This window comes from Cucumis sativus, chromosome 4 (genome assembly GCF_000004075.3).
Source record: "Cucumis sativus cultivar 9930 chromosome 4, Cucumber_9930_V3, whole genome shotgun sequence".
In the NCBI taxonomy this organism is placed as follows: Eukaryota; Viridiplantae; Streptophyta; class Magnoliopsida; order Cucurbitales; family Cucurbitaceae; genus Cucumis; species Cucumis sativus.
Window position 1 is genome coordinate 19,990,680 of NC_026658.2, and position 72,089 is coordinate 20,062,768.

General features: G+C 35.2%; 1 protein-coding gene and 1 long non-coding RNA gene across 3 annotated transcripts; one reads left to right on the forward strand and one right to left on the reverse strand.

The window, feature by feature from the left end:
* Positions 1 to 24,667: 24,667 nt before the first annotated feature.
* Positions 24,668 to 30,685, reverse strand: LOC101214332 (uncharacterized protein At4g37920). 2 transcript variants are annotated; one of them, XM_031884698.1, is made up of 6 exons: positions 30,314 to 30,685; positions 29,502 to 29,816; positions 29,072 to 29,237; positions 28,314 to 28,558; positions 26,791 to 26,978; positions 24,668 to 25,059 (listed from the first exon to the last, which is right to left on the reverse strand). In XM_031884698.1, exons 2-6 carry the CDS (start codon positions 29,727 to 29,729, stop codon positions 24,828 to 24,830), a joined length of 1,059 nt encoding a protein of 352 aa, XP_031740558.1. In that variant the 5' UTR covers positions 29,730 to 29,816; positions 30,314 to 30,685; the 3' UTR covers positions 24,668 to 24,827. The 2 variants fall into 2 exon arrangements, with proteins under 2 accessions (XP_031740558.1, XP_004146379.1); XM_004146331.3 differs by having other exon boundaries at positions 29,502 to 29,779; positions 30,314 to 30,596.
* Positions 30,686 to 41,972: 11,287 nt separating this feature from the next.
* LOC116403278 lies at positions 41,973 to 43,023 on the forward strand. The gene is made up of 2 exons (XR_004215954.1): positions 41,973 to 42,474; positions 42,591 to 43,023. It is a non-coding gene; the product is annotated as an uncharacterized LOC116403278 (long non-coding RNA).
* The last annotated feature ends 29,066 nt before the right edge of the window (positions 43,024 to 72,089 follow it).

Genomic DNA, 72,089 nt, shown 5'->3' on the forward strand with positions numbered 1-72,089 from the left:
AACCAAGAGCATTAGTAATATATCAATCAAGTGTATCATCGTTATAAAAGACCGCATTATATTATCAAGTTGGTCAACATAAAAGTATGTCAAGTATATGAGTCAAATGGGCAAGAAGTAAAAATGACTGCATAATTCATAAGCTATGTCAATTAATATATCAATCAAACACATCATATCAGTCAAGTTGTCATACCCCAATCGACAAGACAACAAAAACACACAGGAAGTAGAGTGAATATGATGCGATTTAGCTTAAACTTTGCTATTGGTCTTATCGTTAATCTTATTCTCAACTCTTTTTAAACTAATAAGTGATAATGATAACGTAACACAACGGAAGTCATAACTTAACTTTATTAATTGCGTTTGATACATAAATACCACACATTGACCAAATAAATGATGCTCAACTATTTTCAAAATGACTGAAGTCATCTCGTTACAAATTCTTCAACCGTCTTCTCTACTTGGCTTAAACGCCTGATCCTGGAAGATGAGATTTTTTTAAAAACGTTAGTCAAAAGACTCAGTGGGGTTTTATGAAAATCTTTCGCAATACATTTTCATAATCATTTTGCAAAAATAATATCATGTCATTTAAACACACCAACAAATCATTTCATTTTGCCAAGGATCCCAAACCACTCTCTACTCTAGGTCACATAGCTTTGCGTTTAGACTGCTGAATCATTAACAATGTATAGCACAATTTCGAAATTGGAAAAAGCCCACAAGCCCACAATGAAAATACCAAAAAGGCGCGGATGATTAATTGGCACCCAACACACATAATATATTTGGTAAACGATCATTTAGATTTGACCATTATTTGCTACATGATCGTTTAAATTTGACTACCAAAATCTAAACCAAATCTAAATGATTTTTTTGTACACGATCGTTTAGATTTGGCTACCCAATATCCCAACGATTTTTGTATGATCTTTTATATTTGACACATGATCTTGAACAACCAAATAACATTTTGAAAAAAATTAAGAAAATAGATCTTTTATATTTGGTACACGATTTTGAAACAAATAATAGTTTGAAAAAAATTGTAGAAGAAGAAGAAAAAAAAATTGCAGAAGAAAGAAGATGAAAAAGAAGAGCAAACATAGAATATTTTTTTAAAAAAATTGACTTCATGAACTTTTTTATTTTGTTACACGAGCCATAAATATTTTGGTGTTTTTTTATATTTATGAAAATTTATCAAAGTCTTAAATAAAATTAAGAAAATTAAATTAGAAATTATCTTAAATTTTAAGGTGTTACATAAACCACCTCCGTCTAAGGGGTAATATATCCGAAAAGATATATCACTAATATATAAAAAAATATACGTTATTGTACTTTTTTTTTGTAATAATAACAAGATGAGAGCAACACATGTAAAGTCTAACTTGTTTAATCACCCAGGCTCCGCCTATATGTGATAGTCCGAAGATTGATAGAAAAACCTTGACTCTTTCACACTCAAACTTAAGCCCTCCTAAGTATGTGAATATTAGGGATGAAACAAAGGCTCCAAGTCTTCGTTAAGAGTGTGTGACTCTCCTTCTCACTTCTCACTTTTCTTTCTTTTTGCGAACTCTCTTCACATAAGAACTTAGATTCCCTTAAGCTCTTTGAACTTCCTTCTCAATGAGTAATGCCTTTAGGATTACCTAAGGTTGAGAAATTCATCTCAATTAACTTTATGTTAGGCTCTTCCTAAGATCCAACTATTATACTGTTTGTAAAACTAAAATGTTCCCTGTAAGAACACCATAAGAAGAATGCACCACCACAAGCAAAGAATAATATTTTCTTTTTCAAATAAGCATAATATAGATCGTACTTTGTTGAACTCTATTACCAATTTTAAAAAACACTATATGTGGCAACTTTAGAAAAAGAGACTTCTTGGGCTTAAATAGCAAGCAGAACAAAAAGATAGAAACTATCCCTACATAAAATTGGCAAAGCACAAAAAAGAAGAACATCCTACACAGAAAATATTCTATAAAACCATTTAAATTAGGAAACAAAATATTGTGCAAAGTTAGCACCTTGAGATACAACCTCCAAACTAAGATCCCACTAAGACAAAACTGGAGACAACACATAAACTGCGCAATTAGGAGAGCAAATGCTTGGAGTCTTACACAGATAAACAAATATATGTAGCCAATATCACATATGATCTTATGCCCTATGGAACAAATTGTATTGGCAAAGTGTATTTATGGATATATTCACAACCCATAAGTTGATCATTCATGATCTGTTGTTCGTACTTACAGTTAAGTCAAATGCCTGTTTAATCTATGTAATTACTTTTATCTCCTTAAGTATCATTGATTATTTAATGATTAATTTGTTTATGGTACAACCATAAACTAAATCCTTTTCAGACTGTGAGAGGGTGAGGCTCCTTTTCCAAGTGAAAGAGTAAAGCACTTAAGGCAGGGGTATTACTCATCTACATAATCTATATGACAATGAGTGAATTTCATCTAGTGAAATTATGTTTCCTAGCTCCCTATTTAGTCAAGTCCCAAAATGGTAGGAGCATTGAGTTAGCGACATAGACGACTCTAATCCATGTAAATTAAATGGTTGTCCTTGATAGACTATAAGAACTCATAACTCACTCAGGATGAAGATCAAAGTCACACATGATCAATATATGAAACATAAATCTTTTTTGTTAACAAATTTATAAAGAGACCGATATTTTTATACAAACCTTTTATATAGAATACCCCTACACATATCTCCACAGGAGTAATTTGAATTAAATCATATTCAATAATTACAAAGTGGGTAATTTCATAATTATTAGGATAAATTAATACCTTATACGTATACTATAAACCATTTAGTTTATTACTGAAACATGATACACCTAATTAAACTACGTGTGATAACTTTGAATGTTTACTTTTTACTAGGATTATGTTATGCAAAATTGAAGATATACAATACAAAAAGTAGTCAGAAGTCATCTAAAATTTTGCTATATTTATATATAGTAAATATTTTGATTGATTCTAAATTGTATGTAAAAGAAATAATTTATTGGAAAGGTTTAGGGCATATATAAACACGTAACAATATGAATGTAATTGTTGTAATGAAGTGTTTTGCAACAATTAATAAAAATGTTTGGAACTAAAAGTAATAAAGAATAGAGGACACATATTTTGAATAGTGTGTAACCTATTTTAATTTGTATATATGTTAAGTGGTAAAATAAAAATGGTTCCAACAACACACTACTTTCAAAATTACTTAACTTTGGATTCTTTGACCTTATTCCAACTTTAGTTTTCCCACTAAAACCCTTTTGGCATATTCTTTAATTTGATACCATATTCTTTTCTCAAATTTCTCTCTCTTATTCTTTTCTTCTGCTACAAATTTAGTTTGGTTATTATTTTTAATTTTGGTATCTACATTATCCTGACTGCATGCATTCAAAATTGGATCGAAATGGAGTGGCCCTGTCCCTGACATTGTTAGTCATAACACTCTTCCTCTCCTAATCTTATTGGAAACCGACGAACATGTAAACGTGTAAAAGTGTCAAGTCTCAAGTGTCAAGTGTCAAGAAGTGTCAAGTCTCAAGGCATTTGTTAATTTAGCCCCAAATCAATGTTAAGGTTTCCTCGTTATATCTCCTAATTACAAATTATTAAATAATGTTGCAACAAAACCACTACAATCACATCTTTTCTTTCCCTCATTATTTATCTTTTTTTTATCACTCTTAATCTCATACTAATCTAAGATCAAAATTGTCATGTTTCTAATTTTCCAAAAAAAAAAAAAAAAAACAAAGAATACTTTTTTCTCTTATAAATTTACACGGTGTATAACAATTTTGAAAACGGAAAAATCTCAAACCCACAATAGAAAATACAAAAAATACACTAATCAACACGCGATTAATCGACCACGTGAGTGTGTTATTCTTCTTCTAAACGATCATGATACGTAGTCGTGTAAGAAATGATACACGATCGTGTAGGTAGTATCAACACGATAGTACGTAGTTCTTTTTTACGATGGAAAAAAATGTTTTAAATTTAAACGATCGGGTTGACTATGGTACATGATCGTTTAGCTTATATCCATACGATCATATAGTTCTTTTTAAATGATGAGAAAATGGCTTCAAATCTAAACAATATTGTGTTGACCATATTAAACGATCGTTTAAATTATATCAAAGTAACATTTAAACGATTTCGATATTCTATAAGAGGGAGCTAGTGAAAGAGAAGCTGAATTGAAAGAAAAAGAAGATGAAGAAAAACTTTTTGGTTTAGTGGGGCGATGGGGATTCATATTTTCCCCATCCCGAAAATGATAAAACAAAGATATGAAAAAGAAAGGTCAACCCTTTTTATTCTTTGAACAAAAAAGTAACATTTTCTATTTTTTAATTGAGTAAACAAAAGATTTATTATTTTTTTAATTTCATATTTATCAATGTCTATCGTTATAAAATCTTAAATTTACGATATTTTATAAATAATTTAATTAAAATGGTCGGAGTAAAAATTTCCATTGTCCCCGAGAAGTAAAAAAAAAAAAGGCATAGTTTTGAGTTTGATGTCACTTATTTTCTTTCTTTTTGTTTTGGTTTAGTTTGTTGAGTGGTGTCATTGTGCGACGAACCCAATTCTATTGTAAGGAAAACGAAGGAATGGGATAGAGATGGGAAGAGAATTGGGTGTTGAATAAATGTAAGCAATGGACAGTTGGCCCCATAACTCCAACGTTATGAAGTTCAAAAATCTGTTTCCTTCCACACATATGGAACGTGGACTCCATGCCAATTGCCATCACCATTTCTTTCTTACTTCCATTTACAGTTTGATACATCTATCATTTTATATAAATTTTCTTATTTCATATTTGTTTCATGGTGTGTCACGTTAACATACTTTTAAAAATAGGATGAGATCCAATGATATATCAATATAATATATAAGATGGTGTATTAGTGTTCATGGAAGACAAAATTTCAGGTTATTAGTCTTTTGGCTCTTTCTTACTTTTTTTTATTGGGATTTCAACTAATTAACCCCTCCCTTTAAACCTTCCAAAATTAATACATTTCATGTGATGGTTGAATGACATTGATTATATGCATTTTTCAACTTAGTTATTGAATTCCTTTAGTTTTTCTCTATAAACAATCAGTGTTGTTGATGTTTGATAAAAACTAGTTGGATTATACTCCTTTTCAATCTAGTTGAAATTTTGCAAAATGTTGATGTTAGATACTTTTAAACAAAATATCTTTTTTTAAAAAAAAAAATTAAGAGACAAGATATTTTTGAAGTATGATTCACTCACCGTATAGGATATGATTTCATGTTTATGGTCATTTTAAGTGGTTCCAAGGGCAAGAAAACATATGTTTTTGTTTTTTCAATTCATATCTCTTGTTTTTAAACTTGAAGGAATGATTTTCTTTTTGTTCCATTTATATCATTGTTTTCCTAAATAATTAATTGCGTATGATAGTAGTGTGGTCATTGGTTTGTTTGGCAAGAGGGAATATAATGTAGACAATTTTCCCCTTTCTCTACTTGGCTTTGGGTTCCAATCCCATGCAATAAAAGTTTTTTCTTACATCTTAATTGGACAATATATATATTTACCATTTACGTATTACTTCGTTTTGTGGATCAACACTAACGGTAGTCCCAACTTCAAGTTTGTTAGAAGATTGCAGAGAGTTTATGAAGAGATTATAGGATAGAAAAACTTTAAAAATGAATTTTTCTATTAACCCTATCTTTGTTTAAATGAGGGTTGTTATACATGTTAATTACTAAATATGTTTAGTTGCAATTATAGTAAAAACCTGATCCTTGTTCGCCAGCCCATGCTCCTGTTTTCCATTAACCATTGATTACAAAATAAAATGGATTATTCATTATTTCCATGAAATTGTCGAGAATAGGGAAGGGCCAAAGCTGAATTCTTCCATCCATGAATTGAATATAATCGTTGCGTGCAACGTAAGGGTGCTATTGTGAGTGTGTCAGAGAGGGCTTGGGAGTTAATTGCCTTGGTTGCTTTAAATCAACGTTGGTGCGGCTTGTTCCCTTTTCAAAGATGGGGCTCAAGATGGGGGTGATTGTGTGAAATCATCTCAAGGATGTGCTTGCAGCATCGGCTAGTTTCCGGCCTAGGTCGCCATGAGTTTGAAGTTGGAGAGATTTTTTCTCTCCTTTAAGGTTTGCAGGTGGCAGAGGAGTTAGGGTTAGTGAGTTTTCTTTTGAAATTTGATGTGTTTGAAGTGATGAAGAGTCTTCTTTCTATCTCTTTTGCATCCTCTCTGTTTACTATCATTTATGCAGAGGCGACTTTGTTGTTGAGTTCTTTAAATGCTATGGACCTTAGTTTTTGTTCTTGCATGCGCTTGTAATTATGTGGCTCACTCTCTTACCAAACATGCATTTTCTCTTCTTCCGGCTCATTGTTGGACCATTGACTTTCCTTATTGGATTTCTCATGTTAAGCAGTGTCGATCAGGATGGCTTAGGGATAGTTGCAAATTTAACAATTAAATTCAAATTAATTAAGTATATAACACAATTTTAAAAAAATTGCAAATATAACAAAATTTGTCAAATTTTATCAATGATATAAGTCTACCATGTTGCAAATATTGGTCTATTACTGATATACCATATGAAGTCTATTAGCGATACAAGTCTATCATGATAGTTTTGCTATATTTGCAATTTTTTTAAAATGTTACTGTATGCTTAATTATTATTGCTAAAATAGTCTTCCATTGCAATTTTTTAATGGACGTATTGTGGCCTCCTTGGCTCTTACTAAAAAAACTTATAATTGATAATTTAATTAATATTATTATTTAATGGTTAAATAGTTAATTTTTTTCAAAATTTTGAATCCTGTTTGTAGAGTTTTCTGGATTAATTTTACAAATAAGATACAAAAACAATTATTCTCCTACATCTTAATAATGATCATCACATGCATAACCAAACACAGATATCCCTTAATTCTCATCAATCTTATTTCCAGACTTAAATTCGTAGGCATCCTTAGTTCTTGACAATTTTATTCCTATCTCAATTCCATCAATCCAAACATCCCCAATAGAATAGTTGGTTCTAGCTAAGGAAGTTAAATAAGAGTAATAAATATATTATTAGAAATATGTTTTTATGTTTAATAAACTTTATTTTTTAATAATATGATCTTAATATGAAAATTGCATCAGATGATAAAAAAATTTAGAAATAAATAGCCCATAACACATATTTCTTTTGCATATTACGAATATGATAAATATGACAAGTAGTTAATGATATCATATTGCTATTATACGACTATCAGAGGATTATTTACTTTTAAATTTGTTACTTTTGTAATTTAGAAAATATAGTGACATGAGCTCTATAATCATAATTCTTTTTACTATTTTTTTTCTTTTTGCAAGCACCACATTTTAATATATATATATATAATGATTATCATGTATTAGACTCTTACTTATTTCAACTTGTAAAACATGAGCAATGTACATAGTTTCCACTAATTAGTCAAAATAAAGATAGCATCAATTGGCATAGTGTTTCTTAATATCAATCTCAAAGTGAAAAGCTTCATTTTGGATGATGAAAATAAGTTAGCCTTTATGTTTCATTGCTTGAATGATATGTTTCTCAACTTGTGTATGCATAGCCACTAGAATGGTTAGCTGTGCACTCTTTCCTGATACATCTTCATCATTATTTAGATTTTTTGGTATCTTTTCATAACAAGTTTATTAAACAAAAACAAGCATTAAGAAAGTAAAACTTTTCTTGATTATCGATATTCTCAACCATAAAAAGATAAAACTTTAGGTTACAAATATATAGTGAGCTATTTTCGATTGACTGTTGTTTGTTGTTGGCCTAGACTCAAAGTGAGAATTGATATTCAACTCTGTTAGAGTTGGAAAATTGAAAAACCCACACCCAAATATTTTGTTTGTGATTTAAAAGGATATTTGATGTGGTAACCTTTGTGTTTTTAGTTTAATTCTAAATATAAAATCAAACTTCTATTAGAAATTAAAGTATAGAGCTGACTCTATCAATTAACCATTTTTATTGTTGTAAGGATAATGTTCATGAGGCTACCACATCTTTCTTTCATATATTTTCCTACTATTTGAGTAGAGATACATGATAGAATATTGGTAGAGGTGCTATGCTTAGAGTTTGGTAACATGGCCTCATAATTGGTTAACAAAAGAGAAAAACAAAAGTGAATATTTCCTTATTCTTTTCTTTCTTTTGTCGATAACTTTCATGATTAGATGTTTATATCATTCTTTCATAGGCACGGAGTGCTAAAATCTATTAGCTAGCTAGATGCTCAATTAATTATTGAATAGGTGTGGGCCTTTTTGTTCCTCGTGGATGGACAATTATGTGTTAGTTACGTCTTTATTTGATTACAATTCTCATCACCATTCATAATTATCTTTATGCTTAATTCATATTCATTGATGGGATAAGCTAACCATTATTATTGCTAGAATAAACACCCTACCTCTGGATAGTGTGAATCTAATAGAATACTAAACAACAGAAGCAATAATAGTCTAGTATGGACATAGAGAATTTTAAGGTGGAAAAACCCTTTCAGTGTGAAGAATAAAAAACCAAAGACTGAAGTCAAAATCTCCACTATCATTACAGGAAAAAAGGTCTAAGATAGCTTGCTAAAATTGTTGTCGTAGACCTTTTACAGAGTTTTACGAAAGGTCGTGATAGCCCACGTTATTAAAAGTATAGGCTTTTAATGGCGTTTTATGGAACCTTGTATAGAGTTTTACGAAAGATCGTGATAGCTCACGTTATTAAAAGTATGAGCTTTTAATGGCGTTTTATGGAAGCTATAAAAAGCATGCATTTTGATAGAGTTTTGGTGTAATAGGGTATCTTCTATTTATATCATTTATGGTAATGTTTTCCCAAAGCGATGAAAAACTTTCAATAGTGTCTTATGAAAGCTATAAAAATTGTGCATGTGATAGCGTTTCAGAAAGGTTATAAAACAACTTTGTAATACCCTTTCTTCTATTTATATTATTTATGATAGCGTTTTGTTGAGAAAAGCTTTTTATAGCATGTATAAAAGGTTATTGATTGTTTATAATAGCATTTTTAACAAATACAAACATTTAGTCATACCTTTAGATAAAAACTATAATAATATAGTATTTTCTTATACTTTATATAAAATAAACTTTTTAAATTTCAATGTTCAATTTTGAACATCAACATAAAATACATTTGAGTTATGTGAAGGAAATCTATTTAAAATACTTATAACCTAGAAAGAGTTTGTACCATGAAAATGTTATTTTCATAAAAGATTTATATTGCCCTTCACAAAATGCTATTTGTATGTTCTTACAAAAGATAGTCACTAATATATCATTCAACACAACACAATGATCAACCTAAGTAATAGTTACAAAAAGAGTAATAGGATATCGTAGACATTTTTTCCTATAATGCTTATACCATCCATTAGTTACAAAAAGTTAATAGGATATATAAATCTAAACACTTGAAGCATTTTGTGTCTAGGTAATGACATTCTTGGGCTTTGTACATAAGTATCTCATAATCATCTCGATATGGACTTAAAACATATAAATCACATGCTTATGAAGAACTCATTCATAAGGCTCAAATCATGCTTAAAACTTTCATTCTCAAATTACCTTGCTTGGAAAACATATTTAACTTTCAATAACATTTGTATATAAAACATGTTTTTGATAACAACGGAAGCTTTTTACATCATTTGCATGCTAAGAATATTTCCTCAAACACATACTTTAAAATATACCTTTTTTCCCAAGCTTAAGCAAATACTTTCACTTTGAAAAGCATGTTATAAAACAACTAACTTGCATAAGATAGAAAATAATTCTAAAACATTCTAAAGCTATTCACAGTACTAGATTAGTCTGTCGACCTATAAATTTCATCAATACTTTCTTGTCTTGAAAATTGAGGATTTAAACCTAAATTAATCTTCCATACTCAAAATTTACTCAGACAAACTCCAAAAGTTCCAAAAACATAAAAAATTGTTAAATTGGGTGTCATGACACTGCTGGTCGCATGGCCTGGACGGTAGGGATGCACACGCACGTAGACCATCAAAGAGTATGGCAGCATGCTTGCTGTGTGCACCTAACCTTGCCGCGTGCTAGGGTGCCACGCAATGCTCAACGCCTAACTGGGCATCACGCGCGCATGGCCTCTAGCACAGCTGGGCGCGCGCCCCTTGCCGCCTAGCTATGCGTTTGGTCATCTCATGTAACACACCAACGCCCAAAATACCTTTCACGGTGAACAACACCTTCTTCCCTGATGCTTGGCCAAATTCAACAACAAACCAGAACATTGATATTTTCTAGAGAACTACTATCAAGTTAAAAAATTCATAACTTTTTATCCAGAACTCAAAATGTTAAAAATCCTACAAATCTTCTTAGAAATGAGCTAACTATTTTACCTCAAACTCTCAACTTGAAATTTGCAAAATTGAGTTCTGTAGCTTCCAAAAATGAAACCTTGCTTTGAATCCTTCGAAATATGACCTTTATGTGGTCTTCATTTTCAAACTCAATCTTTCCTTAATCTTTTCCATTTGGCAGCCTCACACTTGAAAATAGACTCATAAAGGACGTTTCTCCAGCTTGAATCACTCAATTTTCGAAAGAGAACTGGGAGAAATTTAATTATGAAGTGAGCCTATTTATAGAATTGTTTGGAAAGTTGATTTTGCCACCTCCTACTTGCATGAACCCACCCTTTGCATGACATAGAACACCTGGAAACCACTTAACTGACTGCCCAAAAATCCTAGAAACACTTTTAAACTCCTAACTTTCACTTCTTCCTCACCAATTGCAATACCTCCTTACCAAACTAACCTCTAAGCTCCTTATCCGCAAACCTCTTCTTAATCATAGCTTCCTCGCGTGCAAGATTTTCTATTGTGCCAGCCCAACTAACCTTTAATGTCAATCTCCTCGCCTAAAATAGGATCATTTTCTATTGTGCTAGCCCAACTAACCTTTAATGTCAATCTCCTTGCCTAAAATAGGATCATCTCACCAAGCTCAATGGAGGTTCTTTCACTCGTCTACATCATAACTTCAAGCCTGCTGCCTATACTTGCCACAACACAAGATAACCTCTTTAGAGGTTCTTAACACATCATCTTGCCTAAGCCAACCAAAACGCCTAACATCACAGTACCCCTAACACCTTGCACAAATAACCTCTCTAACACTTAAGTCAATTTTTAACATCAACAAGCTTCTCTTCTTCTTTCCCTTTTTGGCCGCCAAGTTAAACCTTTCATACTTAGCTAAATTTTACTTTCTTCTTCCGACCTAACAGAAAATAACAACACTAAGCTTCTCATAATGATTAATACTTAATATTTTTAGGGAGTTCAAAAACTAGGTTTTACACCTTAAGTCCCACGGACTCACTATGTCACACCCCACCCCGAGCACCTGCTTACTTGGCCCAAGACATGACGTGAAGTCAACCGTTATCGCCTACTTCAAGAATGACACCAGTGGATCCTTAACCTAAACTACTTAACTTTTAAACTGTAAACGACAGTGAAAACTTAACACATAGCTTTTTAACAATAACTGGGTAAAACTCTTTTCATTATTAAAACAAACTTTAGATAAATTTATACAAAGATGGAACGTAACCTTATTTACATACTCAAAACCAACCATTCTAAAACCTAAGTCTAATACCACAAAGACCAACTGAACATAATTACAAGGTAACATAACACATACGATAATCAAACGAAACCCTTCCGCAAACAAATATCAACGATTCAAGCTCTGAGAGGACACAATCTCTATTTGAAGAGTTGGAAAGTTTTTTGAAGTGTATGAGCTAAACGAGACCAGTGAATGATAACTTTTCTAAATACTTTTCATAAATCACTAGAAGAAATCTAGGCTTTAGTGTCGATTTAAAACCGACATCAATGGCCTTTAGTGTCGGTTTGCAACTGACATCTATGCTAGCATTATTAAAGACCTTTAATGTCGTTTTTGCTTTGATGTCGGTTTAGAAAATGAAATTAAAGACCTCATTAATGTTGGTTTAAAAATGACATTAAAGGCCTTTAATGTCGTTTCTAAACCAACATATTTGATGGTGTTATTGAAGATCTTTAGTGTCTATTGGCCTTTGATGTCGTTTTAAAATCGACATTAATGAGGACTTTAATGTCATTTTTAAATCGACATCAGTGAAACTCTTTAATGTTTGTTTTAAAACGACATCAAAGCCTTGTTTGGACTTTTTTTTTAATTTATTTTTTAAAATTATTGTATTATTATCCATTTTTATGACGTCAAATCGACATTATTTGTCACGAATTACGACACGAAATGTTTATTATCGAATATTATAAAAAAATTGTTGCACGCTTGCTAGCTATATAATTTCTATTTCACCTACAAGACAGAAGATCAACACCTACAAAACCAGAATACACTTTCACACTTCCATTGGGAGTAAGTAAGATGTCACAAATTAATTCTAATAACTCAATGAAACTCTTATCACTCCATCAAAATTTAGCTTTCAAATTATATAACTTTATCAATACAGATGTTTTGTTCAAATTTTTATAATTAGGATATAATGGTTTCTTGGCATCATCTAGTAGTTCCTCAAAATTTACTGACTTGTCATCAAATAATTGTGTGCAGCCTCAAACATTTCAATTGTGTCATCAATATCATCCTCATCAATTTCTTCTTTTTCACTACTAAAGGCACTTTCATTGTTTCTCTTAATTGGTAGTGATTCACCATGAAAAATCCATACTTGATAACTCTTATCGAAGCCGTTAAAAAATAAGTGAACTCTAATTGTATTCACATCTAAAGTTTTTGCATTTACACACTTACTTTAAACAATGACAATCGACGTCTTCAAATGTTTCAATCCATTATATTTTTAACAAAACATCTAAACTCCAAAAGCATAATCAGTTGACATTCTATTCTTTTTCATCCACGACTTATCCCTTTTTCATCCATGACTTATCTATATGACATAAAATGCAACTTAATCTACAAAAAAAAAAAAAAAAAAACAACATAATTAAGTAATCTTAAACTTGTTAACTTAACTATAATCCACGATGATACTTAAAATTTCAAATTAAAACCAACAAGTTCTATATACACCCAAACAACCAAAAAATTACACTCAAACAACTACAAAACTCGCAATTGTATCAATCAAGCAACAAGCAAATATCAAACTAAAACCATTCACAAAGATCAAACACAAACTTCTAACCATCATCACGACATATCATTCCAAATGAAGGAAGTGAAACAAAACTTTAGGGATTTCTTATGACATATAATTCCAAACTTCTAACTATCAACGTGACATATATCTCACTTCATTTCTTAATTAAAAACAAAGTAATTTAATTGATATATGTCAATAGCAATACCCTCAAATATTTTAGCCAAAAACCAAAGACACTACTAAAGTATCTAATAACCTAACTTTGTAATAATACTAAAACCCAATCCAAAATGTAGATCGAAGTTGAACTAATTAAAATAATAACCACACAATATTTTAGAAAATATGTCTTTATGGTACTTTTTGATGGTTAAAACAGTGTTGAAACATATACACTATATCAAACATATAGTGCAACAGTGTATGAGATACTTCAAAGTCCTACAAGTTCTACATGTTTTACAAATGATAGAGTATAAAATATTCCAAACAATCTTACAAGTTCTACAAATCCAACAGCCAAGCTTTTTTATTACCATACACATGATATCAATAATAAAAAATCACAATCACCAATTCTACAAATCCAACAGCCATGCATCACAATCATCTAGAAAAGAAAAAAAATCAAAGTAAATTTAGATAAGTGATCATTTCCAAACCAAACAAGAGTAAGTGAAACTTACATTATCGACTTCAAAATCGTTCAAGGCGTTCAACAGACGGCACTTCGATTCCAATGCGGATCTAGGCATGACTTGCAAGGGTAAATATATACTAGATCCAACTTTATATACTAGATCCGAGCTTAGATAAGTGATTTCAAAACAAAAAAGTACTTATATATCAGATTCGAGCTTGCATGCGATGGTGCCGACGAATGGGCACGGTGGTGGATTCGAAGATGACTCGGCAGGAGGGATTCTTGTGGTAGAAGCACGATGATGATTGGGCACGATAGTGGATTTGAAGACGACTAGGCACAGCGGTGGATTCGAAGACGAATGAGCGTGAGGGGTTTCTTGTAGCCGAAGCACGACGATGAATAACTTGAGCGATTAGTTGCAGGCACGATGGCGACTGGGCACGATGACGATTGACGACTGTTTAAAAGTTGATCGATCTAAGAGAAGGAAATAAATTGACTTGGAGAGAAGAAAATAAAATTTGATACCATAGGCTTGGAGAGAAAAGAGTGAAGTATGAAAGAGTGGAAAATTTACTTTTTACAACCTAAAAATATTTTTTAAAAAATTAAAAATGGGGAGGATCATTAAGGTCGGTTTTACAAAATAAAAAAAATTAAAATTTAAAATGGGATGATCATTAATGTCAATTTTTAAAAAATAAAAAAAAATTAAAGAAAAAATTAAAAATGGACGGATCATTAATGTCGGTTTAAAAACGACATTAAATCCTTATCATTAATATCCATCTAAAACAAACATTAATGGTCTGCCTTTTCGAAAACGAAATTAAAAATAATTTTTCATTTTTTCCACCTGACACTAAAGTCCGTATTTCTTCTAATGAATTTTTGTAGAAAAAAATGTAAATACTTTAAACAGTAAACGATAAATCATAAAGTGAAAGCTTTAAACCATTAAGCAATACTAAAACAATAACATAATCCTGGTTTTTCCTGCTCAAAACTCAAGTATCTACTCCAGAGAGGCAAACGTCCTTACCTCTAATTCCTTGGCGCCCCTGCCTCATCGGGTAATTTTAATCCTGCCTCGCCACAGGTAAATTTTTAAGCTTGTCCTGTTACAAGTAATCCTGCCTCATTATGAGTAAATTTTTTAGTTAACTTAGCTCCCATAAAACATTTATAAAACATAAACCTTAATTCCTTCTTGCATTAAACAACCTTTAACTCATTTTCAATAATCCTAAAACATTCCCCAGTAAACATTATGCTTGAATAAATACCTTTAAACAATAATAACATGCTTGAAAATCATTCATAAATCATGGCTTAGATACATGCTTTGAAATCACTTTAAATAAAACATTTTCCACTTACAGATACTTTTCCACGCTCCTTACTCTGGTCACGTGTCTGGCGTCCCATGCAACCCTATTCGTGTGCTGCCTTGGTCGCTTGCGCCTTATGTGCAGGTCGTGTTTTCCACACCAACCAAAACGCACAATAACCTCTAAGAACATCAAACCGCTTGCCCATCTCACCTAGCATAGCCCATCACTCTGTCACTACCAACTTGCCCAGAAACTAAATTTTGTCTAGAAAGTATGACTCAACTTTAAAAATTCATAACTTACAATCTATATCTTTTTTTAGGAAACTTACTTCTACAAAAATTCTTAGAAACGTCTTAAATGTTTTACCATAAAATTTTCGCTTTAGATTCCAAAGCATGAACTCTATAGCCCTCTGGAAGTGCACCTTGCTTAGATTCACCCGAAATTTAACCTTCATTTCTTTCTTCAACTCAAACTCAACCCCTCTCTTACTCAAAATTAACCAGTAGCCCCGGTATAAATACTAGACTCAAATTTTGATCTTTTGAGAGTAATTTAAGTAAAAATGCACAAGTATTTAAAGTGAGAAAACTTCATCTAAAGTAAACTATTTATAGTGGAGCTTGCATGAATCTTTATTGACACCTCCTACTAGCCGAAATCTAAGTTGACAATGCAAGGACACCTAAAAGCTCTTCATCGATTCCACCTCTTCATCATCTTGGCTAACCAAAATGTCTAATGTTCCTTCACAAGTCAAGAACGCCTAGTGTCAATGCATTGCTAACCTCTTTCCCCTTCTCACATGCCAAGCTTCTTGCCCAACAATCTTCTCGTATAACCTTTAAACGCTCACAAAAGCTCTAAGTGACAGCCTTCCTCACCCATTGACAATCTTTTAGGGGTCCTTTTCTTGCCTTGTGCGCAACCAACACAACAAATAACATTTAAAACACCTACTACATAAGCCTTGGATACCTATCCTTAAACGCATACTAACCTTTCTAGAGGTTATTCCTTCTCCTTGGTCGTCCAATGCATTATCAAGATAACCTTTAAACGCCTTGATAGATTCTTTCTTTTGCCACCTAGACAACACCAACATAATCTCTAAACACCTTGTTCTTAAGTCTCAACACTTAGCCAAATTTTCAACTTTTTTCCACTATCCATGACACACTTCTATCCTTAACTCCCTTCAATACTTAAAATTCACATTACTTTGAAGGCCTTAAGTTTCTTTCAAGGTTCGAGGTTTACACACTATTAAACAATTGGTTTATACGGTCCTTCTAATACTCTCCTTCAATGCCTTATTATTTGGAACAAATAATCTTCGATCTTTTAATAACATGTTATCACTTCTAAATGTGTAGTCTAATCGCCTTTCATATCTCACTTCCCTAGCTAACTTTCTCAATATGGGATCTCCAGGTTGCTCGAGTGTAGGCTTAATTTGAAAGTGTGCTATTAGATTCCCAATTGACCTTGCGTTTAAGATTTCCTTGTTACCTCTCGGTTCTTTTAGTAAGACTATTCTATTTTATTCTTTGTGCTTGAGCTTTTTCTACTCAACACGTTAGCTATAACATTAGCCATTTTAGGGTGATACGCGATAGTACAATTATAATCTTTAATGAATTTCATCCAATGTCTTGATCTCAAATTCAACTCCTTTTCATTAAAAAAAGGTACTTCAAGTTCTTGTGATTAGTGAAAATGTTATACTTCTCTTCAAAATAGGTAGTGCCTCCAAATCTTTAGCAAATGGACAATGGCTTCCAATTCTAGATCATGCGTTGGATAATTGCGCTCATGCAATTTCAATTGTTCGAATGATAACTTGAAGAAATACAAGTTATTATAACATTTTAGAGAGAATAATGAGACCAAAATGCATAATAAAAGTGTCAAAACGAGTACCTTATGTTGTAAATTGATAAATATTCAGAAATACAGTTTACATAAGCATCCATTCCTGTTTCACTCTGTTTTTAGTGTCTTAACACATGATTTGAACAAAATAAGAATCTAGCGTATCTCAAAGAAACTCACATGAAGACTATGCGAGAAGGCCTTATCAACATGCGAAATGAGGTTCGCTATAAGAAGTTTAGCTTACAATTCTTATCGCGTTAGCTGAGCTATATTCATTGTCTGGTCAGTGTTTATCACCAACTACATGAGAGGGCAAGTAGTAAGGACATGGCTAACGTGCACAAGGAGAAGTATTGGAGACAAACTCCATCTTGGCGAGATAACTTCCAACATTTGTGTCCTAAAAGGAGAACAAGTGTAGGTGTTTTTCGCCGACAGGTTGTCACCCTTAAATGAGAAGATCTATAAGTCTTGTAAGTGAGATCTTCTAGATATACCTTGCTTGACTAAGGTTAGTCATTTGGATCCCAAGAGGTGAGCAAGTGTGGTGTTTCAACACACTGAGCTCAAGGTTTTCATATTGCTTAACTGCCTACTGAGCTCAAGGCTTTCATATTGCTTAACTGCCTACTAATGCACACACGTTCCTTCACCCCTTTCTTACACACAAGTTAGTTCACATTTTCATCTCAATTCCATGTTAATCCAACTTTACAGATTCTCTAGTATAGATAAGTAGACATAGTTTAACTTATACTCATTTATACTGTATAGATTATTCTTTTATATCGCCCAACTGAAAAGTAGACCCTAGAACTAAGATTTTTATACCAATTCTTCGTGTTCGACTCTGGATTACCCAAAAAACCTATTGTTTCGCTTACACTTGGACAAGCAATAGAAAAATTTGTACTCAACAAAAACTTTGTATTACATGATGAAGAGATATATAGTGAGCATCTTGCATGCGATGATCCTGATCAATGACTTACCATGTATGATGAGATACCAACATATACAACAACATTATTCTCTAAGTTCAAAGTTAACCAACCAAATCAAATTTTTGGCGTGGTTGAGTTGATTTCTTCACAAGCATGTTTTTGGTTCCGTTGCAGGGGAGTTGATTTTTCAAACACTAGAGTAGGGTTTTAATTTGATTTTGGGCAAAGATTTGATTATGGTGAATCATGCATTCAGCCGAAGATCGCATGAAGAGGTTCAAGGTACTAAAGTAATGTGTCATTGCTTGGACCAACCCCAAAATTAAGTGTATCTTTCGGCAAGTGACCAAGAAGAATCTCAATACATTCACAAATGAAGACTGAGAACCTCAAATGCCTTAAATCTTAAATGTTAAATCTGTTAAGCTTAGAAACCATATGAATGCATCAAAGAAAGTTTCCATGCGATAAGCTTAGTAAGATTTGTATCTTAACTAACCACACGATAAGAGGGCCGATAAAGATCATCTAAACATTGTAGTGAATGGTTGGGAGCAAAGGCTTTTTGCGATGAATGATCGTGATGTAGATAGCCATGCAACAAATGATCAAGGAATTTCAGGAGAAAGCAATGCAGTTAGGAAGGCTATACAGAGCAGTACACGATGAAATACAGTTCTTCCTCATAAAAAAGCTTGAACGCATGGATGCACTTGTAACGTATAAACTTTCCTTATCTTATTTACCATTTGCAATCATAATTTTTGTATAATAAATTTTTGTATAGTATACTAGTAATTAATTTGTGCTTGTAATTATGTTATAGTTTCAGTTTCGTAGTTTGGAATTCTTAGCAAGTTAGGAAACACGAGTTATCTCGCAAAGCTTTCAGGCTTGTAAAAAAAGGTTTTTCGCAATGAAGTCATATAACAAGAAGAGTTCACGACATTGGTCTTCTCGCAAAATGTGATTGAGCTTAGAGCTTCAATTAGAATGATTAGGATTTCGGGGAATTCCAAACAATTCATTTATTTTAAAAATTCAACTTTTTAAAAGTAATGATTACGCTGCCATTGAAAATCAAACTATCCATGTTAGACCATCATGTCGCATTAATAATGCATGACGCTAGCCACACGGTAATCTAACCCCTTAACCACAATTAGCCACCCCTATTTAAACCCTCCTTAAACCCTGATTTGGAACTTTTTAGTCCTATGAGTTTCCTCATCCAAATCTTCAAGATTTTCAGTTTTCGATCACCTTCTCTGACGAAATCAGTGAGTCTTTCCTCTATCCAAACCTTTCATTTCCTCTTATTTCTTTTTTTATCTCTTATCAATCATGTTTGGAAAGCAAGAACTTAATGAAGCCCTTAAAAAGTATCAAACCACAATTGGTAAAGCAAGCCATTCTAGTGAAGGGGCTGAAAAAAATCCATCTGACGATCCTGAGTCGGAGCAAAGGAAGGAAGAAAGGCCACTTAAGACGATGGCCATCAATGAAGTGGAGATTCAAAAGATAACTTTGGTGATCTACTCATAATAGTCTCTGGAGAGACTTCAAATAGAAAAGAAGAACAGAAGGAGCAAGAAGAGCGAGAAAGGTTAGAGAAAGAAAAAGTGAAAAAAGAAAAGGCTGAGAAAGTGCAAAAAGAAAGGAAAGAAAGGGAAAAGAAGGAAAGAGAGGAGAAGGTGGAAAGAGAAAGGTTAGAAGGAGAGAAGAAGAAGAAGAAAGAAGATGAGAAATAGAAGAAAGCACATGAGAATAAGAAGAAAGAAGAAGAGGCGAGAAAGAGGAGTGGGGTAGTAGGCGAGGAGGCGAGAGAAACAAAGGTATCATAAGAAGAACCTCCTTGCCAATAGCAGAAACAAAATTTGATAGGTTGACGAAGAAGGCCCAGGAAAAGACTAAAATAAAGGTGAAGGTGCATGGCATTAAGGCCTTAGCGCAAGAAAAGAAAGAAACAAAGCTTAGGGAACGGGAAGAGCTTCTTAGAAAAGTTGACGAAGTAGCATTTTCTTTGGAGAAGAGCAAAGGAACAAAGAAAACAACTGAGAAGTTTGTTGAGGAGTTTGAAAAAGAATTAAGTGAGTTAAGTCCTTTGGAGGATGAGGCGCCAAGACTTCCGAAGAAGAGAAAAGTCACAAAGAAGAAAAAAATCTTAAGAGAACAATTTTAGAAGAGGCGAGCAGAGAAAGTTAAGAAAAAGCCTTAGGAAAATGATGGAGAGGAAGAAAGTGATTTGGAAGGACCCATCTCCGCCACACAAGTTAGTAAGCAACTCGTGATAGAGAAGGGGCTCTATTTGTATCAAGGAACCATGCAAGAGTTCCTCACGTCACCCATTAAAGCATTTAGATGGAAAATATTTTTTCCAAGAGGTGATTGCAATAAGACCAGATGTAATGAAAATGTTTTGCAAGGGGTACATCAACGAAGATGAACAATACGAGATGGTTAAAGGGCAGAATGTAGACTTTGGGCCAAAAGAAATAAACACATTATTTGGGTCAGGAAGCAATGAAATTGGACATGCAATTTTCAAACACCCAATAAACTAAGATTTGGAAGACACGTTAAAGAGAATAGCTTGGCCCAGGATAAAATGAGACATAACGCCTATATGGAAGTACCAACTATTTCCACATAACCTCAAGACAGATGCTAGCATTTGGTTGGTTTTTGTGAAGAAGAAGATCATGCCTACTCGCCATGATAGCACCATCTTCATGTTAAGAATAGTGCTCGTCTATTGCAGAATAAAGGAGGTACAAGTAAACATAGGAGAGATAATAAGCGAGCACATAACGTGGGTCAAGCATCCTCGTGGCACAAGCCCTTCCCACATTTAATATAAAAATTATGATTAAAGGCATGTCAAGCGTTGGAGAAGCTTCCTCGGGTAGAGGTGAAGGATGAGGTTTGGTCCTCCTGTGCCTTCATCACATCATTGTCATTCACAAGAACAAGGCTAAGCTCAAACACCTTAAAACCAAACAAGATGGTAAATCAGAGGTTGAAGAAGTGAATGACAACGATGAAGAAGATAAAGAGGAAGATGATGTTCCGCTGAAATGAAAATGGCAAGGCGAGGAAGAGGGCTAGTTTGTGAGTGTTGTCAAAGGAAGGGCTAGTTTGGAAAATCTTTCAACAAAGCACCTGTAGTAGCCGCCAAACCAAGGAAGCTTCGAACTTTAAAGACTAGGTTGGGACGTTCCAAACTTTCAATCGCCTCAACTTTCTGTGAATCAACTTTTAATCCTTATGAAGATATGATGTGTGTCCAAGGAATACTACTTGATTTAACCGAAACTCATACTTACTAAACTTTGCAAACAGTTTTACTCTCGCAGAGTTTGTAACATGAATTTTAAGTGCTCCGTGTGTCTTACTGCATGATCTTGTGAATAAATCAAAATGTGTCATCAATAAAGAAAATAAAAATTTGATTAAAGTAACGATGAAACCCTCTACTCATTAAGTCCATAAAAGCAGTTGGGGCATTGGTCAATCCAAAAGGTATTACTAAAGGTTGTCTTTGGTATGTCTAATTCTTAATCCTTAGTTGATGGTAGCCAAAGCGCAAGTCTATCTTTGAGAATACTAAGCCACCTTTTAGTTGATCGAAGAGATAATCTATTCGCGGAAAAGGATACTTGTTCTTGATTGTAACTTTGTTCAATTATCAGTAATCAATAAATAGCCTCATTGATCCATCTTTTTTTTTACAAATAGAACACAGGCTCCTCAAGGTGAGGTACTAGGTCGAATATAACCTTTTTCTAATAATTATTCTAGTTGGTCTTTTAATTCCTTCAACTCACTTGGTGCCATGCGATATGGAGTTTGACAAATTGATGTTGTTCTAGGTACAACTTCAATCGTAAACTCAATTTCTCTTTTGTAGGGTAATCGACTCATTTCTTCTGGAAACAGATCCAGGTATGCACAAACTATAGATACACTTCTTGGGTCATTCCTTATTGCATGGGTATCTATTATGCAAGCAAGGTAAGCGATATGTCCCTTCTTCATCAGCTTCTTCGCCTTCAATACCGATATGATACTTGCTAATTCTACCTTCTTGTTGCCTACAAATTTAACTTCAAATTTTCCTAGCTCTCTCAATATTACCTCCTTATTCTAACAATCCAACACTGCATGGTACTTGGTGAGGAAATCCATTCCCAAGATCACGTCTAGCTCATCAAGCTCAAATAAAATCAAGTCTACTTTCATCAGGAGATTCTCAATCCGTATCTCGCAATCCCTACATACAAATTCTATCATAACCACCTCACTTGAAGGCATGCTAATCAACATTCCACCTTCTAAAGGTTCTATCTTATGGTTTAGGGACTTAGCATGCAATACAAAAAATGAAAAAGTGTGTAGCTCCATAATCAATCAGTACTAAAGTAGGAGAGTTACAAATTACTAGCTAACTTGTAATCACATGTGGGTTCTTTCTTGCCTCATTCTAGGCCATCATGTAAAATTTTCCTTGAGACTTGGGCCTCCCAGATCCCTTGATTCTGCTAAGCCCTTCTCCAGCTCCACTTAGATGATAGGGTTGGTTTACGGATTGCGATAGACTTCCTTGGGTACTTTGGACTCCCAAGTTAGGACAATACTTCATAAAGTGTCTTGGCTGATCGCAATTAAAGAAAAATTTTGGAAAACCAAGTCTTCCTCTAGGATTTAAGTTCAATTTGGTCATCTATCTACCTTGAGATGCTTCCTCTGTCTATATTGAGACATTTCCTCTTCCTTAACCTTTATTTTGTCTCTGAAAACTTCCTCCATAACTCATTCGGGATCCAAATGGGACATGAGAACAAGTTCCAAAATTTTCTCTCTACTGAACTTGTGGCGCAAAACACCTATTATCACTGTGTTGTTTGCCACCTCACGTGCTACTAACATTTTGGCCACAAGGTCCTTCCTTTGCAGTTTTTGTTTTTCTCCTCTTCTACCAAGCTTCTCTCAACTCGCATGGAAGCTTCAACTAGTTTAACAACAAATTGAAATGGTTTTCTAATCAAATCTTATTTTTGGTATTTATAAATATAAAAAAAAAGTACTAATTTCCAATAGAATAGTAAATTGGTTTTGATTGTAAAATTAGACTTGTGGTAGTAAACCTTAGCTATAGATCTTAAAAGATTGGAGGATGGAATCAAGTTTTGGAATTTTTTAGGTCAACAGACAGATTAGAGCATATTATATATAGAAAGTTGATTAGAGGTGTTGGAAGGTCAATATATTCCACCTTGAAGATAGGACCCAAATGCCAGATATGGCCTTTTCTCCCTTACAACCTTTAATTATTCTTTGTATTTTAGCACTCTAATGTTCGACTGTCTTTCTTTGTTCTTGGGCCAGATGAATTCTTTCGATTATTGGTAAATACTTTTGTGAATCATGAATGTCAATCTACGTTAATATTTTCTAGCATGACCATTTTTAATGCTTTTGAATACTTGATCACCATTGGAATAATTCCACAAATTAGATTCTTGCTTTAACAAGAATATTTTACATTAAATTATCCCCTTTGAATACTTGATCACCATTGGAATGATTCCACAAATTAGATTCTTTCTTTAACAAGAAAGATTAAATCATCCCGTTGAATGCCTCTTTCATAGTTGAATGCCTCTTTCATAAATTTTCGTACTTGTTTCATTTAGTTTCGTTACAAGTCAATCCACTAAATAAAATCAAAACTATCTTCGAGTAACTACGATATTATCAAACCAATTATAATATTTAACCAATGTCATTTGAATTATATTATAAGTTGAATCAAACCAATTATAATATTCAACCAATGTCGTTTGAATTATATTATAAGTTGGACGTGAGAACTTGCACGACATCACATTTTCCTTTTGAGACAAGCATCCCCTTTGTCTACTTCTCACGTGTGAAAAACAATGCAGTAATTTAAACACAGCCTCTCAAATCAACTTACATGGCTTAGATTAGTGAGTGATCAATGATCTATCATTAGTGTTAGATTCAATTAACCTTGGAGTACTTCCTTTCATGACTGCAGTTTTATTAAGATGCAAATATTACTAAAAAGCAAACTCTAAATTCTTTACAAATGATTGACCTAATCAAATAAAACCTGACAACCCAAACCTTCATAATTGCTATTCAGGTATCAATTTCACTCCAAATTTAAGCTACATTGGGAGAATAGTTTTTGGCCAACTATAAAAATAAAAATCCTGGCCAAGTAAAAACGACAATAAACAAACAAAAAAAAAATGTAATATTAATAGGTAGAAAATTAAGATCTCAATTATTCAGGCATTAAATGTTGAAAAACAAAATTTGACCCAAGATTTTGATCAAAACGCCAATATATATATATTGTAATTAGATAGTAAATCTATTCCATCGCATGTACACTTCTTTGATGTCTAAAGTTTAAATTCGCATTAGATATATCAGAACATATGCACATATATATGATATTAAATCTGAAAAAAAAAATCAATTTAATTGAAAGATGTTGATATTTGTTACATGAGCTACCTGACCTTGCAACTATTCTAACTTTAAACTCAGATGCTGAAACTAGTGGTTCTAGTGGCGGCTAAATTACAAATATGAGACATTTACACTAAAACTATATGGAGATTGCATCCTCAGAACCATGATTATGACTTGGTCTTGATTGAGGATTCTGAAACTGATTCTGTTCCAAATACTCAGTTTCAATAGTATCCTTAAGGATGAATAGCCTTTGTATAACAATAGGCTGAGTCATATTCCTTGCTTCTCTGATGTCCGTATCTTCTTGATTTAGATGGTATGAATCAAGCATGATCTTTATCCACTTATGCAGCTCTTTCGGGGTTCTGCCAATTACAAAATGATACAGTTATAAATATAGCAATTAGATCCAAATATTTACAATTATAACACAATACAAAAGAATTTATAAATATGACCAAATCTAGATTTAAATCTTGACGAATATTAAAGAAAGACCATATCACTAGGAGTCTATTTGTCATGTCTTCTATATCCGGGCTACAAGAGTATAGACCATATCTATTGGTGCTTGAAACTGACCTCCTGCAAAAGACTTAGCGCCAACTTGTCAGTAATAGTCAAGATTGTATATATAGATTCTCTTGTCTTCACCACATACCACCGTAGCACAATCCAATTTATCCATCTTCTCTTTCAGACTTCTTTCACTCTACTTCCAATTTTTCCTTCTATTCTTAAACGTATTATTCTTCTTTTTCAATCACAAGAATATTCAAGATCGTTTAAAAAAAATATTGAACTTCATCATCCTTATATTCAAGAATATCAAGATCGTTTAAATATCACCGTGACATGATCTAAACGATCGTTTACCATGGTCAACACGATCGTTTTAGAGTTGAAGCCATTTTCCACCGTTTAAAAAGAACTACAAGATCGTGTAGTTATGATCTAAACAATCGTTTACCATAACAACACAATCGTTTAGATTTGAAGCTCTTTTCCCATGGTTTAAAAAAGAACTACATGATCAGGTGGGTATGATCTAAATGATCGTTTAAACGATCGTTTAGATTTGAAGCTCTTTTCTCATCGTTAAAAAGAATAAAACAATCATGTTGATACTACCTACACAACCGTGTATCATTATCTACACGATCATGTATCATGATCGTTTAAAAGACGATTACACGAGCGCATGTGATCGATTAATCGCACATTGACTAGTGTATTTTTTGTATTTCCCATTGTAGGCCTGTGGGCTTTTTCCTTTGTTAGAATTATTCTATACGATGTAAATATTTTAACGGTTTGTTATATTTTTTAAAAGACCCGTATTATTTTTTTATTTATACCTATATTTTTTCCTTATTTGTTGTTGGTCTTTCTCTATATAAGATCTTGTATTTGATTCAATAATGTAGAGGAATAATATTACATTATTTTTACTTCCTTTTTCAAGTAAAGCTATACAGATTAAAACTAATATGAGGGTTGAGAGTCGATATGAGTGTGTGCATAAAGTATTCTGTTAGAATACCTCCTAACAAGAACACACTCAATAACACACAAAAAAAATTCATGTGTTATAATATCATCTCAAAACTCAACAAGGTAATTGCTTGTCTTTTGAGTGGCCTAGACTCTCCCAAATTCTCCAAAGGGAATCCCTTAATATCCTTCACAACTTGCTCTCAACCCACTCACTCTATTTATAACTAAACTAAAAACCCTAACCAACTTGCTATCAAATTTCTAATATGCCCTTCTAATAACCACTCTAATATTCTACTAATAATCCTATTACATCTCTAACTAGGGCGCTCACATATTCCCCATCTATTACTCATCTCAACTAATCTATATGGCTTCCATATTTAGGCCATGTTATCCATCTGATAAATAATTGACAATAATTAAAATACACTTCCTAAAAGTTTTGGAAACATTATGAACTAAACTTAAAAGTTCAAAGACCAAAACCAAGTAGTAGGTATATTTTGAGATAAACTCCGATGATTAATGAAACCTATAGGAGAAATATGTAATTATCATGAAGATGTACAATAATTTATGATATGAAGCTTACTCACGTGTACAAAGCATTTGGATCTTTTTGTTCACTTCCATCACCTGGGGAGAAGGTTGTTGCTAAAGCTGAAAATCGTTCTTCAGGATCTACGATGTTCAGCAAATGCTTTAACAGCTTTATTTCTTTAGGGGCCATGCTTCTAAGACTGCTTTTTGTGGCCTTGTATAAATGATACATTATTTCTTTCACCTACATTCACAAACAGAGACACAGAGAATGAGCCATAATAGTTGCATCTGAAACTGTTGGAAAGCTTTAGAACGTACTTTTAGACTGCTCAACTCAATAGCCAATACAGATGGAAGATTTTGTAAGGGTCTTAATTAGAAATATTAGTATGGAGTTAGTGGGGGACGTAAGGGTAATTAATTGGGGAATTAATGTATTAGGATATAAATAGAGGGAGGAAATAGGCTGGTAGGGAGGAAATTGTTGAGTGATCTAGGGCTTGGGTTAGCATAATCAAGAGGAGGTTCCAAGTTCCTTTATACTTGGGTTATTGTGAGAGACCTAGTTAGAGATATCATAGGATTATTAGTAGAATATTAGTATAAGTATTAGAAGGGGCATCTGAGTAAATAGCTAGTAGGTTTGTTAACTTTTAGCTATAAATAGAAGGAGTGCATTGGGGGTAAGGTGTGAAGAGTTTTATGAAATTTTTGTTGGTAGTTTCTTCATTGATGTTGTATATATTTCTATCTTTTGTTTTTTCTGGTTCTTGAATGTTGTTGCATGGAAGTCTTCTAAATTCTAACAGTTATCTAGTAGTTCCTCTTTTTAGATTTCACCATTTCAAATCTTATTCCAGTTAGGTGGTATCCTAATAGATTTTTTCACTAAGGCCATAGAATCTTCATGTGGTCTTTCTCTTATAAATTGATTGTCAGCACTTCGTAGACTTTCAATCGAGTTTGTAAACCAATTTCAAAATATCAACTACAATGAGAAGTTTTAAACAGTTCTCGTTTCTTTGTATTAGTGTGTGTTTGGCATGCTTTCTAAAGTGATTAGAAATGAAATTTTCTATTTTTCTTCTTTTTTAAATTGATAGTGCTTGGTTAAGTTTTAAAGATTTTCTATCATCAAAAGTGGTTAGAAAAATTCAGTAAATGCTTTAAAAGGAAAAATTTGATTAGCATTTTTTCAATGCTGCTGAAATAATCAGAGCTTCACATTAAAATAAGCTTTCTAAAAAGCATGTCCAACACAATGTATGAAACAATTAGGCTTGATCCGTATGGATTGGAGTCTCAGACTGAGCTTTTGTTTTTTTTATGTGTTTTCTATTTTGTATAATAGTCGTGTATTTTGTTTTTATTCTCGTACATGAAAGAATGTGTTCTCAAAAATATGACTAACTTGAAAATAAGAGTTAGTTTCCAACTTGGGCAAAACTGGGTTTGTTGCAGGGAGTTACTTTCAAGAACTTCAAAGTTAACAAGAGCAATTATTTAGGTATTAAATTTAAAATGAAATAAACATGCCAGTTGAAGTAGTGAGATCCGATTTAATTCTAAACATTACCTCATTTTTCATGGTTGTGGATTCTTTTGCAGAAGCCCAAGCACTGTTTATCAAAAGGATCAATGATGAATCAAGTTCCTTTGCCTTTGCAAGACTTGCAATCTTCTCACAAGCCACATCCAATGAGGGAGAATTCAGAATATTATCAAATTTGACCTGTGCAGAATCCAATGTCTCCACATTTTCTAATGTTCGGTTGTACGCACTAACTGCAGCCAGACATCTGGCTGCCAGCCGAGCCACAGCTGCTCAAATAGAAAAATTAGTTTAAGAGAGAACTAGTTATAAGATTTTTTTTTTTTTCAGACGAGCAATTCTATCTGCCAAGTTAAAATACTGTTCCAACTCTGGGCTTTAGTCAATTCTTGAGATAACTACTATAGATTATAAATGTCATTACTAGATCCTAAATCATAAAGATAAGAAAGAAAAAGAATGAAATCTATGTTCCAGTGTGAATGCACAGTTCAGACTTTACTAGAAAAAAAATCGCAATAATTGGAGAAAAAATGATAATTTTATTATTCAGTTCTCAGGAGTGATATGTTTGATGGGGCTTCTAGATTTAGATTAATACTTGTAAAATTGGTTTAAATATGAGGCCGCAATAAATATAAACTAAACATTATCTTATCCCCCAGAAGAAATCTGAGATTAAATCTAAACTGAATTAATAAGAGACTTGGTTTAATCTAATACAAACACTTGGTTATCCAACATCAGAACTATGATCAGTAATGAAACTTTTAATATATTACCATCACGATCTTCCAAACTGTCATGGGTTTCCGATATCAGAGTTAGGAACTTAAAAAACTCATCTGTGAACTCTTTGTGCCGCTTTGCAACTATCGCATTAATGTCAGTCGGGCTGTCCTGTAATTCCTTGAGAAGTTCACTGTGGATTTCCATTTCATCATCAATCTGTATATTTCTCACTTGTTATAAAAAATGCAGAAATATAAAACAAAAGTCGCAGCTCAAATTGTTTACAAATTAAACTCTGGTCATCGGAAATAATTATCAAATTGAAAGCAATGAACATTTACAGTCGAAATTCTCCTCTAAATTTTGTTTTCAGATTCTTGCAAACAAAAACCCATGCAACAAGATATTGTATTCATGAACACAAATCATACCAAGAAAGTTATAAAAAATGGAGGGAAAATGAAGTGGACAAGGACGTACCTTTTTAACTTTTCTCCTAAGTGATATTAACTTCTCTTTCATAATTGGATCATCCTCCCAATCCGCCCGCCTTTGGCAATGACTGTAGAAGCTCTCACGATACTTTTTCCACTCCTCCCTAAATACCAAAAACTTCCTCCATTCTTTGGTCTTGGGCTTCTCATTCAAGAAAATATCAATTATTTTATCACAAAATTGAGAGAGGCTATATCCCTTTGCAACTTCCATCTCTACTTGCTCTTCCTTTTCAGATGTAGCTACATCATTCACTCGTGCACCTAAGAAGCAAGTTTTTGCTCTCAACTGGCAATGGATCTGATAGAATCCAAACAACTAAAATGATATTGAAATGTAAAAGACAGAAGAACTACAAAGATAAACCAAGTACTCGAGTTACTTGAAGCCTCGCTAATTCCGAGTAGTGTTACTTCAACTTAAACCAAATTAGCCATTGAATACATTCATCCGTACATACCCACAAATTAAAACAAATGAAAATGACCATAACAACTTCCCAAACTAATTACTAACATACCTTTAAAAACCAAAGAGTATTCCTAATTCTATGCCGATAGCATTCGTATTAGAATCCTTGGAACTCTGCAAGAGCCCAAGAAGCAGACAAGAACACACACACAAAATATTGGCTAGCCAATCATTTGATGATTTTCGTGTGACTGTGACTTTGGATACATTGCGAAGGGTTTTACTTTTAAAGATTAAAAACAAACGGATGAGAACTCAGAAGCCCTAACTATGGGCAAAGGGAAAGAACTGAAGAGAAAACAAAATGGTAAGGAAAGAGAACTCACTTGCGTTGAATATTTGTAATGGGGCTGTGATTGTAACTGATGTACGGTTGTCGGATTTGGAAATTTTGGGTGATGGTTTGAATGGTGAAGCAGAATAAATGGATGGAAGTGGGTTTAGAGTGGTGGAAAAGCTGGGGAAGATGAAAGGTTTGGTTGAGGAAACGTAGAACTGAAAGGGGAGATGATTTGTGAAAGCCATTGCTGATAGAAATTTTGAAAGAACGCAAGACAAAGGCAAGTGGATGGAGCTGGAGACTGGACACTCAAACAAATGCGGGTGGTTTTGTACGAATGGGGAGACCAAAATTTCGGTGAAATTACGAAAATGAACTCAGCCGAGGCCCGACGGTGTAAAGCCCGTCCAGTTTTCCCTCTTTTTGTGTAAACAACCAAAGAGTTGATGTATGAATTAATTTTGTATATTTACATGAAAGCTTTTAGTACAAGGTTAGTTATCAAGTAACTAACTAAAACACTTTTATCTAACAATCTAATAGCTTTAGCTAAAATCAACTAACTAAGCTGTATACATTACATCAAAATCCACCCCTTAGCTTTAGACTCGACTCGAGTCGAGTAAATTCATTAGGTGCATGGTATTTCTTCAAGTTGGCTACATTAAAAACAAGGATGATGTTGATTTCTTCTGGTAGCTCTAATTTGTAAGCATTATGTTCGTAATTAGCTAGTATTAATTTACAAAGACCAATATGTCTATCTTTTGGTTTGCCATAGGTTTCCGCTAGGACCTTTTCCTTCTCAAATGAGTCATCACTAGGTCACCAACTTGAAAATTAACTTGTCTAGATCGGCTCCTTTTATCGTTCTCTTTTTTGTAAGATATTGTGCTTTTTATCCGGTGGTCTAGTATTTCTTTATGAAGTTTTTGGATGTGCTTAGTCATATCTTATGTTTCATTTTGAAGTTCTCCTTTAGTAGGGAGATTAGTTAAATCAAAAGTACTAAGCCTCAGGGATTTAGTATAAACAATCTCGAAAGGTCATTTGTCGGTTGTTATGTTCTTCATATTATTAAAGAAAAACTCAGCTTGTGCAAGGTCCATACCCATTGTTTAGGGTGAGTTCCACTTAAGCATCATGTCACACCCCCTCCCAAGCCACCTACTCTTAGTTCAAGAGATGGTGCAACTGACTAACAGATATCACAACTTAGCAACAACTATTGACCTTAAACTTACCTCAAAATAAAATGGATAACATAACAGAAACATAAACGTCATCGACCACCAAACAACATAACATTACTGTAGTGAAACTCAAAATTACATAATACTAAACATCACGAGTCTGATATAGACATATGTATAAATAACCAATGTTAGAGTTAAACTAAACAGACTTGAACACCCCATGATCAAAACTCCAAGTTTATAAACAACCCAAAAGACTAATTCAAAACAATACATACTGAAGGGGACTCAAAACTATGCCATTAGCCGATCAACAAATGGAGTCAGGTACCGGTTCCACGATCTATACCTGGAAGTTAGAAAACATTTGAAAGCGTGAGTTAAATAGTCGAGTGAGTGACTAATGAAATACTTTAAACATGCTTAAATTCATGCTATAAGTAAAACAGTTAAAACATAACTCATGATAAATTTGTAAAATGTTCAACTCAAAATATATTTCTTAAACAATTGATTTGTCAAAATAATTCTGAAATAATAAGATTTAAGTGTTCTTTTTCATGTTATACCGTATAACTTTATGTATCAATCGAGATGAAGACACTAGGCATGTAAACCCTATCTCGTGATATGATACTTATAGGATGAATAACATAGACATAAGTAGTGCCTTATCCTATAGATAGCTAGAAGATGGAAAAGTTAGGTGTCCGTGGAGGCCCTCATCTCAAACCTAGTGACAAATGGTGGAAGAACTAGGTATCTACTAAATACCCTCACCATAGGACCTTTGTGCACAGGACTATAATACCCCTGTAGGGTTGCTATATGTATCCCATAATAAAACTTCGGATAGACTTAAAGCATTCAAATCATATACTTATGGAAATCTTATTTAGAAATCTCAAATCATACTTAAACTTGCATAGTGAAATACCTTTGCATACTTTACATAATTTTTTTTTACTTTTAAAAGTATTTTCATACTTTAAGTATTTTCTAACTCATGCTTTAAACATAACATTCTGTTAAAGCTCAATAGCAAACATTTACCTTGGAAGCATGTTTGTAAAATAATTAACTTAAACAAATTGGAAAATATTTTTTAAAAAACATTTAAAAGTCACTCACAAATTAAATACTTGCTTAACCCTTCAGTCTATAGTTTTGCCCAGTACTTTCTTGTCCTGAAAATTAAGAATTTTAACTTATCCTTTCAAGAATAAAAAACTATCCAAACAAACTCCAAAAATACCAAAACTTGTCAAAATTAGATGTCATGGCACGATTGACTGCATGGCCTGGGTGGAAGCATGCACGTGTTTTTCGTGCGCGCCTGACCTTGTCGCGTGTTGGGGTGTCGTGTGTCTCACCTAACATGGTCGTACTCTACGTGCGCATGGCCTATTGCATATCCTGGTGTGCATCCCTTGCCGCCTAGCTATGCATTTGGCCATCTTGCGTGACACACCAATGTCCATATATAACGTCTTTAACTTACCTTACGCAATGAGCAACACCTTCCACCCTAATGCTTAGCCAACCTAAAAAATAACTCATAACACTTAAATTTTTCAGAAAACTACTATCAACTTCAAGAATTCATAACATTTAAACCAGAACTCAAAATGAAAAACGTCTTTTGTAAAAGTTGCTTAGAAATGAGTTAACTATCTTACCTCAAAAGTTTAGCTTGAAATTCGAAGAATTGAGTTTTGTGGCCTCCAGAAACTCAACACTGCTTAACATCCTTTGAAAATTGACCTTCAAGTGTTCTTGAACTTCAAACTCAATTTTCCCTTAATGAAATTTGTTCGACAGCCTCACACTTGAAAATAGACTCGCAAAGAAAGCTTCTCCAACTTGAATCACTCAATTTTCACCAGAAAAATGAGAGAAATTTAATTCTAAAGTGAGCCTATTTATAGAGTTTTCTGCAAAGTGGACTTTGCCAACTCCTACTTGAATGAAACCACCCTTTGCATGCTTAGGACACTTGAAAACCACATAACCGACTACCCAAAATGCCTAGAAGCACTCTCAAATGCTTAACCTTCAATTCTCCTCGTTAAGTGCATGGTCTTCTCACCAAACTAACCTTTAAACACTTTGGCCGCATAGCTTGCTCAAGAGCTAGCCTTTCCTCACATAGCCAAAGTTTCCTCGTGTGCAAGCATCATCTCATGTGACTAAAGTCTTCTCGCCAAGCTACCTTCATGACCACACACACAAGGCTTGCCGCCTACAAGCCCTCAACGCCTAGATAACCTCTTTAGGGATTATCTCGCTTAGGCTTTATCACCCAAAGCCAAGCAACTCTATGCATGAGATTGTCCTTTGGAGGTTCTCCACACCACAACTTCTCTTCTTGTCTAGGCCATGAGCAAACCACCTAAGTCCTTAACAAATAACCTCTCAACACTTAAGTCAAATTTTCAATCAACAAGCTTCTCTTCTTCCCCTTTTTGGCCAGCAAGTAGATGCTTAACACTTAGCCAAATTTCCTTTCTTCTTCCCACCTAACAAATAACAACACGCACTTAGCTTCTCATAGCACTTAACACTTAGAACTTTTAAGGAGTTTTAAGAACTAGAGTTTACACACCAAATCAAATTTCCTAAGGATCAGTTAGTAACCTATGTTTGGGGGTGTGGACTGGTGCTAAATTTTAGGGTAGTATCAAACTTCTTCTAAAGAGTCTTCCAAAAATGGATTAGGAGTTGAACATCCTTATTAGATATTGGCAGACAACAAAGTCTATGGATAAGTCTTCCTAAATGTTCTTAGATATTGGCAGAGGTGAATACAGGGCAGGGTAGCATTCATGGAGTTCCTTTAGCCTTTTGACAAACTGCACACCTTTTCACAAAATTATTAGTATCGCTTCTTGCTTGTGGCCAAAAGAACCTTTTTGGCTAATGATGTGGAAGGTCTTGTCTTGACCAAAATGGCCATCCAATCCTTTAGCATGGGCTTCTTTGATCAAGGCTTCTCTTAGAGATGTGTGAGGGATACAAAGTCGGCCACCTTTAAAAAAGAATCCTTCAGTTAAGTGGAAGTCCTATTTCACTGTTATGATTAGAGCAGTTGCTTCATATTTTCTCAAAATCTTCATCATTTTCATACAATCTTGAGAAATGGTTGAATGCTACTATCTCAGTCGAGAGGATGGTCCATAAGATTCCTTTTCTACTCAATGCATCTGCAATCGTATTCTCTTTCTCGATTTGATGTTTAATAGTGAAGTCAAACGTTTAATGTAGGATATCCAATAAGCATGCATTCTGTTTATACTCTTCTGAACTTGTAAGTATTTCAATGAAAAATGATCTGTGAGAAGGATGGACTCCTTGAACAAAAGATAATGCCCTCATTGCTTTAAAGCCCTTACAAGAGCATATAACTCTTGTTCATATGTGCTCCATGACTACCTATTAGAGCTTAACTTCTCATTAAAGAACTCAATTGGATGTCCTTAAGAAAAAATTGCTCCAATTCCAGCTCCATAAGCATCTACAACCACTTCAAAAGGATTATTAAATTCTCGTAGTTTTAGGATTGATTGATTGTTAAGCTTTATTTTAATCATTTTAAAGTTTCTCTTCTAACTCTTTCCCCATGAGAACCCTCCTTTCTTTAAGCAATCAGTTATAGGGGTTGTGATAGAGCTGAAGTTTTTTATAAACTTCCTATAGAATGATGTCAATCCTATAAAGGCTTGGACTGCCTTTGTTGAATCTGGAATTTGCCAATTTGTAACAGCTTCCACCTTTGGTTCATCCATTTTTATTTGATTATTGCTAATGATGAAGCCTAGGAACGAAATTCTTCCTATGCAGAAGGTGCACTTCTTCGTGTTGATATACAACTCATTCTTCTTTAGAGCTTCAAATACTAGTTTTAGGTGTTCAAGATAATCTTCCTCATTTCTGCTATACACCAAAATATCATCAAAATAGGCAACAACAAATTTATTTAAGAAAGAGTGGAGTACTTGGTGCATTAGGTGCATGAAAGTGCTTAGAGCATTGGAAAGCCCAAAGGGCATTACAAGTCATTCAAATTATCCTTCGTTTGTCTTAAAGGAAATCTTCCACTCATCCCCTGGCTTTATTAGAATCTGGTGGTAGCCACTTTTTAAGTATACCTTTGAGAAGATGAGATCTTCTTCCAATTGGTCTAGTAAGTCACTTATTCGTGGGATGTGAATGCTATATTTGGTGGTTATTATGTTGATGGCTCTGCTGTCAACACACAGCCTCCAGCTGCCATCCTTTTTTGGTGTCAACAAGGTTGGGACTACTCAAGGACTAATGCTCAGTTGTATATATCCTTTCTTCAATAGTTCTTCTATGCGTTGATGCAAGATTGCATGCTCCTTTGGCCTCGTCCTATGGTAAGGAAGGTTGGAAACAGAAAAGCCTAAAACAAGGTCAACATTGTATTGTATGTCTCGTAAGGGAGGAAGTTTTGGTTCGCTCTTCCTTGATGCTTGGAATTTGCTCCAATAATTATTGGATATTTTTAAGGCACATGCTCGAAGCATTCTGTGGAGGGATGGCTTGCACAATAATAAGACTTATAATATTAGTCCCTTTCTCTACAAATTGTTTGCCACTTACACTGATGAAAAGGTGGTTATTCGACAACTTCGAATTGATGTCTTTTTCATTTTTCTTGCTAGGTGGCAATAGGATTATCTTCTTATTCATCCATTGGAACTCATTGGTATTTTCCCTTCCTTTATAAGTTGCTTGGATGTCATATTGACATGGTCTCTCGAGAAGGATGTCGCATGCATCCATATCAAGGACATCACAAACAATCCGGTCCTTATAGCTCCCTTCGATGGAGGAAGGAACTGAACAGATTTCACTTATTTGTGTATCTCTCCTTTCTTTTATCCAACCCATCTTGTATGGATTGGGATAAGGTTCTACCTTCAGGTTAATGGCATAAATAAACTTCTTGGACACAAAATTTTCGTTGTGGCCACTATCAATGATTATATTACAAACCTTGTTTTAGATAATGCATCTAATCTTGAAGAGGTTGTGTCTTTGATGGTGGAAACTTTCTACTTTTGGTGCAATCAAAACCCTTTGAAGTACACAAGAAAGCTTCTCCCCTTCATCTGGTTCAAGGGTTTCTTCTTCTTGATCAAAACCCTCTTATCATTCATTATTGAAATCTCTATCATCATTTAGAATTGCTACGGTTTTTCTTTTAGGGCAAGAATTAAAGTGGCCAATTTGACCACATCGAAAGCACTTACTCAAATTAGGCTGTTGGTAGAGATTTTTAGCTTGTTTCTTAAGGTTCGTTTATGCCTTCTTCCCATTTGGATTGAGGGATCTTTCATTTTCTTGACCTCTAGTGGCTTGAGAGGAGCCATTATTTAAACCATGGACCTCGCGCTAGTAGGCTTCTTTGAACTGATTTCAATAAGTTTTTCAACAGATTCTGCATAAGTAATAACATCAGATAAAGTTAAAAAAAGGTTGAAGTTTAACCTTCTCTTTGATGTCAAACCTTAGTCCTCCAACAAAATGGGCAATTAAATGTCGTTCATTCTCCAGCTCTAGCTCCCAATCAATGGAATTCCTTAATATATTCAGCCATGGATCAACTCCCTTGTCGGTAACCTAAACCTCGGTATTGTTTGTATAGTGTTTGTTCATAATTCAAAGGAAGGAATCGCTAGCCTTCATTAACTTCTTCATTTTCTCCCAAGACACAATAAGCCTCTTGCCATTTATTCTTCCACATTGACTTCGACTTGCTCCCACCATGTAGAAGCTCCAACTTTCAATTTTAAAGCAACCAAGTGCACTTTCTTCCTCTCGAGTGTATTCATATACTTGAAAAAATTCTCAGTATTTTTAAGCCAAGCTAAAAAGGTTTCAATATTGCTCTTACCATCATAACTCGACAAGTCAATCTTTATTTTGTACTCGCTGGTTCTCTCTTTTTTTTTTTTATCGTAATATGGCCAAAATCTTCTTTCTTGATCATGCATCAATCTTTTTTTATGTTCATCATCCATAGAACTCCATATCTTGTGGATGTTTGAAGCAATCTTAGGAGAAGTTATTGATAATCTTGATTGGGTCTCCTACATTCTTAAGCTTCAAATCTCCTTTCTTGATGGATTTGTCCCTCGAATGTCACATTGTCGACACTTGTTTGACGTTGTTATTTTTCAATTCACAACACATATTTTGCTATCATATATTTATCCTTTAACAAAAAAGTTAAGTACTAAATTTTAACATTACCCACATATGTAAGACCAGATGATTTTTATATTGATAATAAAAAATATAAATTACATTGTTGGTAAAGGTTTTACAATAATCTAAAAGACAAATTAACTGTAATATTACATGTATGTGTGACCCAATCTAATCAAACTAACGCATAAATGAATATGATCGATACCATGGTGCACAAATTCTTCAACTACCTGCAAATTTGAAGAAAATGAACCTTAGCCAACGTTCATTACAGAAAATACATAAGCATAAGCATAAACATTAAGTACATGCCAAATAGAAATTTCCTTCCTAATAACCAGACTAATGAACTTTTCAAAATAAGTCAAGGTTTATACAACCAAGTTCTTAATAAAAGACCTGTAAAATGTAACTTGTTGAATCCATCATGGAATCTGCACAACTCCTTTTTTATGGTAGGCCTCAAATCCCTCACCATCAATCAATTCTTATGTTTCCTTTTATGCATGTGTTCCTTATTGAACTTCCAAACCCATTATTTTTTTTTAAAGGTTTAGCATGTGGGCATGTTCAATCCTAGGATCTTTTATTGAGTAATTTCTACGTTGACCCTATTGGCTATTATTGTTCATTTTTATTAAGTCTTGTACATCTTGAGTCCGGGAGCTGAATCTATTACGCTTTAATAACGACATCTAAGTACTTTTCATAATATCAAGAAATCTTTTTTTTTTTTTTTTTTTTTGAATTTATCCGTTTCTGAACACTAGAACCCAAATTTTAGGGTCTAGCATGTGGATGACCAAGGCTAGAACCTTCATAGATTTTAAATTCAAAGTTTTACATATGAAGTTGGGAGGTGAATTTGGTTTGGCTCTAATCTCTAATTACTAGGTTGAAGCTTTTTCACATTGATTTTCATAATGGCAGGAAACTTTTATTTCAAAGGTCCCCAAGAAATCCCCATTGACCAAGGCTCAATTTGTCTAAAACAGATTAGCACAAAAGGATCTGAGGCAAGGTTACGATTTGCTGCAGCTGAAGTATTGATGCTAAAATTTCTAGCAAGTTATATTAATTAGGGAATAATGAATAACAGACCATCTGAGCTAATCTTGATATTCATCAATTCCTATCAATATGTTTAGCATTTTCATGAACATGTCCTTGTTTGAAAGTAAGCCAGTGTTGTGTTTAGAATCGTCAAGATAAGGCTTTTGCTTCTTAATAACTATCTTATTCTTAGGTATAGAGCATCGATGAACACATCCAGTGTAACATTAACAACTAATTATCTTGATGCATACAGGCGACCATGTGACCTTTGTTAATGTGTACAGGGGATTCCTTCAATCTAATAAATCTTTGTAGTGTTGTCACAAGAACTTTATCAATTACCAAGCCATGGTATGCTTTTAAAGTCATACATGGAAGCATACAAAATAACTCTGCATTTCATTGTTTTTTAAAGTCATTGGTCATCATCACTGTATGTGAAGTACTCACTATGTACCTCTTCATTTCAGAACTACTGAGTCCTCGTTGAGCACAAAGTTTTTCTACTGCTTGTCCAAGTATAAGCAAATCAATAGGTTTATCTGGGTGATCCAAAGTCGAACATGAGGGATTGATACCAAATCTTAGTTCTAGAGTCTACCTATCAATCAGGCGGAATAAAAGAATTAACTTAATAGAGTATAAAAGAGTTGGAACTAGCAGTAAAACTACAAATATATGCCTAGAGATTTTGTAAAGGAATGAGGATGGGTGCAAAATGGATATGTGAACTAACTTGTGTGCAAGAAAGAGGTGAAGGAAGGTCTACGCATTATCAGGAGATTAAGTAGTGCGAGAGCTTTGAAGCGACATAACTTGACTTTTTTTCTTGATCAATTCTTGGAAGAAAACTGTTTTCATCTAGATATTTATAACTCTCTTCCCTTCTTGGAATATAAAAAGGAGTAGAAGAGAATCATGAGATTATATTATCAAATCTACTAATTAATTAACAATTCATCCATTAGTTAATAATTAATTAATATTTCATGCAAATCTTATTTGAATGAATATCTCTCAAATGTCTTCAAGATATATATTAATATAATTAATTAAATCATATTTAATTGATATTTCATTCAAATTTTATTTGAATGAATATCTTTTCAATATCTTATAGATTTATATTAATATAATTAATTAAATCAATTTAATATTTCATTCAGATCTTAATTGAATGAATATCTCTACGGTATCTTATAGATTTAATTAAATAAAATAAAATTGATTATTAATTCTCTAATTAATTAATTGTTAAAATAAATATCTTATATTTAACTTAAATTAAATTGGAATCATATTCAAATATAAGTTTATCTCCTAACTAATAATTTTAATATGAATCCAATTCACATTAAATTAATATTTGAACTCATTTAAATATTTTATCTCTCATAAATTAATTTTGAATCATATCCAAAATTAAATTTATATAATAAAGTTTGATAAACTTTATATTATAATGTATTACTATACATTAAACTAATAAACAAAGTAAATTTGAACATTTCAAATTACAACCAATATAAATAAATCTAATTACTTTTTACGAGCTAAGACATGTATCTAATGGACCTACAAATCAGAAGCTACAACGATCTGAGATTAATTGGCTAAACTCATTAACCACACTAATCAATATTCGTTATATGTGTATATTCCACTAAAGACTCATAGATTAACTTTTCTCACTGTAGATATATTTTTGTGTCCACGGATATAGACACGTGTGTTCATAACACCAGTTGGGTCAATTTATCATTTTACCCCTAGGTTACCTCTAATCCTTAAATATCAGTGCTCTTCTAATGAACAACCTGATGGTCTTACCAATAAACAAAAACCCCTCTCGTGCCATAGAGAGGGCATAGCCCTTTTATTCAAGACTTGGAGACACCATTTAAAGGAACACTCATCTACTTACCCTAAAGTAGGGAATGAGTGAAATCCATTTTGTGTAATTATGTTCCTAGCTCCTCACTCGGTCTTATCCCCAAAATGATAAGCTTATTGAGTCAATGATCTGGCCACTCTCACCTATACAAATCAAAGGACAATCCCTCGTGAACAGGAGTTCATAATACACTCAAGATTAAGACTAAAATACATAGGTGATCATCCTAGTGAAATAGAAACCTAACTAGTTAATGAAGTTACATCTAGTGGTTACTATTTCACGATCCGGTTTTACGTAAACTCATTATACAATCAATGACACCTGGAATCCACTTAAACGACTCCAAGTAATAATTCTCACTCTTTAAATTCATCTTTAGCTAATGATAATTCTTCCTTGCAAAATAAGAATGTGTCGAGTGAGGTAGTGGAGTATTCAAGGTGAGAAGAACTATGCAACGACACGTCTAATATGACGAAGAATTTTAATCCATTACTGCCCCCTCCATTTCCTATCGTTTAAGAAAGAAAGGTGATAGAACAACAATTTGAATTTTTTTAAAACATTTTGAAGCAGTTGCACATGAATATACCTTTCGTAGAGGCACTAGATCAAATGTCATCTTATGTCAAGTTTCTGAAAGACATCTTGGCCAAGAAGAGAAAAATCAAAGGGTTGGAAACAATGGCTTTAACTGAAACTACGAGCAACATCTTTAGAGATAGAACACCAACAAAGATGACAGACCCTAGAAGTGTCACCGTTCCCTGTTCGATAGGCAGAATGGATTTAGGTTGTGCACTTTGTGACTTGGGAGCAAGTATCAGCTTGATGCCACTCTCTATTTTTAAGAAATTAAAAATAGGAGAGATACAACCAACACCAATGAGGCACTCTCTATTTTTAAGAAATTAAAAATAGGAGAGATACAACCAACACCAATGAGGCTCTAGTTTGCGGATAGATCCATAGCTAAGTTAGAGGGTAAAATTGAAGATGTCTTGGTGAAGGTTGACAAATTCGTGTTGCCTGCAGACTGTCATTATGGACTATAAAGTTGATCGAGAGGTGCCATTCATACTAGAACGAGCATTTCTAGCAACAGGTCACGCCCTCATAGATGTTCACCAAGGGGAAATGACCATGCGTGTGAACGGAGAGGAAGTAAAAATATTTAATGAGGAATTGATGGGAATTTAATGAGGAGAAATAATAAAGTTATTTGGTTTACTTTTGAAAGTGAAAATATTTTTGGAGAAAGGAAAACAAAAAAATGATAATTATAATAATAAATCTATTATTATTATTATATAATTAAAACAAACTCGTGAAGCATGCCATACTATTCATCTTCTTCCCCAAGAGAAAAGAAAACCCTAAATGCCGTTGCCGCCCTTGTCTTCTCTGTTTAATGTCGCGCAACCCTACGTTCACGCCTTTCTCTATTGAGTCGAGAAGATCTGACTTGACCGTCGATCGCATCAAGGGTCGAGTGGTTTCGAAGCTCCATCTTCATCATGTCCTCTTCTCCATCTCGAGTCTTTGTCGTTCATTATAGATTGGAGTTGTTTCTTCGCAAGTCGTGCATGTTCCAGCCGACGTTCCTTTGTTCACCGTCACCTCCCAATCACGATCATCGAAGCCCAACCGCGTGCATCCATTTTTCCTCACGCTCGAGCTGATCTCCTTACACCTAAGCCAATGCTTCACGTCCGAGCGATCCCCTCTATATGAGTCACCTGAGTCGATTGTTTCTCCCAACCGAGCCACAACCCTTTTCCCAAGTCAAGTTACATTTTTGGTACTCTTGAACCACTTTTGGTAAGTATTTGTTGTGTTTTTGGACTATCCATTAAATATCAATTTCATTACTCTTAAAGTAATTTAATTTTGGATTTACGTTTAATTTTATTAAATTTAGATTTGTTACTTTTAAGGTCATTGGCATTTTGGGAAAAAATGGTGTGGTTGTGAACTTATTTCCATACAAGGTTGTTTTGGATTCAACCTTAGCCTTAAGGTAAACTTACGTTAAACTTGGATGTTAAGTGACAAATTTTATTAATTTAAGTTTCGTTAAGTTTAGGATTCATATGTTTGGGGAGCTTTGACTGGTGTTGATATGATTAAATATTATTTAGCTAGTCGCGAGGTAAGAGATTCTCTTATTAGACCTTCAACATTGAAGCATGCATGTATGTTCCTTATTATGCATTAATGTAGGCAAGATGCATAATATGACTATTAGATATGAATGTTATGAATGACTACATAGATGACCATTATGTATGAACGAGATATGTATAATTAAGATATGTTATGACCACAATACATTATGAACGAGATATGCTATGATTGTTATACTTATGATATCCTATATGTATAGGCAATGGTGTTCTGTGAGTTTAGTCTGTTAGAGTCGTACCATAAGGTTGTCCCTCGGAATCACTACCTATTCATACCTTTGTGGTAAGGTTTTATGTGCGATTTGACGATAAACCAAAACTAGTGATTCATTAACGTGACGATTTAATTTGTTCAGGGTCTTTAATCATGTGAATAGCACGATGAAAAGAACGACTTATACAATAGATATTGCCTGCGTATGGACACAAAAGAGGGAGAGTGCGAGTGAAGGAGCGAACTTATAGTCTTTTCTTTTGTATCATTTCATTATAGTTAACTGAGATGGAATTTAAGCACTTGGAAACAACTGCATGAAAAAGATCTAACGTCAAAATATTTCATTTACACGATAACGCCTGGCTCCTTATCTCCGTAGTTATAGCAAATTTCTTTGCCAGGGTTTTTCGGGTCTTGCAAGCACATGCTATATTCATGAATGATCCATGTGCATGTGGTGCATTTCCCTGCATCCCTTTTGTCGTCGAAGACATTGAACCAGTAGATTTGGTGTTGTCCAGTCCATGTGAAGCTGCAGAAAAACAGGGTCGTCCCCACGAGGTTGGGTCTGAACTTGAACGAGTAGCCTTGTCCAAGTGGAAGGACATGGACTCCTAGGTCATCGTTCTTGGATTTGCAGTGAACGGTGACAGGTATGCCATATTCAATTTGGTTGAAGATTACGACTGTAGTTACTGGTTGGATTGAAGATCGATCCTTGAATTGCACATAGGTTACACAGAAAGAAAATTAGCAAAGACAGTGCAAGCGTTGGAGATGAGCCCATTTTTAAGGGGTCGTTTGAAACACAAAGGAAGAGACAAGAATACGAAGGCTTTCTACCCTTTATTTTGTATTGGTATGATTGGGACGTGGTGCAAATAGTGGATATATGTACGTAGGGTCTGTGCAAAGAAAAGAAATTGTTTTCTCGTATGTTGGTAAGCAATGGTTTATATTATTTAAACTATAATTTCTATTGTCGTCGCTATTGCTTAAACAACTGTGAAGAAAAAGAAATGGGTAAAGTTAGCTTTCGTTGGCATAAATTGGGACTATTAAGTTGGCGAGGCCAGAAGTGGAGGAGGACAATAAAACAGTAAAACGAATTAAACAAAAAAGGGTCCATATTGCAAAGTTGTAATCAATGAAGAGTTCAATTTTTATTTATATTTTATCACATTTCTTGGAAAAAGAAACTGTTGTTGAAGTTAAGTTGTTCGTGATAAGGAAAGAGAGATTTCGCGTAGGAAGTTTTGAAATTTAACACGCAAAGTTTTTCTATATTTTGTGTTACACGTGTTGTGTATTTCTTTTTTCCTTTACATATTGATTCTTATTATGTTGAGATTCATTCTAAAAAAGTTCTAAAGTTAACTACAAAACATTTTTGAACTCACTTTTTTATTGCTAGGAGCGTTGTTGTTATCTTGGGAAGCATGCTACAACCTCGCTGTACTATATCACACACTATCTTTATTTTCAACACGGCAAACGTTGTAAAACAAACCGAGTGTGAAATGCTGTTACACCCATCCTATATGGAATCTATTTGAAATTCTGTGGACGCTCCCGGAACCCAAGGTCTCACAACGTGCCAGTCTTTGGTCTCTTACATTTCAGGAAATGTACACAGTTGGTTCATTCTTTCATTAAACTGTTACACACTGCAAAACCCTTTTGAAATATTTAATCCCATGGCTACTATCTTTAGTTCGTACACTCTAGTTTTCATCAATGTGGTCTCCTGCTCTGGAACACTCGTCGCCTTTTTTCATCGATCACATAGATGTGAAGTAACAGTTTGGTCTGACATTAAGTTAGCGATGATTTTCTAACAACATTAGTCCAGGCGTCGAAAATTTTCTTATTTCTGAAGAAACTTCTCCAGTTACATGTCTATCGATCAACGTACAAGAGGAAGCGAACACAACCCATCATGATTGTTACATAATGAATTATTCAAGTTCTGTACCATTGTCCTCAGATATTTAAATCTATGTTGTTTTCAATCGTTTACATGTACTGACCCTCGAGTTTTGCAGCACACGTTTAATCGTGCAATCAGTTGCAACGATCGATATATGATTAAGTTCGAGTTTGGTGTCCTTTTCATATTTAAATGTACATCGATCCAATCGCTGCAAATGTGGACGATGGAGGTTTGCAGTTGACGATAAGGCAGAAGTACCAAAACACCTCATTCTTTTATGGGAACGGCCGAACATGGGTCCTTAAATATAGAGGACGGAGTTCGACGATAGACTAAAACTAGTGATTCATTAACGTGACGATTTAATTTGTTCAGGGTCTTTAATCATGTGAATAGCACGATGAAAAGAAGACGACTTATACAATAGATATTGCCTGCGTATGGACACAAAAGAGGGAGAGTGCGAGCGAAGGAGCGAACTTATAGTCTTTTCTTTTATATCATTTCATTATAGTTAACTGAGATGGAATTTAAGCACTTGGAAACAACTGCATGAAAAAGATCTAACGTCAAAATATTTCATTTACACGATAATGCCCTGGCTCCTTATCTCCGTAGTTATAGCAAATTTCTTTGCCAGGGTTTTTCGGGTCTTGCAAGCACATGCTATATTCATGAATGATCCATGTGCATGTGGTGCATTTCCCTGCATCCCTTTTGTCGTCGAAGACATTGAACCAGTAGATTTGGTGTTGTCCAGTCCATGTGAAGCTGCAGAAAAACAGGGTCGTCCCCACGAGGTTGGGTCTGAACTTGAACGAGTAGCCTTGTCCAAGTGGAAGGACATGGACTCCTAGGTCATCGTTCTTGGATTTGCAGTGAACGGTGACAGGTATGCCATATTCAATTTGGTTGAAGATTACGACTGTAGTTACTGGTTGGATGAAGATCGATCCTTGAATTGCACATAGGTTACACAGAAAGAAAATTAGCAAAGACAGTGCAAGCGTTGGAGATGAGCCCATTTTTAAGGGGTCGTTTGAAACACAAAGGAAGAGACAAGAATACGAAGGCTTTCTACCCTTTATTTTGTATTGGTATGATTGGGACGTGGTGCAAATAGTGGATATATGTACGTAGGGTCTGTGCAAAGAAAAGAAATTGTTTTCTCGTATGTTGGTAAGCAATGGTTTATATTATTTAAACTATAATTTCTATTGTCGTCGCTATTGCTTAAACAACTGTGAAGAGAAAAGAAATGGGTAAAGTTAGCTTTCGTTGGCATAAATTGGGACTATTAAGTTGGCGAGGCCAGAAGTGGAGGAGGACAATAAAACAGTAAAACGAATTAAACAAAAAAGGGTCCATATTGCAAAGTTGTAATCAATGAAGAGTTCAATTTTTATTTATATTTTATCACATTTCTTGGAAAAAGAAACTGTTGTTGAAGTTAAGTTGTTCGTGATAAGGAAAGAGAGATTTCGCGTAGGAAGTTTTGAAATTTAACACGCAAAGTTTTTCTATATTTTGTGTTACACGTGTTGTGTATTTCTTTTTTCCTTTACATATTGATTTTTATTATGTTGAGATTATTCTAAAAAAGTTCTAAAGTTAACTACAAAACATTTTTGAACTCACTTTTTATTGCTAGGAGCGTTGTTGTTATCTTGGGAAGCATGCTACAACCTCGCTGTACTATATCACACACTATCTTTATTTTCAACACACAAAACGTTGTAAAACAAACCGAGTGTGAAATGCTGTTACACCCATCCTATATGGAATCTATTTGAAATTCTGTGGACGCTCCCGGAACCCAAGGTCTCACAACGTGCCAGTCTTTGGTCTCTTACATTTCAGGAAATGTACACAGTTGGTTCATTCTTTCATTAAACTGTTACACATTGCAAAACCCTTTTGAAATATTTAATCCCATGGCTACTATCTTTAGTTCGTACACTCTAGTTTTCATCAATGTGGTCTCCTGCTCTGGAACACTCGTCGCCTTTTTTCATCGATCACATAGATGTGAAGTAACAGTTTGGTCTGACATTAAGTTAGCGATGATTTTCTAACAACATTAGTCCAGGCGTCGAAAATTTTCTTATTTCTGAAGAAACTTCTCCAGTTACATGTCTATCGATCAACGTACAAGAGGAAGCGAACACACCCATCACGATTGTTACATAATGAAATTCAAGTTCTGTACCATGTCCTCAGATATTTAAATCTATGTTGTTTTCAATCGTTACATGTACTGACCCTCGAGTTTTGCAGCACACGTTTAATCGTGCAATCAGTTGCAACGATCGATATATGATTAAATTCGAGTTTGGTGTCCTTTTCATATTTAAATGTACATCGATCCAATCGCTGCAAATGTGGACGATGGAGGTTTGCAGTTGACGATAAGGCAGAAGTACCAAAACACCTCATTCTTTTATGGGAACGGCCGAACATGGGTCCTTAAATATAGAGGACGGAGTTCGACGATAGACCAAAACTAGTGATTCATTAACGTGACGATTTAATTTGTTCAGGGTCTTTAATCATGTGAATAGCACGATGAAAAGAACGACTTATACAATAGATATTGCCTGCGTATGGACACAAAAGAGGGAGAGTGCGAGCGAAGGAGCGAACTTATAGTCTTTTCTTTTATATCATTTCATTATAGTTAACTGAGATGGAATTTAAGCACTTGGAAACAACTGCATGAAAAAGATCTAACGTCAAAATATTTCATTTACACGATAACGCCTGGCTCCTTATCTCCGTAGTTATAGCAAATTTCTTTGCCAGGGTTTTTCGGGTCTTGCAAGCACATGCTATATTCATGAATGATCCATGTGCATGTGGTGCATTTCCCTGCATCCCTTTTGTCGTCGAAGACATTGAACCAGTAGATTTGGTGTTGTCCAGTCCATGTGAAGCTGCAGAAAAACAGGGTCGTCCCCACGAGGTTGGGTCTGAACTTGAACGAGTAGCCTTGTCCAAGTGGAAGGACATGGACTCCTAGGTCATCGTTCTTGGATTTGCAGTGAACGGTGACAGGTATGCCATATTCAATTTGGTTGAAGATTACGACTGTAGTTACTGGTTGGATGAAGATCGATCCTTGAATTGCACATAGGTTACACAGAAAGAAAATTAGCAAAGACAGTGCAAGCGTTGGAGATGAGCCCATTTTTAAGGGGTCGTTTGAAACACAAAGGAAGAGACAAGAATACGAAGGCTTTCTACCCTTTATTTTGTATTGGTATGATTGGGACGTGGTGCAAATAGTGGATATATGTACGTAGGGTCTGTGCAAAGAAAAGAAATTGTTTTCTCGTATGTTGGTAAGCAATGGTTTATATTATTTAAACTATAATTTCTATTGTCGTCGCTATTGCTTAAACAACTGTGAAGAAAAAGAAATGGGTAAAGTTAGCTTTCGTTGGCATAAATTGGGACTATTAAGTTGGCGAGGCCAGAAGTGGAGGAGGACAATAAAACAGTAAAACGAATTAAACAAAAAAGGGTCCATATTGCAAAGTTGTAATCAATGAAGAGTTCAATTTTTATTTATATTTTATCACATTTCTTGGAAAAAGAAACTGTTGTTGAAGTTAAGTTGTTCGTGATAAGGAAAGAGAGATTTCGCGTAGGAAGTTTTGAAATTTAACACGCAAAGTTTTTCTATATTTTGTGTTACACGTGTTGTGTATTTCTTTTTTCCTTTACATATTGATTTTTATTATGTTGAGATTATTCTAAAAAAGTTCTAAAGTTAACTACAAAACATTTTTAAACTCACTTTTTATTGCTAGGAGCGTTGTTGTTATCTTGGGAAGCATGCTACAACCTCGCTGTACTATATCACACACTATCTTTATTTTGAACACGCAAACGTTGTAAAACAAACCGAGTGTGAAATGCTGTTACACCCATCCTATATGGAATCTATTTGAAATTCTGTGGACGCTCCCGGAACCCAAGGTCTCACAACGTGCCAGTCTTTGGTCTCTTACATTTCAGGAAATGTACACAGTTGGTTCATTCTTTCATTAAACTGTTACACATGCAAAACCCTTTTGAAATATTTAATCCCATGGCTACTATCTTTAGTTCGTACACTCTAGTTTTCATCAATGTGGTCTCCTGCTCTGGAACACTCGTCGCCTTTTTTCATCGATCACATAGATGTGAAGTAACAGTTTGGTCTGACATTAAGTTAGCGATGATTTTCTAACAACATTAGTCCAGGCGTCGAAAATTTTCTTATTTCTGAAGAAACTTCTCCAGTTACATGTCTATCGATCAACGTACAAGAGGAAGCGAACACACCCATCACGATTGTTACATAATGAAATTCAAGTTCTGTACCATGTCCTCAGATATTTAAATCTATGTTGTTTTCAATCGTTACATGTACTGACCCTCGAGTTTTGCAGCACACGTTTAATCGTGCAATCAGTTGCAACGATCGATATATGATTAAGTTCGAGTTTGGTGTCCTTTCATATTTAAATGTACATCGATCCAATCGCTGCAAATGTGGACGATGGAGGTTTGCAGTTGACGATAAGGCAGAAGTACCAAAACACCTCATTCTTTTATGGGAACGGCCGAACATGGGTCCTTAAATATAGAGGACGGAGTTCGACGATAGACCAAAACTAGTGATTCATTAACGTGACGATTTAATTTGTTCAGGGTCTTTAATCATGTGAATAGCACGATGAAAAGAACGACTTATACAATAGATATTGCCTGCGTATGGACACAAAAGAGGGAGAGTGCGAGCGAAGGAGCGAACTTATAGTCTTTTCTTTTATATCATTTCATTATAGTTAACTGAGATGGAATTTAAGCACTTGGAAACAACTGCATGAAAAAGATCTAACGTCAAAATATTTCATTTACGATAACGCCTGGCTCCTTATCTCCGTAGTTATAGCAAATTTCTTTGCCAGGGTTTTTCGGGTCTTGCAAGCACATGCTATATTCATGAATGATCCATGTGCATGTGGTGCATTTCCCTGCATCCCTTTTGTCGTCGAAGACATTGAACCAGTAGATTTGGTGTTGTCCAGTCCATGTGAAGCTGCAGAAAAACAGGGTCGTCCCCACGAGGTTGGGTCTGAACTTGAACGAGTAGCCTTGTCCAAGTGGAAGGACATGGACTCCTAGGTCATCGTTCTTGGATTTGCAGTGAACGGTGACAGGTATGCCATATTCAATTTGGTTGAAGATTACGACTGTAGTTACTGGTTGGATGAAGATCGATCCTTGAATTGCACATAGGTTACACAGAAAGAAAATTAGCAAAGACAGTGCAAGCGTTGGAGATGAGCCCATTTTTAAGGGGTCGTTTGAAACACAAAGGAAGAGACAAGAATACGAAGGCTTTCTACCCTTTATTTTGTATTGGTATGATTGGGACGTGGTGCAAATAGTGGATATATGTACGTAGGGTCTGTGCAAAGAAAAGAAATTGTTTTCTCGTATGTTGGTAAGCAATGGTTTATATTATTTAAACTATAATTTCTATTGTCGTCGCTATTGCTTAAACAACTGTGAAGAAAAAGAAATGGGTAAAGTTAGCTTTCGTTGGCATAAATTGGGACTATTAAGTTGGCGAGGCCAGAAGTGGAGGAGGACAATAAAACAGTAAAACGAATTAAACAAAAAAGGGTCCATATTGCAAAGTTGTAATCAATGAAGAGTTCAATTTTTATTTATATTTTATCACATTTCTTGGAAAAAGAAACTGTTGTTGAAGTTAAGTTGTTCGTGATAAGGAAAGAGAGATTTCGCGTAGGAAGTTTTGAAATTTAACACGCAAAGTTTTTCTATATTTTGTGTTACACGTGTTGTGTATTTCTTTTTTCCTTTACATATTGATTTTTATTATGTTGAGATTATTCTAAAAAAGTTCTAAAGTTAACTACAAAACATTTTTAAACTCACTTTTTATTGCTAGGAGCGTTGTTGTTATCTTGGGAAGCATGCTACAACCTCGCTGTACTATATCACACACTATCTTTATTTTGAACACGCAAACGTTGTAAAACAAACCGAGTGTGAAATGCTGTTACACCCATCCTATATGGAATCTATTTGAAATTCTGTGGACGCTCCCGGAACCCAAGGTCTCACAACGTGCCAGTCTTTGGTCTCTTACATTTCAGGAAATGTACACAGTTGGTTCATTCTTTCATTAAACTGTTACACACTGCAAAACCCTTTTGAAATATTTAATCCCATGGCTACTATCTTTAGTTCGTACACTCTAGTTTTCATCAATGTGGTCTCCTGCTCTGGAACACTCGTCGCCTTTTTTCATCGATCACATAGATGTGAAGTAACAGTTTGGTCTGACATTAAGTTAGCGATGATTTTCTAACAACATTAGTCCAGGCGTCGAAAATTTTCTTATTTCTGAAGAAACTTCTCCAGTTACATGTCTATCGATCAACGTACAAGAGGAAGCGAACACACCCATCACGATTGTTACATAATGAAATTCAAGTTCTGTACCATGTCCTCAGATATTTAAATCTATGTTGTTTTCAATCGTTACATGTACTGACCCTCGAGTTTTGCAGCACACGTTTAATCGTGCAATCAGTTGCAACGATCGATATATGATTAAGTTCGAGTTTGGTGTCCTTTTCATATTTAAATGTACATCGATCCAATCGCTGCAAATGTGGACGATGGAGGTTTGCAGTTGACGATAAGGCAGAAGTACCAAAACACCTCATTCTTTTATGGGAACGGCCGAACATGGGTCCTTAAATATAGAGGACGGAGTTCGACGATAGACCAAAACTAGTGATTCATTAACGTGACGATTTAATTTGTTCAGGGTCTTTAATCATGTGAATAGCACGATGAAAAGAACGACTTATACAATAGATATTGCCTGCGTATGGACACAAAAGAGGGAGAGTGCGAGCGAAGGAGCGAACTTATAGTCTTTTCTTTTATATCATTTCATTATAGTTAACTGAGATGGAATTTAAGCACTTGGAAACAACTGCATGAAAAAGATCTAACGTCAAAATATTTCATTTACACGATAACGCCTGGCTCCTTATCTCCGTAGTTATAGCAAATTTCTTTGCCAGGGTTTTTCGGGTCTTGCAAGCACATGCTATATTCATGAATGATCCATGTGCATGTGGTGCATTTCCCTGCATCCCTTTTGTCGTCGAAGACATTGAACCAGTAGATTTGGTGTTGTCCAGTCCATGTGAAGCTGCAGAAAAACAGGGTCGTCCCCACGAGGTTGGGTCTGAACTTGAACGAGTAGCCTTGTCCAAGTGGAAGGACATGGACTCCTAGGTCATCGTTCTTGGATTTGCAGTGAACGGTGACAGGTATGCCATATTCAATTTGGTTGAAGATTACGACTGTAGTTACTGGTTGGATGAAGATCGATCCTTGAATTGCACATAGGTTACACAGAAAGAAAATTAGCAAAGACAGTGCAAGCGTTGGAGATGAGCCCATTTTTAAGGGGTCGTTTGAAACACAAAGGAAGAGACAAGAATACGAAGGCTTTCTACCCTTTATTTTGTATTGGTATGATTGGGACGTGGTGCAAATAGTGGATATATGTACGTAGGGTCTGTGCAAAGAAAAGAAATTGTTTTCTCGTATGTTGGTAAGCAATGGTTTATATTATTTAAACTATAATTTCTATTGTCGTCGCTATTGCTTAAACAACTGTGAAGAAAAAGAAATGGGTAAAGTTAGCTTTCGTTGGCATAAATTGGGACTATTAAGTTGGCGAGGCCAGAAGTGGAGGAGGACAATAAAACAGTAAAACGAATTAAACAAAAAAGGGTCCATATTGCAAAGTTGTAATCAATGAAGAGTTCAATTTTTATTTATATTTTATCACATTTCTTGGAAAAAGAAACTGTTGTTGAAGTTAAGTTGTTCGTGATAAGGAAAGAGAGATTTCGCGTAGGAAGTTTTGAAATTTAACACGCAAAGTTTTTCTATATTTTGTGTTACACGTGTTGTGTATTTCTTTTTTCCTTTACATATTGATTTTTATTATGTTGAGATTATTCTAAAAAAGTTCTAAAGTTAACTACAAAACATTTTTAAACTCACTTTTTATTGCTAGGAGCGTTGTTGTTATCTTGGGAAGCATGCTACAACCTCGCTGTACTATATCACACACTATCTTTATTTTGAACACGCAAACGTTGTAAAACAAACCGAGTGTGAAATGCTGTTACACCCATCCTATATGGAATCTATTTGAAATTCTGTGGACGCTCCCGGAACCCAAGGTCTCACAACGTGCCAGTCTTTGGTCTCTTACATTTCAGGAAATGTACACAGTTGGTTCATTCTTTCATTAAACTGTTACACACTGCAAAACCCTTTTGAAATATTTAATCCCATGGCTACTATCTTTAGTTCGTACACTCTAGTTTTCATCAATGTGGTCTCCTGCTCTGGAACACTCGTCGCCTTTTTTCATCGATCACATAGATGTGAAGTAACAGTTTGGTCTGACATTAAGTTAGCGATGATTTTCTAACAACATTAGTCCAGGCGTCGAAAATTTTCTTATTTCTGAAGAAACTTCTCCAGTTACATGTCTATCGATCAACGTACAAGAGGAAGCGAACACACCCATCACGATTGTTACATAATGAAATTCAAGTTCTGTACCATGTCCTCAGATATTTAAATCTATGTTGTTTTCAATCGTTACATGTACTGACCCTCGAGTTTTGCAGCACACGTTTAATCGTGCAATCAGTTGCAACGATCGATATATGATTAAGTTCGAGTTTGGTGTCCTTTTCATATTTAAATGTACATCGATCCAATCGCTGCAAATGTGGACGATGGAGGTTTGCAGTTGACGATAAGGCAGAAGTACCAAAACACCTCATTCTTTTATGGGAACGGCCGAACATGGGTCCTTAAATATAGAGGACGGAGTTCGACGATAGACCAAAACTAGTGATTCATTAACGTGACGATTTAATTTGTTCAGGGTCTTTAATCATGTGAATAGCACGATGAAAAGAACGACTTATACAATAGATATTGCCTGCGTATGGACACAAAAGAGGGAGAGTGCGAGCGAAGGAGCGAACTTATAGTCTTTTCTTTTATATCATTTCATTATAGTTAACTGAGATGGAATTTAAGCACTTGGAAACAACTGCATGAAAAAGATCTAACGTCAAAATATTTCATTTACCGATAACGCCTGGCTCCTTATCTCCGTAGTTATAGCAAATTTCTTTGCCAGGGTTTTTCGGGTCTTGCAAGCACATGCTATATTCATGAATGATCCATGTGCATGTGGTGCATTTCCCTGCATCCCTTTTGTCGTCGAAGACATTGAACCAGTAGATTTGGTGTTGTCCAGTCCATGTGAAGCTGCAGAAAAACAGGGTCGTCCCCACGAGGTTGGGTCTGAACTTGAACGAGTAGCCTTGTCCAAGTGGAAGGACATGGACTCCTAGGTCATCGTTCTTGGATTTGCAGTGAACGGTGACAGGTATGCCATATTCAATTTGGTTGAAGATTACGACTGTAGTTACTGGTTGGATGAAGATCGATCCTTGAATTGCACATAGGTTACACAGAAAGAAAATTAGCAAAGACAGTGCAAGCGTTGGAGATGAGCCCATTTTTAAGGGGTCGTTTGAAACACAAAGGAAGAGACAAGAATACGAAGGCTTTCTACCCTTTATTTTGTATTGGTATGATTGGGACGTGGTGCAAATAGTGGATATATGTACGTAGGGTCTGTGCAAAGAAAAGAAATTGTATTGTTTTCTCGTATGTTGGTAAGCAATGGTTTATATTATTTAAACTATAATTTCTATTGTCGTCGCTATTGCTTAAACAACTGTGAAGAAAAAGAAATGGGTAAAGTTAGCTTTCGTTGGCATAAATTGGGACTATTAAGTTGGCGAGGCCAGAAGTGGAGGAGGACAATAAAACAGTAAAACGAATTAAACAAAAAAGGGTCCATATTGCAAAGTTGTAATCAATGAAGAGTTCAATTTTTATTTATATTTTATCACATTTCTTGGAAAAAGAAACTGTTGTTGAAGTTAAGTTGTTCGTGATAAGGAAAGAGAGATTTCGCGTAGGAAGTTTTGAAATTTAACACGCAAAGTTTTTCTATATTTTGTGTTACACGTGTTGTGTATTTCTTTTTTCCTTTACATATTGATTTTTATTATGTTGAGATTATTCTAAAAAAGTTCTAAAGTTAACTACAAAACATTTTTAAACTCACTTTTTATTGCTAGGAGCGTTGTTGTTATCTTGGGAAGCATGCTACAACCTCGCTGTACTATATCACACACTATCTTTATTTTGAACACGCAAACGTTGTAAAACAAACCGAGTGTGAAATGCTGTTACACCCATCCTATATGGAATCTATTTGAAATTCTGTGGACGCTCCCGGAACCCAAGGTCTCACAACGTGCCAGTCTTTGGTCTCTTACATTTCAGGAAATGTACACAGTTGGTTCATTCTTTCATTAAACTGTTACACACTGCAAAACCCTTTTGAAATATTTAATCCCATGGCTACTATCTTTAGTTCGTACACTCTAGTTTTCATCAATGTGGTCTCCTGCTCTGGAACACTCGTCGCCTTTTTTCATCGATCACATAGATGTGAAGTAACAGTTTGGTCTGACATTAAGTTAGCGATGATTTTCTAACAACATTAGTCCAGGCGTCGAAAATTTTCTTATTTCTGAAGAAACTTCTCCAGTTACATGTCTATCGATCAACGTACAAGAGGAAGCGAACACACCCATCACGATTGTTACATAATGAAATTCAAGTTCTGTACCATGTCCTCAGATATTTAAATCTATGTTGTTTTCAATCGTTACATGTACTGACCCTCGAGTTTTGCAGCACACGTTTAATCGTGCAATCAGTTGCAACGATCGATATATGATTAAGTTCGAGTTTGGTGTCCTTTTCATATTTAAATGTACATCGATCCAATCGCTGCAAATGTGGACGATGGAGGTTTGCAGTTGACGATAAGGCAGAAGTACCAAAACACCTCATTCTTTTATGGGAACGGCCGAACATGGGTCCTTAAATATAGAGGACGGAGTTCGACGATAGACCAAAACTAGTGATTCATTAACGTGACGATTTAATTTGTTCAGGGTCTTTAATCATGTGAATAGCACGATGAAAGAACGACTTATACAATAGATATTGCCTGCGTATGGACACAAAAGAGGGAGAGTGCGAGCGAAGGAGCGAACTTATAGTCTTTTCTTTTATATCATTTCATTATAGTTAACTGAGATGGAATTTAAGCACTTGGAAACAACTGCATGAAAAAGATCTAACGTCAAAATATTTCATTTACACGATAACGCCTGGCTCCTTATCTCCGTAGTTATAGCAAATTTCTTTTGCCAGGGTTTTTCGGGTCTTGCAAGCACATGCTATATTCATGAATGATCCATGTGCATGTGGTGCATTTCCCTGCATCCCTTTTGTCGTCGAAGACATTGAACCAGTAGATTTGGTGTTGTCCAGTCCATGTGAAGCTGCAGAAAAACAGGGTCGTCCCCACGAGGTTGGGTCTGAACTTGAACGAGTAGCCTTGTCCAAGTGGAAGGACATGGACTCCTAGGTCATCGTTCTTGGATTTGCAGTGAACGGTGACAGGTATGCCATATTCAATTTGGTTGAAGATTACGACTGTAGTTACTGGTTGGATGAAGATCGATCCTTGAATTGCACATAGGTTACACAGAAAGAAAATTAGCAAAGACAGTGCAAGCGTTGGAGATGAGCCCATTTTTAAGGGGTCGTTTGAAACACAAAGGAAGAGACAAGAATACGAAGGCTTTCTACCCTTTATTTTGTATTGGTATGATTGGGACGTGGTGCAAATAGTGGATATATGTACGTAGGGTCTGTGCAAAGAAAAGAAATTGTTTTCTCGTATGTTGGTAAGCAATGGTTTATATTATTTAAACTATAATTTCTATTGTCGTCGCTATTGCTTAAACAACTGTGAAGAAAAAGAAATGGGTAAAGTTAGCTTTCGTTGGCATAAATTGGGACTATTAAGTTGGCGAGGCCAGAAGTGGAGGAGGACAATAAAACAGTAAAACGAATTAAACAAAAAAGGGTCCATATTGCAAAGTTGTAATCAATGAAGAGTTCAATTTTTATTTATATTTTATCACATTTCTTGGAAAAAGAAACTGTTGTTGAAGTTAAGTTGTTCGTGATAAGGAAAGAGAGATTTCGCGTAGGAAGTTTTGAAATTTAACACGCAAAGTTTTTCTATATTTTGTGTTACACGTGTTGTGTATTTCTTTTTTCCTTTACATATTGATTTTTATTATGTTGAGATTATTCTAAAAAAGTTCTAAAGTTAACTACAAAACATTTTTAAACTCACTTTTTATTGCTAGGAGCGTTGTTGTTATCTTGGGAAGCATGCTACAACCTCGCTGTACTATATCACACACTATCTTTATTTTGAACACGCAAACGTTGTAAAACAAACCGAGTGTGAAATGCTGTTACACCCATCCTATATGGAATCTATTTGAAATTCTGTGGACGCTCCCGGAACCCAAGGTCTCACAACGTGCCAGTCTTTGGTCTCTTACATTTCAGGAAATGTACACAGTTGGTTCATTCTTTCATTAAACTGTTACACACTGCAAAACCCTTTTGAAATATTTAATCCCATGGCTACTATCTTTAGTTCGTACACTCTAGTTTTCATCAATGTGGTCTCCTGCTCTGGAACACTCGTCGCCTTTTTTCATCGATCACATAGATGTGAAGTAACAGTTTGGTCTGACATTAAGTTAGCGATGATTTTCTAACAACATTAGTCCAGGCGTCGAAAATTTTCTTATTTCTGAAGAAACTTCTCCAGTTACATGTCTATCGATCAACGTACAAGAGGAAGCGAACACACCCATCACGATTGTTACATAATGAAATTCAAGTTCTGTACCATGTCCTCAGATATTTAAATCTATGTTGTTTTCAATCGTTACATGTACTGACCCTCGAGTTTTGCAGCACACGTTTAATCGTGCAATCAGTTGCAACGATCGATATATGATTAAGTTCGAGTTTGGTGTCCTTTTCATATTTAAATGTACATCGATCCAATCGCTGCAAATGTGGACGATGGAGGTTTGCAGTTGACGATAAGGCAGAAGTACCAAAACACCTCATTCTTTTATGGGAACGGCCGAACATGGGTCCTTAAATATAGAGGACGGAGTTCGACGATAGACCAAAACTAGTGATTCATTAACGTGACGATTTAATTTGTTCAGGGTCTTTAATCATGTGAATAGCACGATGAAAAGAACGACTTATACAATAGATATTGCCTGCGTATGGACACAAAAGAGGGAGAGTGCGAGCGAAGGAGCGAACTTATAGTCTTTTCTTTTATATCATTTCATTATAGTTAACTGAGATGGAATTTAAGCACTTGGAAACAACTGCATGAAAAAGATCTAACGTCAAAATATTTCATTTACGCGATAACGCCTGGCTCCTTATCTCCGTAGTTATAGCAAATTTCTTTGCCAGGGTTTTTCGGGTCTTGCAAGCACATGCTATATTCATGAATGATCCATGTGCATGTGGTGCATTTCCCTGCATCCCTTTTGTCGTCGAAGACATTGAACCAGTAGATTTGGTGTTGTCCAGTCCATGTGAAGCTGCAGAAAAACAGGGTCGTCCCCACGAGGTTGGGTCTGAACTTGAACGAGTAGCCTTGTCCAAGTGGAAGGACATGGACTCCTAGGTCATCGTTCTTGGATTTGCAGTGAACGGTGACAGGTATGCCATATTCAATTTGGTTGAAGATTACGACTGTAGTTACTGGTTGGATGAAGATCGATCCTTGAATTGCACATAGGTTACACAGAAAGAAAATTAGCAAAGACAGTGCAAGCGTTGGAGATGAGCCCATTTTTAAGGGGTCGTTTGAAACACAAAGGAAGAGACAAGAATACGAAGGCTTTCTACCCTTTATTTTGTATTGGTATGATTGGGACGTGGTGCAAATAGTGGATATATGTACGTAGGGTCTGTGCAAAGAAAAGAAATTGTTTTCTCGTATGTTGGTAAGCAATGGTTTATATTATTTAAACTATAATTTCTATTGTCGTCGCTATTGCTTAAACAACTGTGAAGAAAAAGAAATGGGTAAAGTTAGCTTTCGTTGGCATAAATTGGGACTATTAAGTTGGCGAGGCCAGAAGTGGAGGAGGACATTAAAACAGTAAAACGAATTAAACAAAAAAGGGTCCATATTGCAAAGTTGTAATCAATGAAGAGTTCAATTTTTATTTATATTTTATCACATTTCTTGGAAAAAGAAACTGTTGTTGAAGTTAAGTTGTTCGTGATAAGGAAAGAGAGATTTCGCGTAGGAAGTTTTGAAATTTAACACGCAAAGTTTTTCTATATTTTGTGTTACACGTGTTGTGTATTTCTTTTTTCCTTTACATATTGATTTTTATTATGTTGAGATTATTCTAAAAAAGTTCTAAAGTTAACTACAAAACATTTTTAAACTCACTTTTTATTGCTAGGAGCGTTGTTATTATCTTGGGAAGCATGCTACAACCTCGCTGTACTATATCACACGCTATCTTTATTTTCAACACGCAAACGTTGTAAAACAAACCGAGTGTGAAATGCTGTTACACCCATCCTATATGGAATCTATTTGAAATTCTGTGGACGCTCCCGGAACCCAAGGTCTCACAACGTGCCAGTCTTTGGTCTCTTACATTTCAGGAAATGTACACAGTTGGTTCATTCTTTCATTAAACTGTTACACACTGCAAAACCCTTTTGAAATATTTAATCCCATGGCTACTATCTTTAGTTCGTACACTCTAGTTTTCATCAATGTGGTCTCCTGCTCTGGAACACTCGTCGCCTTTTTTCATCGATCACATAGATGTGAAGTAACAGTTTGGTCTGACATTAAGTTAGCGATGATTTTCTAACAACATTAGTCCAGGCGTCGAAAATTTTCTTATTTCTGAAGAAACTTCTCCAGTTACATGTCTATCGATCAACGTACAAGAGGAAGCGAACACACCCATCATGATTGTTACATAATGAAATTCAAGTTCTGTACCATGTCCTCAGATATTTAAATCTATGTTGTTTTCAATCGTTACATGTACTGACCCTCGAGTTTTGCAGCACACGTTTAATCGTATAATCAGTTGCAACGATCGATATATGATTAAATTCGAGTTTGGTGTCCTTTTCATATTTAAATGTACATCGATCCAATCGCTGCAAATGTGGACGATGGAGGTTTGCAGTTGACGATAAGGCAGAAGTACCAAAACACCTCATTCTTTTATGGGAACGGCCGAACATGGGTCCTTAAATATAGAGGACGGAGTTCGACGATAGACCAAAACTAGTGATTCATTAACGTGACGATTTAATTTGTTCAGGGTCTTTAATCATGTGAATAGCACGATGAAAAGAACGACTTATACAATAGATATTGCCTGCGTATGGACACAAAAGAGGGAGAGTGCGAGCGAAGGAGCGAACTTATAGTCTTTTCTTTTATATCATTTCATTATAGTTAACTGAGATGGAATTTAAGCACTTGGAAACAACTGCATGAAAAAGATCTAACGTCAAAATATTTCATTTACACGATAATGCCTGGCTCCTTATCTCCGTAGTTATAGCAAATTTCTTTGCCAGGGTTTTTCGGGTCTTGCAAGCACATGCTATATTCATGAATGATCCATGTGCATGTGGTGCATTTCCCTGCATCCCTTTTGTCGTCGAAGACATTGAACCAGTAGATTTGGTGTTGTCCAGTCCATGTGAAGCTGCAGAAAAACAGGGTCGTCCCCACGAGGTTGGGTCTGAACTTGAACGAGTAGCCTTGTCCAAGTGGAAGGACATGGACTCCTAGGTCATCGTTCTTGGATTTGCAGTGAACGGTGACAGGTATGCCATATTCAATTTGGTTGAAGATTACGACTGTAGTTACTGGTTGGATGAAGATCGATCCTTGAATTGCACATAGGTTACACAGAAAGAAAATTAGCAAAGACAGTGCAAGCGTTGGAGATGAGCCCATTTTTAAGGGGTCGTTTGAAACACAAAGGAAGAGACAAGAATACGAAGGCTTTCTACCCTTTATTTTGTATTGGTATGATTGGGACGTGGTGCAAATAGTGGATATATGTACGTAGGGTCTGTGCAAAGAAAAGAAATTGTTTTCTCGTATGTTGGTAAGCAATGGTTTATATTATTTAAACTATAATTTCTATTGTCGTCGCTATTGCTTAAACAACTGTGAAGAAAAAGAAATGGGTAAAGTTAGCTTTCGTTGGCATAAATTGGGACTATTAAGTTGGCGAGGCCAGAAGTGGAGGAGGACATTAAAACAGTAAAACGAATTAAACAAAAAAGGGTCCATATTGCAAAGTTGTAATCAATGAAGAGTTCAATTTTTATTTATATTTTATCACATTTCTTGGAAAAAGAAACTGTTGTTGAAGTTAAGTTGTTCGTGATAAGGAAAGAGAGATTTCGCGTAGGAAGTTTTGAAATTTAACACGCAAAGTTTTTCTATATTTTGTGTTACACGTGTTGTGTATTTCTTTTTTCCTTTACATATTGATTTTTATTATGTTGAGATTATTCTAAAAAAGTTCTAAAGTTAACTACAAAACATTTTTAAACTCACTTTTTATTGCTAGGAGCGTTGTTGTTATCTTGGGAAGCATGCTACAACCTCGCTGTACTATATCACACACTATCTTTATTTTCAACACGCAAACGTTGTAAAACAAACCGAGTGTGAAATGCTGTTACACCCATCCTATATGGAATCTATTTGAAATTCTGTGGACGCTCCCGGAACCCAAGGTCTCACAACGTGCCAGTCTTTGGTCTCTTACATTTCAGGAAATGTACACAGTTGGTTCATTCTTTCATTAAACTGTTACACATTGCAAAACCCTTTTGAAATATTTAATCCCATGGCTACTATCTTTAGTTCGTACACTCTAGTTTTCATCAATGTGGTCTCCTGCTCTGGAACACTCGTCGCCTTTTTTCATCGATCACATAGATGTGAAGTAACAGTTTGGTCTGACATTAAGTTAGCGATGATTTTCTAACAACATTAGTCCAGGCGTCGAAAATTTTCTTATTTCTGAAGAAACTTCTCCAGTTACATGTCTATCGATCAACGTACAAGAGGAAGCGAACACACCCATCACGATTGTTACATAATGAAATTCAAGTTCTGTACCATGTCCTCAGATATTTAAATCTATGTTGTTTTCAATCGTTACATGTACTGACCCTCGAGTTTTGCAGCACACGTTTAATCGTGCAATCAGTTGCAACGATCGATATATGATTAAGTTCGAGTTTGGTGTCCTTTTCATATTTAAATGTACATCGATCCAATCGCTGCAAATGTGGACGATCGAGGTTTGCAGTTGACGATAAGGCAGAAGTACCAAAACACCTCATTCTTTTATGGGAACGGCCGAACATGGGTCCTTAAATATAGAGGACGGAGTTCGACGATAGACCAAAACTAGTGATTCATTAACGTGACGATTTAATTTGTTCAGGGTCTTTAATCATGCAAATAGTGGATATATGTACGTAGGGTCTGTGCAAAGAAAAGAAATTGTTTTCTCGTATGTTGGTAAGCAATGGTTTATATTATTTAAACTATAATTTCTATTGTCGTCGCTATTGCTTAAACAACTGTGAAGAAAAAGAAATGGGTAAAGTTAGCTTTCGTTGGCATAAATTGGGACTATTAAGTTGGCGAGGCCAGAAGTGGAGGAGGACAATAAAACAGTAAAACGAATTAAACAAAAAAGGGTCCATATTGCAAAGTTGTAATCAATGAAGAGTTCAATTTTTATTTATATTTTATCACATTTCTTGGAAAAAGAAACTGTTGTTGAAGTTAAGTTGTTCGTGATAAGGACAGAGAGATTTCGCGTAGGAAGTTTTGAAATTTAACACGCAAAGTTTTTCTATATTTTGTGTTACACGTGTTGTGTATTCCTTTTTTCCTTTACATATTGATTCTTATTATGTTGAGATTATTCTAAAAAAGTTCTAAAGTTAACTAGAAAACATTTTTCAACTCACTTTTTATTGCTAGGAACGTTGTTGTTATCTTGGGAAGCATGCTACAACCTCGTTGTACTATATCACACACTATCTTTATTTTCAACACGCAAACGTTGTAAAACAAACCGAGTGTTAAATGTTGTTACACCTAACCTATATAGAATCTATTTGAAATTCTGGGGAGCTCCCGGAATCCAAGGTCTCACAACGTGCCAGTCCTTGGTCTCTTACATTTCAGGAAATGTACAAAGTTGGTTCATTCTTTCATTAAACTGTTACACACTGCAAAACCCTTTTGAAATATTTAATCCCATGGCTACTATCTTTAGTTCGTACACTCTAGTTTTCACCAATGTGGTCTCCTGCTCTGGAACGCTCGTCGCCTTTTTTCGTCGATCACATAGATGTGAAGTAACAGTTTGGTCTGACATTAAGTTAGCGATGATTTTCTAACAACATTAGTCCAGGCGTTCGAAAATTTTCTTATTTCTGAAAGAAACTTCTTCCAGTTACATGTCTATCGATCAACGTACAAGAGGAAGCGAACACACCCATCACGATTGTTACATAATGAAATTCAAGTTCTGTACCATGTCCTCAGATATTTAAATCTATGTTGTTTTCAATCGTTACATGTACTGACCCTTGAGTTTGGTGTCCTTTTCATATTTAAATGTACATCGATCCAATCGCTGCAAATGTGGACGATGGAGGTTTGCAGTTGACGATAAGGCAGAAGTACCAAAACACCTCATTCTTTTCTGGGAACGGGCGAACATGGGTCCTTAAATATAGATGACGGAGTTCGACGATAGACCAAAACTAGTGATTCATTAACGTGACGATTTAATTTGTTCAGGGTCTTTAATCATGTGAATAGCACGATTGAAAAGAACGACTTATACAATAGATATTGCCTGCGTATGGACACAAAAAGAGGGAGAGTGCGAGCGAAGGAGCGAACTTATAGTCTTTTCTTTTATATCATTTCATTATAGTTAACTGAGATGGAATTTAAGCACTTGGAAACAACTGCATGAAAAAGATCTAACGTCAAAATATTTCATTTACATGATAATGCCTGGCTCCTTATCTCCGTAGATTTGTTTTCATTTACATTCTCTTATGTATAAATCTTTAGCTTTTCATACCTTTGGCATATTAAAAGCATTTCTAAACTTATGCCTTTAAATCAGATAACTTTCTCAAACCTATACATTTATACATCTACTTTTTGAAACATATTTATTAACAATGAGTTTCAATAACTTATAAACCATTTTCAAAACATTTAAAGGTCACTCACAACACTAGATTAGCCTCCCGAGCTATAGATTTGTCCAATACTCTCTTGTCCTGAAAATTAATCATTTATACCTAAATTAACCTTCTAAAATCTTAAATTGCTCAAACTAACTCCAAAAATTCCAACATCAAAATTGTCAAAATTGGGTTTCATGACACTATTGGCCGCAAAACATGGGCGGTAGGCATGCACGCGCATGCGCAGACCATCAGGGTGTCTAGTCGCGTGCTTGTCATATGTGGCTAGCTTCACTGCGTGCTAGGGTGTCGTGCAATGCTCACCACCTGAACGTAACGCATGCGCGCTCGCACACCCCACGCATATAGCCTATCGCATAGTTTGGTGTGCGGGCCCCTTGCCGCCTAGCTATGTGTTTGGCCACCTTGCATGACACTCCAATCACCCAAAATAACCTCTTTTGATTACCTTATGTGATGCTTGCATGAACCACCATTTTAAATGCTAAGGACACCTGGAAACCACTCAATCGTCTGCCCAAATGCCTAATAGCATGCTCAATCACCTAACCTTCCATTCTCTTCGTCAAAAGTCATAGTCTCCTTTCCAAACTAACCTCTAAACACCTTGGCCGCAAGCTTCTACTCGCCCAGGACCGCCTCTCGTGAACCATGCTATACAACCTTCTTTTTAGCCGCAAGCGTCCTTACATACAACATCCTTCGCATGGCTTTCCTTACGAAACTCAATGGAGGTTCTTCACACCACTTAGCTAGTCGCCTACAAGTCTTAAATGCCTAGTTAAACTCTTCAAAGGTTTTTAACCCTTGATCTCGCCTAAGCCAACATCAAAACGCCTAGGTCTTCCTCCAAAACGCCTAAGCCCTAACTAATCCTTGTCCAAATAACCTCTCTACCACTTTAGCCATTTTTCCTCTAACAACAAACTTCTCTCCTTCCTCTTTTTGCCACCAACTATAGACTTCCATACTTAACTACAATTTCTCTTTTCTTGTCCACCTAACAAACGACAACAAATAACTTAATTTCTTCACAACACTTAACACCTAACATTTTTAGGCAGTTTTAAGAATTAGGGTTTACATTGTGATGAGGAGACTATGACTGCTACGCATTAGACTACTAAAACATCAGCATCCGAGAGTGTCCTGATTCATCCTTGTTGCTCAGACTGTTAAGCATTATATGCTCTTTTCAATGCACAAGCCAACTTCATCACCACGTAGTCTCATACACTCAGGGTGGCCTTTAACTCTTTATGTTCACATAAAAGTTAGCTTATTCAAAGGAAATAAGTATTGGTTTGCAAACTATATCATAAACATTAAGATCAAATCATGCTTTGAACATCATAATCCTTTTTCATATAAATCTCTTTTAGAAATCAATTTGAATTGAAATCACTAACACATATTAGTAGAGATTTATAAGGAAACAATAGACATAAAATATTATGGAAAACACTCACAAAACTTTGAAAGAAAAGAACTCATCACACTACACCAAAAATCCTCCTCCTCCTTCTCTTCTCGCGGAATAAATCATTGTACTTAACACTTGTTTTTTCCTCTTCTCGCCAAAGCAAAATAGAAGCATTTTAGCACATTTTTTTTATTAAAAAAATGTTTGTGCTTACTTAATGGCCAAGTCCTCTATTTATAAAGCCCTTAAGCTATCTTAGTCATGCCTAAACTCTTCTCAGTTCGCCAGCTCTTGCTTAAAACTTTACATGTATAAATTTAATATTCAACACAGCCATACTTAACTCCTTAATCTTACACATTAACATCTGTCAAATCAGATTTGACATTTTCTTCGCCAGATCTTTCTTCTCGCCTAACCCCATATCGTTAATAACTTTAACCACTTAACCCTTCTCGCGAATAACCATATCGCGTGGTTATATTTTTACTACAAGAAACCTTCCTTGTGAACTTAAACTTCAAGGCTTCCTCGTAGATTTCTTCACCACGAAACACTTGGTTCTTATCGCGAAGACTACCGAAACGCCTTGTTTAACACTTGGTCATAACTTCACTTCTTAACTTACACAAAGACTTTTTCTCTTCTTATCGCATAACTTCTTTCGTGAAATACCCACTTAATTGCAAAAACTTAGACTTAACCATAAAATATTGTATCGCTTAATCCTTTCCGCGGATTTATTCAAACACCAACTTCTTTATACTTAGTCGAATTTTACTTTCTATACTCAAATTAAAAATCGATCTCACAAGAAGTAAGATCGATGTCAATGGTTATTAGTGAGGTTAGATGCGATATTTGTTGGCCAGTTGCACCATCTCTTGAGCTAAGAGTAGGTGGCTTGGGAGGGGTGTGACATTTGTAGATTCAGAAACGTCAACGAGAGTAAGTTACTCTATTCTGTAACTCTCTAATCTATAATTTGTTTAAGCATGCTTAACCTTAGTTTAAATTAAAAGAAGTCTTTTTTTTTTTTTTTTTTTTTGTAATTGTTTGCCAACGTACAATATTTTAAGTTCCCAATTAAATTGAAAAGATCTATGTAAAATCTTCCACTGTCATGGGTTTTAATCCCTTCTTGGACACCCCATCGCATATGAAAGTCAAAAATTGAATGCAATAGAAAAGAGGTATATAGTATCTGAAAAAGAAATGCTTGCAGTGATACATTGCATGAGGGCCTGGAGATAGTATTCACTGGGTTCTACACTTGTTGTGAAGACGGACAACAACGCTACCTGCCACTTCTTTACTTAGCCAAAATTAACTTTGAAGCAAGCGAGATGGCAGGAATTTCTAGCCAAGTTTGAACATAAGAAGGGATCGTGTGAAGCCATGATCCCCAAGAAAGGTTGCAAACCAAGAATAGGCAATGCGAAGAGTAACGCATAAGTTAAAGCTTTTATCTTGATGACAAAGTGATGCGATAAGAACAGTTGGTGAGAAGAAAGCATATGTTGAACGCTAAGAGCTAGGTGTTTAGCATGCTACTACGAGAGGAAGTATCTACACCCAAGAGGATGAGATGAGGGAGTGGATGTCTTGTTAAGATGATTTGATCACACGTTTGGGGAAAGTAAACAATGGAGACTTTTCAGAAAGAGAAAAGGACATTCAAATGATTTAAGTGTTTGGCTTCCCAAGGAGATAAGGTGTGTGTCTCAAGGAAAAGTTAAATCCACACTGATGGTTAGCCTATGTGTCATGTTTGGGTTGGCTATATAGCGTGACGAGTTAGTAAGGTGACAAGTTTAAAGAGTGGAAGTAACCTTTGGGTGTAAGAGGATGCCATAAAAAGGACCGAAAGCCAAAAGGAAAGAGAAGTTTTACTCTGAGGTGTTAGATTTTCAAGTGGAAGTGAGAAGATAAAGTTCTAATGTTGAACGGTTGATTGAAGGAACCGTCAAACAATAGAAGAAAGCCAAAAATAGAGAAGGAAGGAGTTGAGGTAAGTATCTTCTATGAAGGATCCTTTTTTATGAACATGTGTTTTGTGAAATCTTTATAATCAATAAACGTTTACGAATGAAAAATTAGTTTTTTAATGTGATTTCTATACTGTCATTTATGGTTAAATGTTTTTCTATGCTTGAATTCAAATGAATGTTTGAGAAAGGACAACGTTTGTATTTATGATCTTCGTGTTGAAAAGATATGTTTCATAAACGTGGTATTCTTAGTATTCTTTCCTCACCCTGTGATTTATGTATGAGATGCCTTTATCATTCTATGATAATTTGTGATAACAGTAAGCTATGAGCTAAATCTCCCTTGTTATTAACCCTGTGGTTTGTGCATTGTAGTGTGGTAAGATCTAACGCAAGACTCTGATAAAAATCCCAGGTAACTCGTGTGTGACGCTGGTTAAGTTGAATTCTAGATCTTGGCGAGCGGAGAATCCCAAGTCGAAATGAGTTGTGATGTGTTCTTAATGTTAGACACTGGTGAAAATCCTAGGTAACTCGCATGACGACTGGTCAAGCATGAATCTCAGGTCTTGGCGAGGGAAGAATTCCAAGTCTAGTAGAAATGATGACAAGACATTGGTTGAATATGACTCCCAAATCTGCAAATGTTGAACATGATGAGACTCTGGTAGAAATCTCAGATAAACTCGTGTGATGCTGGTTGAGTGAGAATCTCAGATCAAGAGAGAATCCCAAGTCTTAGTGGTGTACTTGTTTGTAGAATGATTTAAGCATGCGATGCTCATAACGCATGTTGTGTTGACAATTTAATTGTGTCATTTTTACGAAGTGGTTTGACCTTATTACTTGTGGATTTTGTGTGTTTTTCTCAAAAAGGCTTTCTCAAACCCATCACTTATTAAGTCCATTTGACTTATGTTTTAAGTTTTCCCCTCTCCAAGTTCTTAGGCGTACGCAAGATGGTACGTGAGATATGCGAGATAATTTTGGGTAGATGATCGGGCTACTCAAAAGGTCTTGGTTGGGGCTAAAATCCCAAGTCTAGCATAAGTTTCTCTTCATCTTCTTCCTCTAATATGTATGACCACCAGGCACACATGGCAGACGTTAGCGAACTAAAGGCGAGCCTTGAAAATGCTAGTTGCATTATTGAAAAATAATGCCAGAGGGAAGAGGAGCGAGACCGACAAATAAAGGAGATGAAGAAGGTGATCGAGGTGATGAGTTAGGCACAGGGGAAGGTCATGACCACTTGGAGTACGTACTTTTCAATATTTAATTTGTTTAATTTTGCATATGTGATACTCTAACCTCACTTTTATGTCATTTGTAGGTTTGACTTCTGTAACAAGAACATAATACATCACTTTCAGTTTTTTTCTGTTAATGTAATTGTTTTGAATTATGTAATTTTTTTTTAATTACGTAATTGTTTTTGTATTGAACTTCTTTCATGTACATTGTTTGTAATTAATTGAAATATTTTAATTTCTATAATTTACTGCAAATTTTATTAATTTTACGAGGTGGAACTTAAAAAAATTCCAAAAAGAAAAAAGATATAAAATAAAATTAATAATAAATTAACTAACAAAAAAATAATATTAAAAGTCTTTCCCGACGCATGTTGCACATCAGAGATAGGGGTGTACAAATATGGGTTGAACCCGAATAACCCGGACTACCCAACCCATATTATAAGGGCTGGGTTGGGTTAGGTTAAAACATGGGTTGGGTTGGGTTAAAAAATTTAATTTTTTCGGACTGGGTTGGGTCTCTGGTTGGAGTGGGACAGAGTTGTAAAAGGTCCTATTTCTTGTAGTGCGTTAAAACCATGCGAAGGTTGGTTCTCAGGTGTTCCAACCTATTTAAGAACTAAAGGCAGAGTTACTTTGTAGTCTTACATGGTGTGCTAACCATGGCATCTCATCATGAGTCTAAGAAGCAGGATTGTAAGCGCATCGCTCCTTAACACAGATGGCCTGGCTCTAAAGGAAGGTGAGAGCAACATCCAGGTTGGTAAGGCCAAATCTGGTGAGCCAGAGAGACAAAGACCAGAGTTAGGAGGAGGACAACCCTAAACACCGTCCACTAGGAAAGGTGGTTAGGCGACCAAGGCAAAGGACCAAGTTGCACCTTTATGCCTCTAAGTACCAGCTACAAAGAGCAGCATTTACCGACAAAGAAATAAAACAATGTCCCTAAATTAGATTAGAGATGACAGAAAGGAAAAAGGCCTGAGACTAGAGTCTTGTACACTTAAACACCTTGGTGCAAAGAGCAACACCTTGGTGGGAAGAAAGACGTGAGAAGATCAAGCTTGGCTTTATTTTATGCAAAGTAAAGTTTAAGGGTTGTTATTTGTAATTTGTGAACTTTGTAAGTGATAAGTGAATAAAGAGGAGAAGTTAAGTTGTTTCGTTGTTTTAAAATTCTTTCTAAGTTGTCGCCTAGGAGTTAAAGTTAAGTTGTGCTTATAAAAGTACTAAACGATGGAGTAAGGTTCAAGAGGTTGTAATTCATTGTCCGTGGTGTCTGATCTTGTGCTTATCACCTACAAGTTGTTGAGTTATGTAATAAGAACTAGGCGCTTGAGCTAAGTTGAAGAGTTATTTTTCACTACAAAGGTTGTGAAGGTCTCTAAGGCTCAATAGTAGAGGCTTACGAAGAGACAAGAAGAAGAGTTTTTCTGCTTACTATGCATTCGGCGCGTCATCTCGCAGAGAGATACACAATGGATGTTTAGGCGGCACGCGCTCATCTGGTCACAGGAAGTGACATTTAGAGCGGGCGTGACAGATCGAGCAACTAGACAGCTGATGCCTTAAGTCAGAAAAACGAAGATGGGACCCCATGCATGTTGGTTCACCTTCATACGAGTAGGATTGATGACTTAATGAGTAATGTCTTAAGAGAATTATTGCAGAAAGATCATGTCGCTTAAATCGTCATAAATTTAGCTATGACTGGTAAGACAAGAGAATTTTAGGTTAAAGATGGCTAAAGATGGCTTATTAGTAACCAAAGGAAATCGCTTGTATGTCCTTACTGTAGGGTACCTAAGGAAGAGATTACTACACGATTATCATGATACTCTGTGGGTTAGGCACCCATAATGGTAGAGAACTTATGCTTTGCTGAAAGAAGGGTTACTTCTGGCTCAATATGAGAGACGACAACATGCAATACACAAAGACATATCTTGTCTGTCGATGATAAAGTTGAGAAAGCAAAAGTTGATGGATTTCTCGAACCTCTATCAGTTTCGAAAAGACCTTGGGAGAGTGTTTCTGTGGATTTCATCACCCATCTTCTTAAGGTAGACAACATTGAGACCATCTTAGTCATCATTGATCGATTTTTGAAATATGCATCTTTATTTTCACTACCAAGTTGCGCTCAGTCGAGCTGACTGCCTAGCAGTTCTTCAGACATGTTGTAAAGTTATGGGGAGTCCCAACAAGCATTGTGAGCAACAGAGATGGTGGAGTCATTGGCAGCTTATGGACATAATTATTTACCTTCTTGGGGACAAGTCTGAATATATTATGAAGCTACCATCCTCAGACCGGTGGCAAGACCTAACAATTCAACTGTATGTTTGAAGAATATTTACATCATTTTGTGGATGCAAGATAGAAGAATTGGGTTCAACGGATGGATGTGGCCTAATTTTGTTTCAAGCCCCGTTTGAGATTTTTTCTGGCAAGCAACCTGTACTGTTGCACCTTGGTGATAATCCCTAGGCTCTCAACTTTACGAAAGAATGGAAACATATTGAAAACATCACTTGGGTTTACCTAGAGGAAGCCTCAAAGCAGATGAATAAGTGGACAAATAAGAAGTGTCGCCCCTTTGAGTTTCTAGCGCGAAATCAAGTCCTCATCAAACTGCCACTAGAAAAGATTTGATTCTGAAGACGCAAATACCAATGCCTCGTCAGGAAATACGAAGGATCAGTAGAAGTGCTAAAAAGGGTGGGGAATACATCTTACAGAGTGGCGTTGCCCACATGGATGAAAATCCATCCACTAATCCATGTGAGCAATTTAAGACCCTACCAGCAAGATCCCAACGACAATCAATGGAATGTCATTCTTCGACCAAGCATCAACCTCAAACCAAAAGAAGATAAATATATTGAAGAAATCCTGACCAATCGTGTAAGAAAAGGTTAAAGACCCACACGAAGAATCCATGAGTACCTGGTAAAGTGGAAAAACCT

Excerpts from the sequence above, each read along its gene's own strand:
- LOC101214332 (XM_004146331.3), bottom strand. The coding sequence starts at position 30,512 with ATGGCTTTCACAAATCATCTCCCCTTTCAGTTCTACGTTTCCTCAACC. Across the intron at positions 28,559-29,071 it reads CAGTTTGGAAGATCGTGATG|CTGTGGCTCGGCTGGCAGCC; the intron begins GTAATATATTAA and ends CTATTTGAGCAG. Across the intron at positions 25,060-26,790 it reads GATCCAAATGCTTTGTACAC|AACCCCGAAAGAGCTGCATA; the intron begins GTGAGTAAGCTT and ends TGTAATTGGCAG.